We start from the raw sequence: 72,089 nt of genomic DNA on the forward strand, positions 1-72,089 counted from the left end.
TTAATCTAACTCAACTGCTCCAGAAGGTCGCTCAACCGGTGTTCGTTAACCTAAACCATTGTTTCACGGGGTTTTGGGTAATTGGTTCCAGCTCACCAAAATTTCCTAAATTCAACAAAAATGAACAGAAAAGTTCACTTACTTTGAGAGGTGTAAGTAGAAGGCTCCTGATGATGATGATGATGATGATGGGATTGTGAATGGGGTGAGGAGGAAGGAAGGAGAAGGCATTGGGGGTGGGAGGAGAAGTCACCCATGGCGCCTATTTCACTCCGTGAAAATTTTAGCTCTCTTTTGGTGTAATTCAAGATTATTTTCTTTTAAATCAACACTGCACTGCATTATATATTGTCAATATGTAAAAATTTATATTTCAAAAATGACCAATAATTTGCTTTGGAAACACAGAAAAAAGCGCGAGTTGAAGAGTCTCAAGCAAGATGTTACCTCCAGTGAAAAACAGAGAGACTATATCATGCGAAATGAACAATACAGTTCATTAATAATACGTAGAATATTAAAACACACAAAAGGGTACGAGATGGCTTTGTAGTCAGAGTTTACACCCATAATGCCAGTTATCCACATGATACTGAAGAAAATAAGACCCTGATTGTTGTTGTTGCAGTAAAATTAATGTAAAAAATATGTATGTTTTAATTAATGTTATTTAATGTACAGTAGAAGTAACCACTGTTATTAAAGAAAAAGTGACACTGATAGTGGAACGCCAATGTACACAATACGTGCGCACTCAAGGAAAGTCATTTATCTTAAGAATACAGTCATGCGCCGGTTAACGTCCTAGATACGTTCTTGGAAACGTGACATTAACCGAAATGGACGTTGTCCGATCATCACATAAACTTGTATTTATACTTACGTGTATATGGAATACTATATAAGTACATATACACTTTTACTCTGACATCACGACTGTTATGTGATACAGGTGATTAATTTTTATCTCTTGTGCAAAATACATGACGTTTATATTAAAATTATTCACTGTTTTACAAGGATTCCAGCAACGCTGGGCAGATGGGGGAGAGGGAGGGAAGGAGGGAGGGAGGGGAGGGGAGCGGTTTGACAGTTGGCACAGGCCCAGGTCTAACATGTGTATATTTACCACTTCTTAAGTGACTAAGCTTCTCTCCTATAAAAAGCCAGTGAAATGACCTGGGTGAATATAATTTACATTGCTGGGATTCTTGTAAGATGTTGATTTATTTAAATATAAACAACCTATAATTCGCACAAGACATAACAATTTTAGTACCGTAATCAAATTAGTACATGTGCACCAGCTTTGCACTAAAGTCATTTACAGTATTTCTTTTACGTTTCTTTTAGTATGGTGTGTGCAGGTAAATGGATGAAAATAAATGAAGAAATTTATGTAAATCTACCCAAAAATACAGTTGAAAAACTTTATATTATAAAATGTACTAGAGTATTGTACACTAATGTAATACAATTTTTATCTCGAGCAAAATATATGACGTTTATATTCAAATTAATCTGTCTTGCAAAGATTTCAGCAATGCAAGTTATATTATCCTCTAGTCTGAGATATTATATGAAAAACTTAAGGCCTAAAACCTCCCACGCTCGCTTGCGTGGGAGAGGGGGGGAGGAACGGGAGTTGAGGTGGTACGTTGGACAGTTGGCACCGGCCCAAGGTCTAACGCGTGTTTATTTATCAATTCTTAAGTGACTAAGCTTCTCTCTTATAAAAAGCCAGTGAATTGACATGGGTGAATACAATTTACATTGCTGGGATTCTTGTATGATGTTGATTTATTTAAATATAAACAACCTATAATTCGCAATAGACATAAAAATTTTAGTTCCGTAATCAAATTACAGTAGTACATGTGCACTCCAGCTTTGCACTAAAGTCATTTACAGTACAGTAAAAGTCCAAAAATCCGGATGCCAGAATTCCGGACCACCCGAGAATCCGGACTTTTCGAAAACTCGCCTTTTTTTTTTTTTTTTTAGCGGGCCTTTGTGTGTATGTGCGCATGCGTGAGCGCCACAGCTGCACAGCGACAACAAGCGACCACGTGGTAGCCATTTTAAAACGAGCAATCAATCTGTGACAACATATGTAATTTTGAGTCCTACTCTCTCCATTTACAGACTACTGTACAAGCCCATAATAATGGCTCCTAAAGTAGATAAACTTCGTTGTGTGAAGAGAAAGAAGAACACGTTAAAATTGAGTGACAAACTTGAAATAATTAAGAAACTAGAACGTGATGTGAGCAACACTGTTCTAATGGAAACATAAGACATTGGAAAGTCTACAATTTATGATATAAAAAAGGCAATGAATAAAATTCTAGAATTCACAGCTTTTCTTTAAAACTGCTCGTTTTGATAAATGAAGCATGCTATATTTGCTAATGAATAAACTATCAAAATGTACCTGTTCATCTCTTCTTTATTCCTCCTTAAATTTGAATTTTAAAAGTACTGCCTGAGAATCCGGAAAATCCGAAAATCCGGACCGACCCAATCCCCAAGCACTGTATAGTGTGTGCATGTAAATGGATGAAAATAAATGAAGAAATTTATGTAAATCTACCCAAAAATACAGTTGAAAAACTTTATATTATAAAATGTACTGCAGTATTGTACACTAATGTACTACAATTTTTATCTCGAGCAAAATATATGACGTTTATATTCAAATTAATCTGTGTCTTGCAAGGATTTCAGCAATACAAATTATATTGTCCTAACTTTAGTCTGAGATATTATAAAAAATAAACACCTTAAAGCATAAAGTTATTGTATGTATATTATGTATGCTGGATGTATTATGTATGTATATTATGTATGTGCTCCATTTATATTTATTCAGCCTAGCTAGCAGCGTGTGGCAATGTTATTACCATATCCCACACGCTTAATTAATGTGCCTGGCGACGTATGGAAGCTGCTAATGTATCACTTGCCATACGTCGTCTATGGTAGTTGACCAGGACCTTAGCTAGGGAGCAGTGCTACCCACCTCTGTGTACATACTCTTATCCAGTAAACCGAACCTACAAAACTATACAGGTGTTTGTGTTCTCTCCTGTATATAGAACTTATTACCCAGAACATCTAACATGGCGCAGTGCGTAGTTTTACTGGATTATTACGAGTGATTAGTGCAAGTTTGTGGAAAGCCGGCTGATGGATCCCCGCCTTGGGTCAACCCCGCGTCATCCCTCGAAGAATTTCGCAACTTTGAGCAGTGTCAGTGACAGTGATTTTCTGTGAAGTGTTTAGTGCATTGTGTGTTTCGTGCCATTCATGTGTGACCTTGTTCGAACGGATTTCCAAGGTATACGGCATGTTCTGGGCATTTGTGGGGTGTAGAGCTCAGCGCACCCTCCTCTGACCGTTTACAGAGAGCGACTGAGCTACTCCTATCTCCACCCCCCTCCCTCACAGCGCCGCCTCCACCCCCCCTCACAGCTGGGGCGAGACGCTCTGCCTGCCTGGGACACACACACATACATGTACTAACACTTGCTGACCGCGCGGCTTCATTATATATATTTTATATATATAACCTACTTATCTGTGTATTTAATTAAATTTTTTGTCTGAAATCTTGTTGATACGACGGGCTGACCGGTCAACACTGATTTAAGACACAGTACACAGATAAAGTAGTTATGTCTCATGCCTTACGTAGCCGTGGACCCAGCGCCTGGATGAGTCAAGCGGATGATAGTCCCCCAGAGATGGATGACCAGGCCGGCCCAGCTCCCACAACATCGCGCAGCCCTTCACCTCAACATTCAGCGTTATCTCCAGAGATAATTGCCTTAATGAAGTTTATGAGAGATGAGAGACGCGAGGATGAAGCTCACAGACGTTTGGCGGATGAGCACAGAAGGCAAGCAGAGGCAGAACGAGACCACCAACGGAGAATGGAAGACAGTGCACGGTTTGAAGCCTTGATATCTCGCCTCACTGTTAACCAAGCCCCTGGCTCTAACACTGCCTCGGTACTGAATGGTTCAGATACCTCATCCATGCTTCCTTCACGCCCCCCAGCCCCACCTAAAGCAGCAGCTCAAACACCGCCCATCTTGGAGCCTGATGTAAATTTCCAGACTTTTCGCGAATGGCGGCGGCGGTGGGCTGATTATGCTACAATGGTGGATCTCCAGAGTTTGTCACAGCCTAAACAACTCATCCAGCTGCGTATGTGCCTGTCCTTGGAAGTTCAGCGTGTCTTAGAACATACGTTGCAGGTACCCCCAACCTCTTCGCTGTCTGTAGAGGAGGTACTGGACGTTCTACAACGGCACATCAAAGGACAGCAGAATGAAGCTCTGCGCAGGAGGGAATTGTTTAGCTGCAGACAGATGGAGGGTGAGTCTTTTGACGCTTTTTATGTACGTCTTAAGAGAGCCTCGGAAGAGGTAGATATATGTTTAGGCCACCACCAGCAGTGCGAGGAGACCCAGTTGAAGCAGGTGATCCTGATGGGTGTTAAGGACGAGGAACTTGTCCAACGCCTCACCTCCCTCGACTCTTCCTCTTCTCTTCAGGATGTGTTGACGATATGTCGCTCCTATGAGGCTGCCAGGTGTGCCACCTCTGCCATCCGAGCTCCCCCTACAGCTGTACGCGCTGTTTCCCGGTACAAGAAGGACAAGAAGTCTGCTCCTACGCCTTCGCCCACCACGTCCACGCCCGGTTCATTTTGCAACAACTGTGGTAAGCAGCACGGAACACAGGTATGTCCAGCTGCTCAGTCTACCTGCAACAGTTGTGACCGTAAGGGCCACTGGTCACTCACAGTACGGTGCCCAGCCAAACGCGTCCAGTGCAATGTGTGCGGCCGTCTGGGCCACTATGACAAGTGTTGCCCTTCCAACAAACCCAAGGAACAGCGTCAACGGAAGCTTCAGCGCCCTTCTACCAGAGAGGGCCGCCCACAGTCTTCCAATCAGAGGCACGACGACCCTGGACAACGCTGGAGCCATATTAGGAATGTGTGCTCCCCCCCGCGTCCCAGGACCAAAGTTCCCCAGTACATCAGTGTCATTGTGACCTACCGCAGTGTGTCATCCCGTCTCCAGATGTTGCCCGACACCGGCGCTGATGCTACAGTCATCGGTCCCCAGCATTTGCAATGCTTGGGGCTCTCTCCAAGTGATCTAGGACCGCCCCCCAAGGATCTCCGCTTTATGGCAGATGGTTCACAGATGACCCCGGCCCTGGGTTCACTCCAAGCACAAGTCACCTTTGGCAACAGGTCGTGTCAAGCCTGGATTGATGTGCATAACGGTGTCCCGACTCCTTTGCTGTCCTACAGACATTGTCAAGAGTTGGCCATCATCTCCCAGGACTTCCCCAAACCCATTCTTGAGGTAAGACACGCCAACAGGGTGCACGAAGGGAGCAGTAACTACCCTGCTGCCGCCCTACCCCTACCTCTTGCCAGTGACACCTCTCCTTCGGATGCTCGGAAGTACTTCCTGAAGGAATTCAGCGACGTTCTGGTGACCAAGTCCGCTCTGGAATCCAAGCCTCTCAAGAAGATGGTAGGTCCCCCCATGAGGATCCACCTGAGGGACGACGCGAAGCCCTTCGCTATTTACACCCCTCGACTGGTTCCCCTGGCCTTCCGCGAGGCGGTCAAAAACGAGCTGGACTCCATGGTCGCCCAAGAAATTATTGCACCAACCGGCGATGAACCGTCTCCATGGTGTCACCCGATGGTTGTCGTCGCAAAACCTAAAGGTGGTGTTCGGATCACCACTGACCTCTCCAAGCTCAACAGCCAGGTGTCTCGTCCTGCGCACCCTTCTCCCACGCCCTTTGCAGCTATACGCAGTGTGAACCCGAAGGCGCGCTTCTTCACGACGATGGACGCCCTGTGTGGATACTGGCAGATAGAGCTTGCCGAAGAAGACCGACCACTCACAACTTTCATCACCCCGCATGGACGTTACAGTTATTGCCGTGGCCCCATGGGATTCGCCGCTACAGGAGACGCTTTCTGTCTTCGAGGTGACATGGCTCTACAAGGTCTGGCAAACTGCGTGAAAGTGGTCGACGACATACTCGTGTACGACGAGGATTATATGGATCACCTCTGCCGTATCTACGAGGTACTCAACAGGTGCCGGAAGCACGGCATTACCCTAAATGCCGACAAGTTTGTTCTGGCCAGCTCTTCAGCTGACTTTTGTGGGTACACCCTCTCAGGGAATGGTATCGCAGCTGACCCGGAAAAGGTCCGCGCCATCACGGATTTTCCCACCCCTGCTAACCTGACCGACTTGAGGTCCTTCATCGGTCTCGTCAACCAGTTAGCAGAGTTTTCGTCGGACATCTCCGCAGCTGCTCAACCACTTCGCCCCCTGATGAGCCCCAAGAGGACATTCCTGTGGACCCCCGACCACGACAAGGCCTTCCAGCAAGTGAAACAGGCCCTGTCTCGTCCACCTGTCCTCGCCACGTTTGACCCAGCCTTGCCGACAGTTCTGCAGACAGATGCCTCACGCTTGTATGGCGTGGGATACGCCCTACTGCAGGATCATGGTGGAGGGCAGTTCCGGCTCGTCCAGTGTGGCTCGCGTTTCCTCTCTGACACTGAGACGCGCTACGCCACCATTGAGTTGGAGCTGTTGGCTGTGGTCTGGGCGACGTCCAAGTGCAGGTTTTACCTCATAGGCCTGCAACACTTTCACCTAGTGACCGACCATCGCCCGCTTGTCCCGATCCTCAACCACTACACGCTAGACGCCGTTGAGAACCCTCGCCTCCAGCGTCTGAAAGAGAAGCTCTCGGCGTACATCTTCACAGCAGTGTGGCGTGCTGGTAAGGAGCTCTGCATCCCTGATGCCTTATCCCGCTCTCCTGTCAGCCGCCCTACTCCAGAAGACCATGTGCTCGACGCCGACCTCGCTCTTTCCGTCAGGACTGTGGTCACTCTCCATGCCGTCCAATCCCTTCGTTCGGACCTGTCACCAGATGACGACAAGGCAATGGAGGACCTTCGAACAGCGGCCCGAGATGACCCTTCCTACGTCCGACTTGTCGAGTGTGTGAGGAATGGATTTCCTAGCAACCGCTACGATCTTCACAACACCCTGCTCCCGTATTGGAAACTCCGCGATGAACTTTACTGCGACGGAGACCTTGTTCTGTACGGAGCACGTGTAGTTGTCCCTGCTGCATTACGTCCCCACGCCTTGGCTCGCCTTCACGACAGCCACCGTGGAGCTGAGGCCACCAAACGACGTGCACGACAGACTGTGTTCTGGCCCGGCATCAACTCCGACATCTCCAATGTTGTCCGTGCGTGTGAGCCCTGCCAAGTATTACAACCCAGCCAGCAGCAGGAACCCTTCATGAGTGACGACAACCCCACCCGCCCCTTTGAGTCTGTGTCGGCCGACTTTTTCTGTGTCAGGAAAGTCCTTCCTTGTTATCGTCGACCGTCTCTCTGGTTGGCCGGTTGTCATCAAGTGCGGTAATGACACGACGTCTGCCGCCACCATCAGCAAGTTCCGCCACTACTTCCGTGACGTGGGCGTTCCTGTACGCCTGCGAACCGACGGAGGGCCTCAGTTCACAAGCCGGGACTTTGCTGTGTTCCTTGACCGATGGGGAGTCCGGCATGTGTTGTCATCGCCCCATTACCCGCAGTCCAACGGCCACGCTGAGGCTGCTGTCAAATCCTTGAAGCACCTCATCCTTAAGGTGGCCCCTTCTGGGAATATTGACTGCGAGGCCTTCGACCGGGGTCTTCTTGAACTCCGCAACACACCCAACTACACCGGACGCTCCCCTGCCCAGGTTTTGTATGGACGCCCCCTTCGTTCTTGTGTCCCTGCTCACCCTCAATCCTTCTCCAAGGAGTGGCAGGCCAAGACAGAGGATTGTGATCGCCGAGCCGCCGAACGTGTTCAGGACGTCGTCGCCCGCTACAACGACCACGCCCGTTCTCTCCCCAGGTTGAGTGTCGGCACCCAAGTCCGTGTTCAGGACCCGACCTCCCTACGTTGGGACAAAGTAGGCGTAGTCATGGGTCTCGGCAGGTCACGGGACTACCAGGTGCGGTTACCCAGTGGTCGTGTGTGGTGGAGGAACCGCCGTTTTCTCCGCCCCGTAACACTGCCTTCTGCTGGCCCCGCCACCAGTGTTGAGTCCCATACCCTTCCCAGTGATGAAGTCCCTCGACGCTCAGAACGGATCCAGAAAGAAAAGGTCCGCTCAAGACTTTGCTATGAGCGTATAGGGGGAGGGAGGTGTATGTATATTATGTATGCTGGATTATGTATTATGTATGTATATTATGTATGTGCTCCATTTATATTTATTCAGCCTAGCTAGCAGCGTGTGGCAATGTTATTACCATATCCCACACGCTTAATTAATGTGCCTGGCGACGTATGGAAGCTGCTAATGTATCACTTGCCATACGTCGTCTATGGTAGTTGACCCGGACCTTAGCTAGGGAGCAGTGCTACCCACCTCTGTGTACATACTCTTATCCAGTAAACCGAACCTACAAAACTATACAGGTGTTTGTGTTCTCTCCTGTATATAGAACTTATTACCCAGAACATCTAACAGTTATCACCAATCTTTGTTTGGGAACACAAGGAGGGAGGTAGCCAGGGGGGAAGCGGGAGGTGAGGTGACAGAGTGTCTGGTGTTTGTTTATTTGTTTGAGATATGATTTGACAGTTGGCGCTGAAGGCCTGTGTATTTATTTATCATTCCTTAAGAGTGACTAAGCTCTTCTCATAATTTGCCACCCAAACGACCTGGGTGAATATAACTTACATTGCTGGGATTCTTGTAAGATAGTGATTTATTTGAATACCTGTATAAACAATCTATATTTGCAATAGACATAAAAATTTTAGTATATGTACAGCACAGGTTTGCACTTAGGTCCATTGTTAACCGATGGACCACTGTATTGCAGTGTACTTGTGCTGTACAATATTGACTAAATTCACTAGATAACGTACACAACTAATGGTTGGTAAAACTTGTCAAGTAAGTGAGTGTCAAGTCTGTCAGTATGAGTGGCACGTGTGAGTGCTTGTGTCCCCCATCATAGAAGTCCATTTTCTCTCGCTCAGGACGCCTGAGTCCTCCGTTTTCTCTTAATCTTAGAGTGCACCAGAGACTTCGTTATTCCTTAGTAATGACACAGAATTTGAAATTGCAACCCCAATTGCAACCCCAGTTGCAATTGTTGAGGCAACTAGATATGTCTGATTACAGTAAATATGTTATTGTCAATTTGTGGGTGAAAGATTTTATCCTCAATAGATGTAGGTTAACATTACACCTGGAGGCAAATGCTTAAAAAAAGCCTAAGGAAGGAAGTATATTCCTTTAACACATAATATCTGGCCAGTATGGGGAGGATCATTGTGTCTCCGTCAGGGGGTCGTGGAGTGGTGGTCCAGCAGGCGTCACAGGTTTTTTTTTATGGTGGGGGGGGGGCACGGACGTATATGCGATCGGACATTGTTCGGTTGGACGTTAACTGGGGCATGACTGTATATTAGGTTCCTCACTGACATAGATTTTAGTGTACAGTATACTCTGGATTTACGCGGTCAATTGAACTCATGGAGGCCCGCATAAAATGAGAAACGCATAAACGAAATAACACAATATGTATGTTGGAGTAAAAATAACATCTTAATTTTATGATGGTATGCACACACAGTTAATATTTAAGAGAAATATCAATAATATTAGGTTTTTTAACATTTACGTTAGTAGAAGAGATGGCTGGGCACACGGGGATGGGGGGTAGGTTCCGAGGCAGAGGGCAGATTATTGGCCCTCACCTGTACCACTTTTATCAATTGTATCATTATCCACCACCGAGGCTTGCAGGTCCTCTTTGTCAAACCCCTCAAAGTCCATATCCTCACTATCACTATCACTGACTTGGACTGGCTGTGGTGGGTGAAGAACTCGGTAATGTTTTGTTGACTGGGCGACCTAGTGCGCACCCTGCTCGGGCCGCTTCCCGCGTAAATGATGGAATGTACCGCGTAACTAATAATTGCCAGTCTGGCCAGGTGCCGCATAAATGACCAAATGCATAAGGGAAATCTGCGTAAATCCAGACTACTGTATGAGAATTATTTTGGATTCTTTAATAAAAATACAAAAATCTCCCTATATATAAAGGATGGCAAAGCCATGGCTCGCAAGACACTTAATGTGCCACTCGTGAAAATATATTGGATGAATTCTTTTTTGCATCAAAATTAAAATAAAGGGTACTGATAAATAATAAAAATGGTCGAGCTTTATTTTTATAAACTGAGAGTTCACTGGATGAAAATGTAAGTTTAATATTCAAGGTGAGTAAAAAATATTGATGATTTTAAATCTTATTTTTAACCCTTACGCCCAAGGTGACATACCGGAATGCCCGACTGGCACGCCCCGGATGACACTCCAGAATGCGAGCCTTTTCCTGCCACTGTTTAAATGTACAGTATCACCCCGCTTTACACGGTTTCACTTTCCGCGATTTCTCATTTACGCGGTACCTTGCCAGAACCGGACTTTCACTTTCCGCGGTGCATCTACTCATATATGCGGTGAAGTACGTATAATTTTTTTTCTTTATTTAGCTCATAAAATTCATACAAATTACCCGGCCAGAATGTAATTTACATTGCAGGAATTCTTACAATATGATGATCATTTGGAATAAAAACATCATGGATTTTGCATTAGACATACAAATTTTAGATCTAGTGTAATAATTTGGTTTACACAAAGCAAATATTTTATCGTTTGTGCAAAATATATGAAGTTTACATTCAAAATATTCCCTGACCTACAAGGAATCCAGAAATGTCAATTATATTATCCTAACTTTAGTCTGGGTTATTGTTTATTACAAAAATGTAAATATACTATTTTCTCCCAATCCTTCTCTGGTAGGGAGGGAAGGTGGGGGGGTGGGAGGGTGTGGGGGTAGGGACGGAGGGAGGGCGGAGGTGGGGTATTTTGATTGATAGATAGTGTCCTTGAAGAATATTTCTTTGTTTATTTACTGAAGATATTTGTTTTAGTTCATAAAATTCATACAAATTACCCGGCCAGAATATAATTTACATTGCTGGAATTCTTACAATATGATGATCATTTTGAATATAAACATCATGGATTTTGCATTAGACATACAAATTTTAGATCTAATGTAATAATTTGGTTTACACAAAGGAAATATTTTATCTTTTGTGCAAAATATATGAAGTTTACATTCAAAATATTCCCTGACCTGCAAGGAATTCAGAAATGTCAATTATATTATCCTAACTTTAGTCTGAGGTATCATTTATTACTAAACGTTAAAATCTAGTGGTTTCACCCAAACATTTCTGAGAGAGGTAGGAGCTAGTGAGCTGGGAAATGGGGGGGGGGGGGAATTGATTCCATTATTTGCATGGACATTAACCTGGCAACTGTATTTCTCTTAAATATTAATTGTGTGAGCATACCATCATAAAATTTAGATGTTATTTTTACTACAACATAGGTATTGTGTCGGAAAAAGTGGAGTTTGGGTGTCGAGCCAGCCTCTATTGGAATTAATCCCATATGTTCTGTTGTTCACTTTACGTGGTTTTCACTTTCCGCAGTACCCTGTGGGTTCAATTGACCGCGTAAATCGGGTACTACTGTATCAAAGTGGGTTATCAGGTTCCAGTGTGAATATTTGCCTCTCACACCACACGCTCGGCCACAGGGAGGCTTCCTGAATACAAATTACCTACTTTGTTTGTTTCATTTTCACTGTTTGTCTATTTTATCATGTTGTATCAAAGTAATATTACTAAAACTAGTGTAGTTGTAATGTAGTGTAGTATTACTGGAAAATAATGCCATGATTATGTTATAAATGTATTTATTTACAGATTTATTATTTTATTCAATACTTGCTCTACCAAACACAAAGACAGCTAGACAGCCTGGCGACCGACTGTGTGTGTTGCCAAGCACTGACTGTGTGTGTTGCCAAGCACTTTTTATGAAAAGTAATGTAATACACATAAAAATATTTTAAATTAATTTATTTATAGCAAATAAGTATTATGATAAAAAAATATATACATTACTACACATAGGCAAGCAGAAAATGGCCGCTAAGTGCAAAGTGACAATGAGCGTCACCTGTCAAAACAGCACTGTCCCCTTATCTCCCTTGCCACTGCTGCTACAGGGAAGTTTCTAAAGGGTCAATATATAGTTTTTCTTACTTCTTTCTTATTGTTTTATATCTAAAAAGGTTAAAAATTATTTTTGTAAGTTTTTATTTTTCTCCATTTACCCCCGCGTGGGGGGTAACTGCCAGCGGCACCTTAGCCAGGGGCTAGGGGCCTAATGCTAGATTTGAATCAAGTGTTGTTCATTAGTCGGTAGGGCAAAGGGAGGCGCCTCACATCATGACATGAACATAACACAGTGTAACACAAGATCTTCAACTGTGCAGATCTAGTGGGTAAACTGCGGATACAAGTTGTGTTTACATTTCGTAAAAATAAGTTAGTTTTAAATACAGTCTCTCCTCGACTTACGACGGGGTTCTGTCCCGTCGACCAGGTCATAAGTCGAATTGGTCGTAAGTCAAAAAGGCAAAAATAATACATAAAAATTCTAAAATGGGTGTCTCTTGTTCTTCTCAGCACCACGAGAACTCTCACTTTTATGCTTGCCAACCATTTTAAAGGAAATTACAAACAAAAATTTTGTCAGTACACAGCACGATCACTAACGCCGGGACTCGAAAATATGTAATGTGAAAAATATTTTATACGACCATGGCCGTCGTATGTCCGGGTAGTCGTAAGTCGAATATGTCATAAGTCGAGGAGAGACTGTGCAGGTACACCACTGATTTTCCGGCAGCTTGGTTCCAAAGCCTTGCCGGATTATCCATTTTGCCGGACCAACCGAGGTCAGGTAACAATAATTCAACAATACAATACACCTCTGACCCACTAATTATACACCTCCCATGTCTCTAAAGCACCACAGACTGCTAGAAACTTAAATTAAACAAATATTAAATGTAAACGAAATGGAAAAAAAACAAACATGATTTTGAGTAACATATTACTGTACACACTTTGTACTCAAATGTATGACACTAAAGAACTAAAATTTTTATCCCTTGTTCAAACTATGTAATGTTTATACTGTACTCAAATTAATCTTTTTCTTACAAGGAGTCAAGCAATGCAGGTTATATTCTGCTAAGTCTAGTCAGCGATATTCTATAAGACAAAAACATTATGCCTAAAACCACCTTAACCCTGGCTGGGAGGATGGGAGAGGGGGAGATAAGGTGTTGACACAGCCGGCGGCGAAGGTTACCTAGTGTGTATTTATCAGTCGTATAGAGGAGCTTAAGTTTTTCGCTTATAAAATGTCACTGAATTGACTTGGCAGAATATAACTTACATTGCTGGAATTCTTGTAAGAAGGTGAATAATTTGAGTGCAAACATCCCATACCTGTAGTTTGCACTATACATAAGATTTTCAGTAATTAACTTCGTACATTTAGGTGCAGGTTTGCCATTAGGACAATTATTTTATTTTTTTCACAATACAGTCAGTTCTGCTATAACGCGATAGTTGTGTTCTTGTAAAACATCGTGTTATAGAAATTCGCATAATAGAAATAACGGGGCTTATGGAGAAAATAGGGTTAGGTGCAGATTACTACTGTACTCGAAATCGAAAAAAATTTAGTAATTAGCCTAACACAAAGGGTAGCACAGTCTAAATAAATGTTACATTCATATCTAATAATGAAATCATACAGTAAATGTAACACTTTACCTTGAAAAAATATGAATATAACTTGGTGGGGGAGAAGGGTGATTTTGAGGTAGATAACATCGAGCTTCTCTTCAAGGGTTATAGCCTTTCTTTTATGATCATCACTGGGAATGCTATCACCAGAACGCTTCTTGGAGATATTCTTCTTTACCATATTCACAGTTAATACCACAAAATTGGAGAAATAGTAAGCAAAAATCGCGTTACAGCAAACGAGCGTTCGCGTTATACAAATATCGTTCCTCTATTCATAAATCGCGTTAGAGCCAATTCGCGTTGTCAAAACACGAGTTATAGCAAAACTCACTGTATGTATTTTGGATGGTGTTTGCATGTAAACCAGTAAAAATAAATGAAGAAAGTTACATATATCTAACCAAAAAAACGAGTTGAAAAATTGTACTCAAATGTACTACACCAAAAGACTAAAAAAAATTTCTTTTGTGCAAACTAAGTGATGTTTATACTCAAATTGGTCACTTTCTTACAAATATTCAAACAATGCAAGTTATATTCTGCTAAGTTTAGTCTGTGACGTTTTATAAGATAAAACTTTAAGCCTAAAACTACCTTCACCCTGGCTGGGAGGGAGGGAGGGAGGGAGGGAGGGAAGTTAAGTGCCCTCTCATAATTTTGTCCATACTAAAGGAGCTGCTGAACCATCAGTTCCTGGAAAATCGCTGGTGTACCTGTACTGTTAAATTTATTTGATAGCACTGTCTGTGAAAATTTTGTGAAGTTAGATGACATCATCAAATTGTAAGAAACACAAATATTTAAATGAAAACAGGAATTTTAAGTCAGAATGTGAGTAAGATTTTGCATTCACCATTAAAGGAGGTAAACCTTTGTGCCGTATCTGCGGTGTGTCACTCACTCACTATAAAGCCAGTAACTTGAACTGCCACTACAATACAAATCACCCAAACTTATCCACCTAAATCAGAATTATGAAAAAAAAGAGTTAACTGTGTTAAAATTATCAATAGTAGCCAAAGTTCAGTAAGGAAACTGATACAATGACTGAAGCTAGTTTTGTTATTGCATGGAATATTGCTGGTGCTAAATGCCCATATTCTGATGAAGAATTTGTTAATAAGAATATAGCTGAAGTTATTGCAGTGTTAGATCCAAATAACACAAAACTTGAGTAACTAACAGCACAAACACCAGTTTCATGCCACACTACAGAAAGGAATATCTCCCAAATCAGTACTGATGTTGCAAAATGATTTGAAGAATTCTCTAGCATTCAGCTTAGTTCTTGGCGAATCTACAGACATACAGTACAAGACAACCCACAACTGGCGGTATTTGTAAAGTCATGTTTCCTCTCCTGTACTGTAACTGTAAAAGAAGAGATGTTAGACTTAGTGGCACTAAAAGAAACAACTCATGGTGTTGACATTAAAAATGTTCTTGACAGAGCTTTAACAAATGCTTATGTTCCACTTGTCAGTGTTGCACCTTCAATGGTGAGGAAATACGCAGGACTAATTACACTAATGAAAAGTGATCCCATCTATCCGGAGTTTCTCGAGTTCACTGCATTATCCATCATGAACATCTAGCAGCTAGATACTTCAGGTACGAAAATGTTATGAAAACTGTCCTAGATATTGTCAATTTCATCTGGTCAAATGGGAAAACCCACCGATAGTTAAAAAATTTATTGAAGAACTGGAGCTTGACAATAACCCCAACGATGTCTCTTTTATAGTGCATTGTGAGGCGGCTGTCAATCAGCAACGTCTTGAATAGGTGTGTAGATCTTTTGGAGCCCCTCACTACTTTTCTTGAAGAAAAGAAAGATGTTTCCTCAACTAGAAAATGATGAATGGATGCAAGTTCTGATGTTCCTTACTGATATAATGAAACATCTACAAACTCTCAACTTTGCACTCCAAAGGAAGGATAAAATTGTTTCTGATCTTACTCAGACAATTTTTAGCTTTCAGAATAAAATTAAGTTTTTTAAAGAGACATACTGTCAAGAAACTTCAACCACTTTCCCAATCTCAAAAGAAGAGTAAATACATTCCCTAATATGGAAATCAACAACCACAAACTGGAAGAATACAAAGATAAATTACAAGGACTGCTTGATAGTTTCCTAGCCAGGTTTGATGACTTGTAGAAGTTGAAGCCTTGCTTCACCTTTCTTGGAAATCAATTCATGGTTGATGTGATCAATGATGGTTGTCCGATTCTCAATCCTCTGGTTACGGATTCATCTGCTGTGGAAATGGAACTACCCCCTGTAATGGAATTTCAGGTGGACCCGAGTCTAAAGCTGATCCATAAATCTGTCTACAATTGAGTTCTGGAAGCACGTTCCAGAAACAAAATATCCTGAAGCAAAGAAAGCTAGTGTGTGACTCATCTAAATTTTCGGCACAACATACTGTTGTGAATCCCTGTACTCCGGAATGAAGTTTGTGAAGTCAAAACAACGTAAAAGGGGGTGAGTGGGATTGTGTCCGTTGCCATGCTCACCATTATATTTAAATTATTCATTACAGTATTGATACGTTATGAAAATAATATCCAATAGCTTATATGACTAAAATCGCTAAATTTGGGACTAAATAAGCAAAATATCACTAAATTAACTCTATACCGCTACCAGCACTGCCCACGGCTTTCCGCATAATCTATAACTATGGTCACATTTCAACCAACTGTATTTAGGGATAACCACATGAGACCCCACAGTATTAACAAGATGCATTCTTAATGAACCACAAAGAATCAAACCATTTTATGGTCAGTTGGGGTGAGAAAATAACTGTACACCAACATAAGAAACCAAAGGAAATTAATTCAAGAGTAAATAAAACAGTATTTTTTGTCATGTAAATACATGAATACACAAATGCTAATTATAAGCATAACGGATGTATGATACACCAAAACACTTACTTCTGGAATGTAAAAGCCTTTTGGATTTCCCTCACTTCATGATTGCCTCGCAGAAGGAAGAACGTGGTTGGGTTCAGAAGCTTTTGTGAAAACAGGTAAGACACGACCTGCAAATAATGACATTATTTTATAAAGTTATACAGTATATATTGTACAGTTACCTCAATGAGTTCCTTTACCTCCCTGTGATGATGTTTATATACAGTCACGGACCAAAACCTGTGATACAATCAAGGTGGAGGGTGTAAATTCTGCCCCCACCTTTAGTGGATGGCAGGTTGCAATTAGTGATGCCACTCATGAAAAAATCAAGTTTACCTGATTTGTGTCTTAATCTTTCCAGATCGCTAATTAAAATTTAAGGGATGACAAAAACATATCCATTTAAAACTACAGTATTTTTATTCTGATCACTACAATTCTACAATATGTACAGTCACAAGCCACAATAGCAAGGACATCTTGCTCGAACGGGGTGTGAGGTTAGGTGGCCTTTCTGGACGACAGCCCACTGCGATGGTTACACACACCAACACAAACGGTTGAACAGGCTAACTTATAGTTTGACAAATATTTCCACCAGTTCCATCTCGGCACCACACAAAGAGCTAGGGAAGCGAGTAACACTCGATAGGAATATTAGACTGATAATACCATTACCGCAAAAAATATTGATTCCCTCTGCATAATTAGCTGTGTTTTTATACATGCTTTCACCGCGCTAAAAGCAGCCCGCCAAATTTGTCAAGGCGAGAATATATAACATCTGGCAACTCTACGGTGTTTCCCGTGCGACTAGAAATAGGAGAAATTTGGCCAGTGCTCCACTTGCAAGTTAATTTTTGCTCACCAAACAAATGAGTGCAAATTAAGACATCCACAATTAGCCCAACATTTTCTTTCAAAACTATATTTATAGTTCCCAAAATCATTTCTAAAGCAGAGAATGGTTGGATCCTTGCCCTGCTTGAGGAAAACTCACTGTAAAAGAAATTTCAAGGAGAACAGGACGAGGAATGGCCACAATTAAGAGACTCAAGCGATCGACACGCAACCTTCCCGCCAACGTTATTCCACCAAGGAAATCATCACCAGGAAGACCTTCAAATATACTGATTCACTACTGAGGCTAGAGATAATGAGAGATCCTAATATGAGTGCATCACAATTGAAGAAAGCACACCCCCATCCTCCTGTTAACGTATCAGAACAAACAATTCAACGTCGCCTTCAGAAGGAACTTCATCTATTTCCCGTCAAGCTGCACGAAAACTACTTCTCATGGACCGAATGTGCCGTCAGCGACTTGCTTTTGCAAGAAAATACCAGCACAGGAGCAAAGAACAATGGAATTCTGTGATGTGATATGATGAAAGCACTTTCTGCATCCTGACTGCAGGGAAACGTACAGACAAAGGGCCCACCAACACCAGCCGGTTTGATCCTTGTTACACCATTAAAACCGTGAAACATCCTGCAAGTGTGATGGTGTGGGGAGTGTTCAGTTGAAAACGTGGTCGCGCTGCCCTCCATTTCCTCCCCCAAAACACGGCAATGGCCTCTGATCGCGACAAGAATGTCTTGGAAAAACATTTATTGGATTATTGTCAACTTCACCAGTCCACATTCTTCATGCACGACGGTGCCCCCTGTCACACGTCAAAAAGTGTGACAACTTGGCTACAGGAAAGGACTATTCCATTGCTGGAGTGGCCTGGGAACTCGCCAGATTTAAACCCCATCGACAATGTATGGCACGAGATGAAGCGGAAGCTGTCAACACATGACACATCAACTGTATATCGACTACAGGAGGAAACCAAGCGCATGTGGCAGTTTGAGATGGATGGAGAGTATTTTCAAATATTAGCAGAATCCATCCCAAAAAGACTTCAACTGGTAATAAAATGTAAGGCAAATATGACTAAGTACTAAATAATAGTAGCAAAACATTTTAAGCCTGTAAATGTGTTTTATTCATCCTTGAAATAAGTTTTTCTATGAATATCATGTGAAAAATTAAAGGGTATCAATACTTTTTGTGGTAATTGTATTGATATTGAATAGGATATTGATAATTAATTATACAGGTGCAATATATGCTCTTATTAGTTCAGCAGTGCGTTACCAATTCGGATTACCATTAATGACCCAAAGAAAATTTTAAAACGAAGGTGAACTAAGTAAAATATCAATAATAATATATCAAAGTATAGTAATGTTAAGAACGAATAAAGTAAAACCTCATTAAGGCGGACCCCGCTAAGGCAGATATTGCTTAAGCCGGACAAAATTATTTTCCTAAAAAAAAAAATGAAAAAAAAATAAAAAAAAAATAAAAAGAGTACCGTATATCACGGCCTATAAGACGAAATTTGAACATTAAAAAAATCTGCCCAAAGTTAGGGGGTCGTCTAAACCACCAAGTTTAAAATTCTTACCTCTTAAATATTGTGGTTTAGTGTGTCAAGAGTGGTGATGAAAACATCGTAAGCCACTCACAAGGTCTTACCACTAATTATTTTATACTGAAACTTACGTCTGGCAAGCTGGATTCAAATTAAGATTACCGGTATATTAAAATAATAAAAATGTATTATAAACCTGTCTAACATACCGTAAAAGAGATTTATACCCCTGTAATAAACACAGCTATCATCACACACCCCTCCCCACGCCCCCCCCATTTGCCAGTGAGGAGACAAGAAAGGGAAAGTGACCCGAGATTGGGCTATTTTTAGCCGTGGAGGTGGTCAGTAATGCATACCGGTATCGGTATATTTACTCATAATAATATTTATCTCCTATAAATAATTGATTTAAATTTTATTTTTTTACAAAGAATATTCAGTAAATGAGTGCATTAATTCTTGAAACTATCGACGGTTAATTACAGACGCTCAAGTGACGTCACTAGTGTTTACACTACACCAGCTGGTAATATTTGATGCCATTACTTGAAGTGAATTGGCCTTATTTTAAGTAACTAACTATAAATAAATAAATACAAAAATTAAAAAAAAAGATCAAAACTGAGAAATAATATACTGTACAGTATGTATGTTGTGTTGTCAAAGTAAGAGGAACAATTGAAACTGCAATTGTGTAAATGAGGCAGTATATTATAAATAAATAAATAAACAAATAATTCGGTAAATCTATTTCAAGTAAATGGAAAATAAGCAAACATGTTATTTACCAAGACGCGTCCCTCTGGCTCAGGGTGAGATGGAGGGGAGATAACAAGGCTATTTATAGCCCATCTGAAGTGGCCAGTACCCCTAATGCACCATAAATAATTCATTGAACATTCATTTTTTGTACATAGTATATATATATATATATATATATATATATATATATATATATATATATATATATATATATATATATATATATATACACACAGTTTTATTCTCTACTAACGCAAGTTTCACTTTTAACGCTGTGATATACGCGTGCTCTGCCAAAGCTGAACTTTCACTTAATGCGGATTTTTTCTACATATACGCGGTGAGTGTCTGGCTCGGATGCTATTTTTAGATTTTGCCCACGCGCCACCCGCCCGCCCGCCTGCCTGCCTCTCCCTCCTCCTCCCTCCGCTTGGGCAAGCGGCGCGGTAAGGTTGCGCAGTGTGTGTCTTTGTTGCGTTATCACTGACGTCATATGACGTCTCGGACTGTGATTGGCCATGCAGCCCTACCCCCCTCTGCTGCTAGCTGTAATTGGCTTAAAGTATTATGACGTGACTACCCCGGGGAGGGAGGGAGGGAGGAGAGACGACGCTTGACCTAGCCGCGGCAGTTTCATCCCTCAAGGCCACCCCGGGTTAACGCGCATCCATTGTTCCGTAAAATGGCTTCCGCCGGACCACCACCGCCCCCAGAGAGAGACCTTTCCTCACCTGGACCCAGCGGCACTAAACCAAAGAAGACACGACGTTCATTAAGCTACGAGGTGAAGTACCAAATTGTTCAAGATTTGGTGAAAGGAAGACGCCAAGTTGATCTCGCGCGCCAGCATGGCGTCAACGAATCTACGATTCGTACAATCAAGAAGGATGCAGCCAAGATCAAAGACCACATGAAAATCACAAAGTCTGCAGGTGCTTCATCTATCAGGTATTGCCAGAACAGGGTGCTGGCAAAAGTGGAAACTTTGCTGGTGAGTTATTTGGTGCGTCAGGCGCGACGCAACATGGCGGTGGACACGCGCTCAGTGCAGGAGTACGCACGTAAGCTATACGCAGCAGTGACACGTAAACTGGGAATTGCAGAGCCCAAACCCTTCAATGCTTCCTCTGGTTGACTGCATAGGTTTAAGAAGAGGAACAAGGTCAGCAACATCAACATTGGTGGTGAGGCAGCGAGTGCTGACCGTGCGGCGGCTAGAGATTTTCCTCCGTTTTTACGTGAGATTATGGAGGAAGGACAGTACAGTGACGACCAGGTGTTTAACATGGACGAATCTGGTCTTTTCTGGAAAAAGTTACCTTCCAAGACCTTTCGCGGTCCAGTCTGGCGAAGAAGGTAAGGGGCCGAAGATGCAGAAGGAACGCGATCACCGCCCTGTTTACCACCAATGCCTTCCGTACCTGTAAACCAAAGTTATCAGATCTCAAAGCCTCGCGAAGTCGCGACGCCATAAAGAATAATGGCGGACATGAACAGCTTTAATGTCCACTGGCTAACCGCACGAAGGCGTGGATGTCCTCTTTCTGTCCCTCTTCTGGTTTGACAACTGTTTTGTTCCTGACGCAGAAATTCTGCGAAAGCAACAGAATGTTTCATTCAATATTTTGTTGCTCCTGACAACGACCAGACACTCGCCTACTTCTGGCGGATCGCCACCCCAACGTAAAAGTGTATTTCTCCTCCTCCCAACACTACGCTAATCCAGCCTATGGACCAGGAGTTGATCTGCAATGAAAGCTGCGACTCTGCAAAGAAGTTCAAGCTCCTGAACGACTCTACCAACACCAAGGATGAGCTATGGCTGGGTGACACCGACAGCGAGAGTAAAAAGCCGACGAGGACATGAACAAGAGGCGGCGACTTCCAAGAACTTCACAAACAATTTTGGAAGAAGCTTAACGTTAAACAAGCTGTAGACTTTTGGTGGGAGGCATGGGATCTGCTGACTATTGCTACCATTCGTCACGCATGGAGACGTGTTGTATGGCATACCAGGTGAGAGGAGGAGGAACCCAGACTGGTCAGGTTCAGACTGTTGCAGTAGCAGTGACTGCATGAGTAGCTGCGCCAGTATTACAGCTGAAGGCTTCTCCCAGACTCACCAACTAAGACACATCATGGAGGTGATCAGATTCCTGAAGTGATCAAGGACGAGATGTTGGAAGAAGAACCCGCCAGTGAAGAGGAGGAAGCACAGCGCTATTCCCAAGAACCTAGCTTAAGTCATAGTGATATTAAGTAGTCTCATAGAGCTTATAGAAAAAATTAAGTCCATCGCTGTTCACACAATGACGAGGAACGCCATGACGCCTTCCATACCCCGACTGGTGCAGGCTATGGAGTCAGACATCAAGGTGTATCACGACAACATCAACACCAGCCGTCAGAAAAGCATAAATCGAAGTTCTTCGCTCACAACCCACCAGCCAGTCCGCCAGTGATAATAGTGAGAGTGAAGTTGATTTGAGGGATTTGTCAGGGAAGCTAAGATAACTGTAAGTGACAGTGATATTGATTCATCTAGTAATGGTGATTCACCTAGTAATGGTGATTCACCTGAGGGCAGTAATCTGCCCTTTTGCCTCGAACCAGCTTCCATCCCCTTGCATGCCCACTCCATCTCTTCTACTATCGTAAGTGTTCCGCAAAAATTTTCGTTTTTTAACCTATTCTTATTTTTCCCTATGTTAACCTTTATCTTTCCTAACCCAACCTTTCTATATTACTTGTTTTTCATGCCACCATAAAGTTAAGATAGAATTTTTACTACAAACATAGTTATTTGGTCGTCAAAAGTGAGCTTTTGGGGTCGGGCTGGGTTCTATTGGAATTAATCTCATATGTTCTTGTTGTTCACTTGATCACGATTCTTCACTTGAAGGCTGACCCTCTGGGTTCCCATTGACCGCTATGGGGTGACAACTGTATATATATATATATATATATATATATATATATATATATATATATATATATATATATATATATATATATATATATATATATATATATATATATATATATATATATATATATATATATATATATATATATATATATATATATATATATATATATATATATATATATATATATATATATATATATATATATATATATATATATATATATATATATATATATATATATATATATATTTGTGTAATAAATGTATGTAGTAAGTACATACCGGTAACCTTTTTCACTCAAATCCTAATGAAACACCACAATTAGAATACGGTGGTTGCTGTTGAACCACCTGTTGTATAAATAGTCGGAACACAGCCACACCACCGAGACGAGGGAACACTCCCACCACCGATCGTCTCGTGTGAAGCAAGCGTATAAATGAAAGAAAATACTTGCAGTGTGTTTAATATGTTACAGTATATTATAAATAAATAAATAAATAAACAAATAAATCGGTAAATCCATTTCAAGTAAATGGAAAAATTTTACTCGATACCGACATTAGTTCCAGTTATCGGTAAATAGCAGACGCTTCAGTGACGTCACTAGTGTTTACACTACACCAGCGGGTAACATTTGATGACATTACTTGAAGTGAATTGGCCTTATTTTAAAAAATCAAGGATGGTTGGTAAAGGACTACTGAGTCAGTGGGTAAGTGTCACATTTGGGGTACTGGTCTTATACAGCAAATAGAGCTCAAAAGCTACTTTTTAAATGGAAATTTGGGGGGGGCGTCTTATGCACCCCGCCGCCTTATAGGCCGTGATATACGGTACAATGGTGATAAATTTTGGTGGGCAGCCAAAATGGCAGAGGGTCCGCCAGAGAGCTTCCCTGTTAACCAAGTCGAATGCCTTGGTTAGCAAACTTGCCACCCCCCTCTGTTCTATAATTAATGCATCCCTCAGACAAAGCAAATGCCCTAATGAATGGAAAACCGCATTTGTCACCCCTGTCCCCAAGGTCCCCACCCTACAGTCCCCTAATGACCTCAGGCCAGTTGCCATTACCCCCATACCCAGTCTACTCTGTGAAGACTTTGTTTTAGAGTGGGCATTTGCTCGTATTTATCAGTCAATTGATCCACAGCAATTTGGCAATATGAGGACCTCCTCTACATCACACTCCTTTGTTAGTTTCCTGGATTTCCTGCACAAAAACCTGCAGAAACGTAAGACATCACTGGCCGTTGCCCTTGTTGACTTCAGGAAGGCTTTTGACCTTGTTGATCACTGTACTGTTATCAACAAGGCCATTGCACAAGGACTGCCCACCAACCTGGTCTCATGGCTCACCTATTTCCTGAGTGAGCGTAGTCAGGCAGTCAGGTACCAGGGTTCTGTCTCCACATTCCAACACCTCACCTGCGGTGTTCCCTAGGGGACCAAGATGGGACCACTGTGCTTCCTAATCCTGATCAACGACGCTCTGTCGGACACTCCTCACAGGTGGAAGTACTTGGATGACTGCACTGTGGGGGTTACAGTGGACAACACCTCACCGGACTACTCATTGATACAAGGCACCTTGGACAGGCTACAGGCATGGGCTACGGAGAACAAGGTCACCAACAACCACACCAAAACCGTAGTCATGCACATCAATATGGCCACCACTCCAGCAGTCACAGTGGGTGCCCATCCTCTCCAGTTAGTGCAGTCTGCCAAACTCCTGGGGTTACCATAGACCACAAACTGGACTGGATGGCCCATGTAAATAACACAATCAAGGCAGCCTCCTACCGACTCTATATGCTACAACGACTCAGGTCACTTGGGGCACCCACGCCAGAGCTGAGGACTATCTACAACGCCTTTATTCTCCCCAAATTAACGTATGCGTCACCAGCCTGGTCGTCTTCTCTCAACTCTACCCAACAACGTCAGCTAGAGAAGGTACAGAAAAGAGCCTGCAGAATCATGCTCGGCGCAGACTACTCCGTCTACAACAACTCTCTCCACCCTGGAAATTCCATCCCTCAGTGACCTCCACCACCAAACACTAGCAAGGTTTGGCAGTGGACTAATGCACCATCCTCGTCATCGCCACCTCCTGCCACCGGCAGTCCCCCGCCCAACTCGCGCAGTCCGCCACTACAACAAAATTCAGCTCACAAGAGCCCGCACTGACAGATATAAGAATAGCATCATCCCATCTATTGTTAAAATAATAAACAACTCCTGACTTATGTACTGTACAGCCCGGTAAATGTATTGAACGCCTATCATTACGTCTAAATCATATGTAAGTTTGTATACTTTCAGCCACCGGCTGCAACTCTATTAATAAACCGTTTATTACCACACACACACACACACACACACACACACACACACACAAGGGAATTAAAACAACAAGCATGCAGTGAGGGTCTTGTTGTGTGACTGCATGGAGGTAAATTAAAATATGAGCAGTTGAGAAGCTTAGCGTTTGGCAACACTGGTGCATGTTACCACTCCTTTCCACTCCATCTCTTAAATCACCCACACTTTTCTGCTTTCTCAGTCCATATTTTAAAATGTTATGTAATGTAATGTTGAAGGGATACAACTTTGCTCATTTATACTTATACTTAACACAATCTCCCTAAAAATACTATAGCTTTGTGTTTATTCAAGACATCTTCAGGTCATTAGACCCAATAATCCACCAGAAGGTCAGTAATATGAGACCACTAATCCCACCCTACCTCCTCCTGACATTGAGTCAGGACTGGTCAAGTCCTGTAACCCTAAAAATACTTTAACTTTCGTCTTTATTCAAGACATTTTCAGAAAATGCTATAAATTTTTTACTTCAGAAATTTTGTTCCTAAAGCTGGAAATTTTTGGAAAATTTTGGCTTTGGGAAAGGTTTTCCCAGCAAATTTCACTTCTGGCTATTGGAGATTTCCGGATTTGAGTGATTCAGGCTAACGGAGATACTAGTTTATTAATCCCTATGCCCCGGGTGACGCTCTGGAACGGTTGACTGGCGCGTCCTGGGTGACGTTCCAGAACGTGCGTCTTTTCCCGCCGTTGTTTGAATGCCCAACCAGGATTAACATGTACCATCATGACTATATTTCTCTCCCGAAACACGGAGGAGAGTGTGAGTAGGTCCAGTGCAGTCAGTAACCATTCGCCCGTGGTCATGGAGAGTAACCCCTTAACTTCTCGTCTCCCCGCATCTTCCACCCCAATCAAGAGTCGTCGCTGCGGGTTGGATGATAGCAAAATAAGGACAGAACTTTTTTATTTGAGTGCTGTAGTGACCGATTCTGGTGAAAGTGGTGATGAAGACAGTGATTATCAGCCTAGTGACCAGGAGGATAGCATCGAGTTAGACGATGTTGTGTCAACCAGTGAGGAAGAGGAGGATGCGGGCAGTGAGGCCCAGCCAAAGTGGCGTATCCCCTCCAGGCGCTCACGACCCAGACAAGAGACAATGGATGCCTTTGTTTGGTCTGATGGCAGTAATTTCCAGCCTGATATCCCTGAATTCATAAGATCATCAGGTGGAACTACTCCTGAATTTCCTTGTACAGAGGAATCACGTGAGATAGATTATTTTTCTGCATTCTTTGATGGTGAAATTATGGACTTACTGTGCAACGAGACAAACAAATTTCATCAGTACACGTGTGTGGCTGACCTCGGGTCTGGCTCCTCACCACACATGCGTCTATGGAATGATGTCGGTGTTGCCGAACTGTATGTGTTTTTTGGATTACTGATGCTGATGGCACATGTTAGAAAACATGTATTTCAAGAGTATTGGATATCTCCTGATGACATCACAGCAACTCCATTACATGCTGTCAACCGTGCACAAGGGTGAAATGGTTGACAGTGGAAAAAGAGACTGGACCTCAGGAGAGGTAATGAAAAAACCTGATTCTGTTGTGGACTACAGTAAAGTCTGCATTTACGCGGTCAATTGAACCCATGGAGGCCCGCATAAAACGAGAAACGAGTAAATGAAATAACAGAACATATAGGATTAATTGAAATAGAGACTGGGCCGAACCCCAAACTCCACTTTTTCCGACACAATACGTACGTTGTAGTAAAAATAGTACTGTATCTTAATTTTATGATGGTATGCACACACATAATATAGAAGAGAAATATCAATAAGAGAATAATATACTGTACCAGGTAAAAGAAAAATCAAGGTTTAACACTTACGTTAGTAGAAGAGATGGGTTGGCATACGAGGATGGGGGCTGGTTCCGAGGCAGAGGGCAGATTACTGGCCCTCAGGTGAATCACCATCCACCATAGTTGTCAGGGCCTCCCTGACAAACCCCTCAAAGTCACCATCACTGTCATTATCACTGGCTTGGGCTGACTGTGGTGGGTTGCAGACGAAAAAGTCAGTGATGCTATGCTGACGGCTAGTGTTGATGTGGTCGTGATACATCGGGATGTACTGCTCCATACTTTGGTCTAGAAGGTTATTGAAGACTTCATACCGGTGATTGACATGGTCTTTTGAAAGGGTGAGCTTTAGTTTCTCGACAAACTCGATGGCATCCTTTACATCACGATGAGTTAACTTCTGTTCTCTTGCTGCCGCACCACCTGCCTCCTCACTGATGTCATCGTCTTCCAACATCTCGTTGGCAGTCACCTCAGGATCCCTGATTACCTCCATGATGTCGTCGTTGGTGGTCTCGGAGTAGCCTGCAGCTGTAACACTCTGTGCAGCTTCTCTTGTAAGGTCCACTGCCACTGCAACAGACTGAACCTCACCAGCCACAGGTTGACTCTGCCTCCCACCTGGGATACCCTGCAACACATACCGCCACGCGTGACGAATCGTTGCCACAGACAGCTGCCCCCATAACTCCACCAAGAAATTAACAGCTTTCTTTACATTAAACATTTTCCAAAACTGTTTAACTTGCATTTCATGCTCTGCCAACTCTTGTTCTGCATCCTCGTTGTCGTTCTCTCTCGCTATCTGTGCCACTCAGAAGGTTACGCAACTCATCCTTGGTGTTGGCACAGTCGTTCAGGAGCTTAAACTTCTTTGCAGAGAATGCAGCCTTAACATTGCATATCAACTCCTGGTCCATGGGCTGGATCAACGACATAGTGTTGGGAGAAAGGAAGACCACTTTTACATTGGGGTGACGCTCCAACAGTAGGGGAGAGTGTCCTGGTGCGTTGTCAAGCAGCAATAAAATGTTGAATGGCACATTATTTTGCGCAAAATTTCTTCACGTCAGGAACGAAACAGTCGTCAAACCAGGAGAGGGACAGACCATGAACATCCACGCCTTATCTGAGGTTAGCCAGTGGACATTTAGCTTGGTCATGTCCATGTTCTTGTAGGCATGCGGCTTGCGGGCTGTGTGGATCACCGACAACTTAAGCTTACAGGTACCGGAGGCATTGGTGGTAAACAGGACGGTGATGCACTCCTTCTGCAACTTCCGGCCCCGACACTTGCTGGCAGACTTGACAACGAAGGTCCTGGAAGGTAATTTTTTCCAAAACAGACCGGATACATCCATGTTGAACACCTGGTCGTCGGTGTACTGTCCTTCCTCCATAACTTCTCGTAAGAATGGAGGAAAATCCATGGCGGCAGCACGGTCAGCACTGGCTCCTTCACCAACAATGTTAATGTTGGTAATCTTGTTCCTTTTCTTAAACCCTTGCAGCCACCCAGAGGAAGCAGTGAAGGGTTTGGGCTCTACAATTCCCATCTTGCGTGCCACCGATGAGTACAGTTCACGAGCGTAGTCCGGCACTGCCCGCGTGTCAACAGCCATGTCCCGTCTTGCCTGACAAATTAAGTAGCTCACCAGTAAGTTCTCAGTCTTGAGCAGCACCTTATTCTGACAGTACTTCACCATTGAAGCACCTGCAGACTTTGTGATGCTCATTTGTTGTTTAATCTTGACGGCATCCTTCTTGATCGTCGGGATCGTAGATTCGTTCACGCCATGCTGGCGCGCCAAATCAACTTGTCTCGTTCCTTTCTCTAAATCTTGCACGATCTAGTAATTAACTTCGTAACTTAGGGCACGTCTTATCTTCTTGGGTTTGGGGCGGCTGGGTCCAGGTAAATCAAGGTTTTTCTGGGGTGGTGGGGGTTCAGCGGATACCACTGTTGAACAGATTAGCGAGCACAAGAGAGAACAGTATACAGTGGTCCCTCGGTTAACGAACACAATCCGTTCCAGCAGGTTGTTCGTTAACCGAAAAATTCGTTAACGGAAACCATTGTTTCAATGGGTTTTTGGGTAATTGGTTCCAGCTCACCGAAAATTGCCTAAATTCAACAAAAATGGTAGAAAAGTTCACTTACTTTGAGGTGTGTATGTAGAAGGCTCCTGGATGATGATGATGATGATGGGAATTAGAATGGGGGTGGAGGAGAAGGAAGAAGATAAGGCATTGGGGTGGAAGAGAAGTCACCCCATGGCACCATTTCACCCATAAAATTTTAGTTCTCTTGGTGTATTTCAAGATTATTTTCTTTAAATCAACACTGCACTGCATTATATATTGTCAATATGTAAAATATATTTCAAAATGACCAATAATTTGCTTGGAAACACAGAAAAAAGCGTTTAGTTGAAGAGAGTCTCAAGCAAGATGTTACCTCCAGTGAAAACAGAGAGAGACTAATGCCTGTTTGCTGTGTTAAGAGGCTGGATGCCGTGCATTAAACTAGTCACTTTACCTTCAATTATGTTCTATAATTGTTAAAATGACTAAAAAATTGAATATTACACTTTTAAAATTATTGAATAGTATAAACTTCTTGATATTTACTAAAATAGAAAGAAATTTAAGCCCTAGAACCGATTAATGTATTGGCGGACGAATACTAAAGCTGGTTGACCGGCCAGTGCAAGCGAAAACATGTTGAGGTCGGATCGTAAGAAATTCGTTAACCGAATTTAAGAATCTTATGGGAGGCAGTTCGTTAACCGAAATTTCGTTAACCAGGCGTTCGTTAACCGAGGGACCACTGTACGCGGTGACTGAGAACAATGAGATTGACGGGTCTGGGTCAGTAACTTCCCTCCCGTGCCAGGCCACGTCATATAACATTAGACCAATCACAGCTGGCGGCAGAGGGAGGTAAGGATGCGTGACCCAATCACAGTCCGATACGTTATATGACGTCAGCGATAACGCAACAGCGACATATTGCGCATCCATATCCGCGCCGCTTCCCGCGTATGGTCGAGAATGGACCGCTTGAATAAAAAATGGCGTGGCGCGTCTGGACCTCCAGCCATTCTCCACGAAGAAAACCAAATTTACCGCATAATTAAAGCATTTACATTCTGGCAAGGCACCGTTTAAATGACCAAACTCGTAAACAAAAACCGCGTAAATGCAGACTATACTGTACAATGTCAACATGAGTCTCGTGGACAAGAGTGACATGCAGGTTGGCTCAATTGAGTGTGTAAGGAAATGTCTGAAGTGGTACAAGAAGATGTTCCTCCACCTCATGGACATCACCATCCTGAATGCATACAACTTGTACCTAGTAAAAACCGAGAAAAACCCTCTCTCAGGGTTTCTCAGAAGCAAGTGATATTGCAAATCCTGAAGAAATATGGCACCATCGTGGCAACTGTACCACAACGTCACAGCCAAGCAGGCCTACCTGACAGATTGCTTGCACATGACTGGGTTGTTCGTCACAACACAGACTTCTTACCAACTGGTCCAGGTGGTTGTAAGGGGTAAAGACGGTATTATGTCTGTGCTAACACCACAAAGCGCGCAGCTAAGTGTAAGGATGTGATGACGTGGTGCAAGGAATGTGACGATGGTCTCTGTCCACCTTGCTCCGTGGAGTACCACTCCAAGAAAACATTCTAAAACAATGTGGCACGTGCTTGTAAATAAATAGTAATATAAGTGTATTTGTAAGGAACAAACTAACATATTTGTGGAAAAGGTACATAGTTGTATGCATTCACTCGTCTCTACCCACGGGTGCTAGCATATACCCGGGGTCAGGGTGGCAACACACCACCCATCCACCTCACTTATCTACGTGGGGTTGGAGGGAAGCTTCTTGGTGAGTACAGGTTGACAACCCTTTATCCAAAATTCCGAAAATCAAAAAGCTCTGAAAACCGAAAGTTTTTTAGGGGGGCTTTTTTTTTCGTATAAAACAGGGATTAGCACGCCCAGGCATAGATCACTGATCGACATCGGGGCCTGGGGGACGAAAATGTAATACAGTACAGTCAACCCTCACTTTACGCGGTCCCACATTCCGCATTTCCACGTTTACGCGGTGCCCTGCCGGAACCCAGGATGCTCACATTCCGCGGTGTGTGTACCCCTTTACGCGGAGAGCGGCTGGCGAGCCGCGCCATTTTTGGATCCAAACCTCCCGCCATCCGCCATGTTGTGTAAGAAGTTCGAACATGGTGCGCACAAGGTCGCCCAGTCATCAAAACATTACCAGTTCTTCACCCGCCACCCACCACAGCCGGCCTTAAGTGATAGTGATAATTATGGTGAGGATATGGACTTATATGGACTTTGGGGGGTTTGACAAAGAGGCCCTGCAAGCCTCTGTGGTGGATAGTGATACAATTGATACAAGTGATACAGGTGAGGGCCAATAATCTGCCCTCTGCCTCGTAACCAACCGCCCATCCCCGTGTGCCCAGCCATCTTTTCTACTAATGTAAGTGTTAAAAAACCTAAAAGTATTGATATTTCTCTTAATTATTAATTGTGTGTGCATACCATCATAAAGTTAAGATAATATTTTTACTACAACATAGTTGTGTGTCATCAAAAAGTGGAGTTTGGGGGTCGGCCCGGTCTCTATTTCAATTAATCCCATATGTTATGTTATTCACTTTACGCGTTTCTCACTTTCTGCGGTACCCTGTGGGTTACATTAACCGCGTAAAGTGAGGGTTGACTGTAGTAACAATAATTATAATAATAATAATTATTCATAGTAAATAAAATTTTTAAGAAAAATACACCAAAATAAAATACTGTAATAATGATAACAATAATAATAATAATAATGTAATAATAAAATAATAATAATAAAGAAATACAAGAATGAAAAAAAGATCAAAAGTGAGAAACACGACCTAGACCTATGAATTATTATTATTATTATTATTATTTTAACTTTTATTATATTCCCCCCCTCCCTCAGGCCCCAATGTGGGTGAGTGATCTATGCCCGGGTGGGCTAATACACATAAAAAAAAAAAAACCCCTAACCATTCTGAAAACCGAAAAATTCCGAAATCCGAAATGCCTCTGGCCCCAAGGATTTCGGATAAAGGATTGCCAACCTGTACCTTCTTTTGTTTGTTTATTTACCAGTGATTGTCCTTTTTATCATGTTGTATCAAAGTAATATTACTAAAAGTAGTGTAGTTGTGTAGTATTACGAGATGATAATTGTATGATAATGTTATGAATGTATTTATTTGTGGAATTATTATTCCGATAATTATTTATATGACTTACTTGCTCTACCAAACACAAAGACAACCAGACAGTCTGGCGACAAACTGGGTGTGTGCCGCTGAACAGTTTTTATGAAAAGTAATGCAAATAAAATAGTTTCTAAATTAATTATTTATAGGAAATAAGTACAGTGGTCCCTCAGTTAACGAAAGGTTCGATTATCGAAATTTCGGTTAATGAATTAGCTCCCATAAGGATTTTCAGTTCGATTTACGACCAAACTTCAATTAACGAAATCCTTACGACAAACACGTTTTGTTGTGCGCATCAGCTGATCGGCTAGTCCACCAATACAGTAATTGGTTCTATGTTTACATTCGTTTCCAGTGAAGTAAATATCAAGAAAGTTGGTCTCTTGAATATTTCTGCATTTTTTATATTAAAATTATTGGTCATTCTAAAATTAGCTAACATATTGATAATGTAGACGGTACAGGGAACAGTTTCTGTGCACCCATCAGCTGATTGAATCACCAATAACACTTCTCAGTTTAACTTTGTTTACAGTGGAGTGAACATCAATTTTGTTGATCTCTTGAATATTTTTTTTCATTTTTACATTAAAATTATTGGTCATTCTGAAATTTAGTAAACATATTGATAATATACAGTGCAGAAATTATTATGAAACATGAAGAAGGCATGAGAACCAATGTACTCTGTAAAGAATATGGCATGTCATCATCGACTGCCTCTACAATCAGCTGTTTGATATATAAACAAAGCTGCCGGTAATACGACATACACACCTCAAAGTAAGTTAAAATACAGTATTCTATTGTTTTTTATTTATTATTGTACAGTATAATGTACAGTACAGTACTGTATTAAGTTTAAATTTAATGTTTTGTTACGTTGGAACCAATTACCCAATGTCCCATTGAAATAATAGATTCATTTAACGAAACTTTCAGTTAACAAAAGACTCTGTGGAACGAATTGTATTCGTTAACTGAGGGACCACTGTATTATGATCAGTAAAAATATGCATTTTTGGCCACCGGGACACAAAAGAGACAGGTAAAGGACCTCTACTGCATAGTGACCGCGAGCTGCTCCCTGTAAGAAAACCCACAATTCTCTTTATTTCACTTGCCACTGAGGGACAATATTTAGTATTACTTATGTCTTTTTCACGTTTTATCATTTATAAAGATTAAAATTTATATTTTGAAAAATTTATTTCCCGTTTTACCCCGCGTGGGTGGTACAGCCAGCACCACCCTAGCCCGGGGCGTAGGGGTTAACAATCATAAATATTTTATGGCTAATATAGAAAAGTCAACGACTACAACTGCAAATACACATGAAAAATTATGATAAATAATTATATACAAATATGTATTTTTTTAAATATTGTTTTTTTTCAGTAAATGTAAATGAAAACATGAACCAAGTGTATAAAATGAGGATATATAGTTAAAACAAATGTAATAAATCCTTGAGTACCCAGTTACCACCCCCTGCCTCCCATGTGACTTGGCATGTTAAGCTCCACCCCAAACCTACCTGCTCCATTCATGTGTGTGTCTCAGGTATTATTACACATACAGAATTATTTGAAAAATAAAAATAAAATCAACACACCTGTGGTGTTCAAAATGCTTGAATGTTACTAATTTTCATTACTGCATATGACCGAGTGTTGATAATAAATTTCTCATCGGCTATCAATTCAGTTCACTAAAATTGGATACAAACAGCAACAATGCCTTACTAAGATTTCAGTCTTCAATGAAATGAAAAAGTAATACAGTACTGTACTGTGCAATTGAGGTACAATATTGTCCTTAATGAGCCATGACTCAACACTACTAGCCAGGTGTCTGCACACAAATCAAAATTGCTTATGAAAATGAAGTTAATTTGTTTTCTACATTAGAACACTACCAAGAGTGAACTGAATCTTGCCCAGGAATTCTGAACCATATTCTCACCATTATATGCGCATAATACTGTATGCATATATTGCTCTAATTTTATTCAAAATATATTACAACATGCATATTATCTAGATATTACTGCATATTAATTCACAGAAATAAACAAACATGTTGTCAGTAAAGAAGAACACTCACCTCAATCCCATAGTCACCCCTATCAACATAATCACCAAGAAACAGGAAGTTTGCAGGTGTAAGTCCTGGACCCACTCTCCAAAGGACTTTTTCAAAACACATTAAGTCTCGGTAATTTCCATGAAGGTCACCTGCAACAAGAAAGTCTCTTTCAGAAACAGGTAATTAAACACAATTGAAATCTTAACTATAAAGTAGAAAGAGTGAAGACAAAATGATTTCAGTTGCTCTCCACCCATAGCAGGAAAAGGCTGATATCATCATAATCATCTCCACCATTTCATGGTCATTTCCCACAGTCGTGTGCATTAGTCATGATTACCTGATGGCAGCTCTCTAAGCTGCACAATGTCTTTTAATAACATCATAAAGATTAACTTGTAAATGTGTCCACCAAACTTTGAGGGCTCGGAACCCTTGGAAGCTCTAAACTAGAGTGACTAGGGCTAAACTGACCATCAGCCAACTTCCCCCTAACCATGTCCCATGATCAGGTGTCTGACAAAGCAAGGTTGTCCATGGTGGCTTGGAAGGTATGGAAATCACTCTCATGGTATCACAGCACATGAGCTACCAGATATTTACTTGTCAGATTTTATCACTGAGCGGGATGAAGAATCAACCCCACATAATCCACTGACCTCTTATGATGACATCAAAGGAGGAGGATGGGATCTCATTAACTCTTTTTAGGCTCTATTATCAAACAGGATTTCAGGATCTATCCTTTATAACTAGTTATCTGTCAAAAATAACCAATGAATGCTTAAGCTGTGTTGTACAAAGAGCACTCTCATGAAGAAAGCCTGACCACAGTTGGTACAATACTGTACCACGTATGAAAATCTGGAAGTTAAAGACACATGTTATGATAACTTCTAGTAACAGTGTAACACAGCGATGGACAGAACAAATTATCTCTACCATTACCAACTGTGTAACTGTTAGGTGACTGAGACTGTTGTATAACAACTACTTGTGAAGCTGTTACCTTATATTCTAGACGAACTACAATATAGATAAAAGTTTATTGGGTTTTAGTAATCAAACCCAATATGTTCCTTTGCTTAGTTTATTATCAAAAGAGTCTACGTAACTGTGGGGCTATAGGAAGGACGGAGCTATCAAGGATAGGCTCAAGGGCATCCGACTGTAATGAGAATTGAGTAGATACTGCTCGAGGAAGGAAGGAGTATATCAGACGTCCTCCTCTTGTAATAAATGAGTAACTACTCCTCGAGGAAGACGGAGCTCATCAGGGATGGCTCTAATGACGTCCTCCTCTCCGGAGTGGTGTGTAACTACTCCTCGAGGAAGATGGAGCTCATCAGGGATAGCTCTAAGGGTGGCCAGGAAGACTGTTGCTTATACCTTGACTTAGCACTAAGTGACGCGTCTTCCTGTGGAAACACCTTATCACATGTTCCGAACACGAACCTCACAGCTATGGAAGATTACAGGGAGTGATAGTTATACAAGACTGTCAATGAGACCAGGGCTAATACAAACAGATTAGAAACCTAAAACTAAAGGTGCATTCATGACTGACTAAGATCTGTTTCAGTTACTATGCTGACACATACAAAAATATATTCATTGCACATTTCTCCGATTCAGGATTTTTTGTTAAATTCAGAACGCGACATCTAGTTTTGCACCAGCATATGTATATGCCTTGTCCTAACTCACCAGGCTAACATACAGGCAATTAAAACATCTAATAATTAATAAAATACGTAATATTTGGACACATTACTACCTGGCACCCACAAGCCCACGCATCACTGATATCATCTCTTGCCTGGCGACACAGCAGTAAACGCGCACATAGAAGGCTCCATTATTTTGTGTTGTGATTGCTGGAGTCTTAAGTGCCACGAAGCATTTACCTTCGGTAATTATACATCATAGCATGGTGAGCAAATTGAGTGGCTTTATTTTTGGTGATGTCACTCAGATTTTGTGTTTTGGGTAGTTTTTTATACGGTTTGGTCAATCATGGTGACGGCGGATCATCTTCTACCTGGGAAGACAATTGAATTCTAGTGACTAATGATTCCTAGTTTTCAAGTCACTTTGTGAATGATGTTTGTTTTTAGCCCTTCCGGGCTCATCTTCACTGTGTATATTTTTTTATTTTAGCCCCAACTATTACCATGCAAGAGCTGTGATAAGTTACCATGGTGAATGTGGCCATCCTCCTCCCTCTTCTCAGGTTCGTTCACGAAACTTTTTGGGCTTCCGCCCTAGGGTTTTATGATTACTCTTAGCATTCACGCCAGAGTTAAGTTTTTCTCTTCATAACTCTAGTTTATTCATGTCCTCAGTAGAGGGTTCAGCCCTTCCCCGGCAGTCTTTAGCGAGGTTGCTAGTCTTAGTGATCCTTCCGGATGCTGACCTTCCAGTCTTACTAGCAATCTAGAGTTATGTTGGGATGAACTTTGTATCATCAGCCTGGGTTACATGAGAACCACTCAGATGGTGGGATTTCTCAGCCCAATACATCTCACTAGAGTAATGGCGAACGATGTTAGTCAATGGAGTGCTAAGGTAGCAGCTCAGCACTGCCAACCTTTCTGGGTGACTCGATGCTCACTCAGGCATCATCGCTCAAAAATGATTAGTTGAAGCGGTGATGTCTGTGTGACCTGGTTGGCAATAGAGAAATGGGTGAACACTGAAAATATTCTAAGGCTATGAACACACTGAACTCTGTCAGGGCCACCAATAGGGTATGATCACACTGATTTCTATCATGGCCGAACGAATGCCCTGACCTTGATGATGATTATGATCGGTCTGAAATGAATCTTAGCTTGATCAAGGAGCAGAGTTCAGTGAGTTGAAGGACAATTGTGATAAGAGAAGGGAGAGGTGTATGATATAGTGAGTTAGTTGTATAAGATTGTCTCACTGGTGACTCATAGGAACAATAGGAAGTATTTATATGAATGGATATTAAATTGAGATACAGTTCTGAAATATCATAGTAGTGAGTCATATTGATTATCCTTGGGAGAAAATGTAAAATCCCTTGTACAGCTCCTTCCCGACTTACGAGCTGGATTTGGGTCCCTAACCCAGTCGTAAGTCAGGGAGGAGTTGTATTATTATGATAATGATGATACATTGTGACTACAGTATATGTTAGTATGTTGAGTGACTCATAGTGTTCCTCCTAGCTTAGATGAGTGATGTGCAATGGGATGATGAAGGACAGTTGTCTGGACTGCTAGATGGTAGAGGGATCCCCGGGACAGTGACTGGGGAGTTAGTGTTGAGTGAGGAGCTACTAGGATTGGATGGCCCAGCTCATACACTGCATACAAGGAAGTCTCCGTCACTAGAGGATGTGAATTTGGTAGTACAGGTAGTAGGTTCACCTATGACCCATGGGGACCAGACTACAGCTGCTCCCCGACTTACAACGGGGTTAAAGACCCAAATCCAGGTCCTAAGTCGAATTGGTAGCAAGTCGAAAATGCGAATATAATACTGTACGTATATATATATATATATATATATATATATATATATATATATATATATATATATATATATATATATATATATATATATATATATATATATATATATATATATATATATATATATATATATATATATATATATATATATATATATATATATATATATATATATATATATATATATATATATATATATATATATATATATATATATATATATATATATATATATATATATATATATATATATATATATATATATATATATATATATATATATATATACAGTATATATATATATATATATATATATATATATATATATATATATATATATATATATATATATATATATATATATCTTGATAAAATCACACGAGAAAAGGGAAACAACGGAGCACCTTAGCTTTCATCTTTATTCAAGACATCTTCAGAGGCAACTGGATTACATGGACAGAGAGAGGCTTAAATATACAGGGTGACATTATTAAACATGAAGTCAGGTCATAATGATGTCATCCACTAATCCTCACACCAACACACACGTAGAGGAGCTTAAGAGAAGGGGGCGATGTGAATAGTCAGGTCAGGTAAAAAATAAGGGACCCACTAAATAACTATCCTACATCTAGATCAAATTATGTAGGACAGACAGGAAAAACACTGCAGCTCAGAATCAGACAACATAAGTACAATATCAGAACAGCATCTGAAAGCAGTGCCCTGTTCGTTCATGTTAAGAAGAATAATCATCCCATTGCTTGGGAAAAAAGCTTAGAAGAATTCAAATGATCTTGTGTCACAGAAAGACTTCTGGTTGAAGCTAGTTTGATTAAGGAATTAAAATCAATAAACCTTAGTGATGGTCAGTTCAAAATTGATAGTATGTTACATAAATTTATTTGTCAGTGGCCCAAGGTTAAAAATGCTTTGAAAACCTTTGATCTAGATGTAGAAAAGTGGAAAGTGGGATAAAATCGTGACGAAAGCAATGACTCACTTTCTTTCGTTCAAAAGATGTTACCGAAATCGCTTTTCGAATGGTTTTCAGTTAAAAAACTGTTGTATTACAATAATATTCCCTCCTAATTGACTTGAATAAATACTTAAATGGAAATACACAATATTTTTGTTGAAACTACCCGCGTTTCAGTGTAAAGTGTCGTAATAATAAATGGTAAACAATTTGCCTTCGGCACTTGGTGTTTCAGGCACAGTGAGCCTCAGTTTATAGGACGTAGAGCGTTTTTACTAAAGGTTTTGTTGTTCCAATACCCTCAAAAACTTGGGTCGACCTATAAACAAGGAATATCATAAATTAACGAATTTTTGGTCAAAAAATCAGGGTCGACCTACAATGCTGATGCCAATACAATCGTGGTTACAGCGAGACTGACTGAGTGAGGGAGCGTGTGTGTGTGTGTGTGTGTGTGTGCGGGGGGTGGCTGGCGGTGTGCGGTGCCGCGCGCGATTTGAATGTACTTCAATTACTTCAATGTACAGAATATTCCTCCGGCAGGCAATCCGCGTATTTGCGAATCCGTGTATGCTAAACCCGCATATGTGAAGGGCCGACTGTACATTCAAATCGCGCGCGGCACCGAACATGGGACAACAGCCGACCGCTGCCACAACCTCACACACACGCATAGTTCTCCCTCACTCAGTCAGTCTCGCTGTAACCACGCTTATGTTGACATCAGCATTGTAGTTGCAAAAATATTACATTTCCGAGAACGTATTATATCAAGCACAGTATGAATAGAATATCACTAATATAACAGTATTCTAACCGAAAACTATTAAAAAAACGAGTAACATATCTTGAACATCGGAAAGTTAGGTAAAGTCTTTTGTTTTCATATAGTTTATCCCAATTTACATTGAAATACATTACGTTTCAGCAAAACTACTATTTATTTCTGATAATTTGGAAATGTAATATTTTTGCTGAAATGACGTACGTATTACAGTGGGATAAAATTGTGACGAAAGCAATGACTTTCACTTTCTTTCGTTCAAAAGATGTCACCGTAATCGCTTTTCGAATAGTTTTCAGTTAAAAAACTGTTGTATTACAATAATATTCTATCCTAATTCACTTGTGATGCAACAGTTTTTTTAACTGAAAACCATTCAAAAAGCAATTACCGTAACATCTTTTGAACGAAAAAAAGCGAAAGTCATTGTTTTCGTCACGATTTTATCCCACTTTCCACTGTAATACGTAAGTCATTTCAGCAAAAATATTACATTTCCGTGACTGTAGTATATGAAGCACAGTATGAATAGAATATCATTGTAATATAACGGTATTTTAACCGAAAACTATTAAAAAAACGAGTAACATCTCTTGAACATCGGAAGGTTAGGTAAAGTCTTTTGTTTTTGTCATGTATTTTATCCTATTTTACATTGAAATACATCACGTTTCAGCAAAACAACTATTTATTTCTGAGAATATATTCATTCAGGCGCAGTTTAGGTAAAATATACATGTGATGTAAAATTTTTTTAACTGAAAATGATTCGAAAAACACATACCCTCTAGCCCTGTTCAAGGAGAAGACTGGGAGAAGCTGTTTGGTGCTGATGACAAGGAAAATGATTTTGATGGATTTTAATTAAAATATTCAGAAATATGGTATCGAAGTATTTATTCAAGTGAATTAGGATAGAATATTATTGTAATACAACAGTAGTGACGATGTGGAGGAGGCGGAGGGATAGAGCTGCGAGAGCAGGGACGAGTGGAGATGCCAGCCAGTACATTACAGGTGTACAGTATTAAATGTTTTTATAGCTCTTTTTGCATTTTAACATTAAATACTGTACATTACGTTTCAACAAAACTACTATTTATTTCTGAGAATATGGAAATGTAATATTTTTGCTGAAATGACGTGTGTATTACAGTGGAAAGTGGGATAAAATTGTGACGAAAGCAATGACTTACGCTTTCTTTCGTTCACACGATGTTACCGTAATCGCTTTTCGAATGGTTTTCAGTTGTGGGATTATGAGGCTAATGATAGGATAGAATATTATTGTAATACAGTACAGTTCAACAGTTTTTTAACTGAAAACCATTCGAAAAGCGATTATGGTAAAATCTTTTAAACAACGAAAGAAAGCGAAATTCATTGTTCTCGTCATGATTTTATCCCACTTTCCACCGTATTATGTACGTCATTTCAGCCAAAATATTACATTTCCATATTTATTTCTGAGAATATATTCATTCAGTCACAGTTAAGGTAAAATATACTTGTGATGCAATATTTTAATGAAAATACAGTATGGTATCATAGTTTTCTTTTGTTTCAAATTTAATTAACAAAGATTGATGTTTCAAATGTAATGTACAAAAATTTATGTACAGTATCTATAAATAAACTATAAAAAATGAATACTTTGTTTTACATCGTCCTGTGCATACGATACCATGCATTTGGCTACTTTGGGCTTGCTATGATGACGCAAGAGATCTGCCCTGGCAACTGTACCGACACTCACAGCTGGTGGTACGTTGGTGCGTCGTTTCCATTGTTTACTGGTAGTTACTGGTAAATATTTTTCAACCTAACGAAACTATTACCTGTTTGGAGGTCGACCCCCAATTTTTTGCCACATAATTTGGTCATAAAAACTCGAACTACACACAAGTATATACGGTAAATAAGGATATGGGGGGCCAGGGGTTTTTTTAGGGGGGGGGAAGCAAAAGCACACGAATTTTTAACATTCACGGGTATCTCTGTTACCTAACCCCCACTTATGTTAAGGGCCGATTGTATACTGTTTTCTCCCAAACATTTCTCTGGTAGGGAGGGAGGGACAGACCCAGCTAGGGCGGAGGTGGGGTATTTTGATTGACAGTGTCCGTGAAGAATAATTTTTTTTTATATACTAAAGATAATTGTTTTAGCTCATAAAATTCATACAAATTACCTGGCAAGAATATAATTTACATTGCTGGAATTCTTACAATATGATGATCATTTTGAATATAAACATCATGGATTTTGCATTAGACATAAAAATTTTAGATCTAATGTAATACAGGTTGTACCTCTCTAGTCCGGCAACCTCGGGACCTGACCGGTGCCGGACCATGGAAATTCACCCTTTTCCTCTGCATCATGGTCTCTTTGAAGACATATTGAAGGGTTAAATGTCGTATAGTAGCTTCTCAAATTTCGGGAGTTTTTAATTCAACGTATTTATTGGAACACAAAAAAAATAAATAAAAATTTTGACGGCGGAAACTTGAATTTCGAAGGGTCTGAAAGGCTCGCTAACGTGCAGACGGCGTGCATAATCGTGTAAACAGCATCATTTCTCGTATGTACAAAATATTCATAATTGTTTATTACTGAATGTCTTTTTTATTGAATTAATGTTTATGTTTGCAAAATGAGCAAACCAATTCATTAATAATACGTAGAATATTAAAACACACGAGGAAACGACACAGCATTGTTTTTGTTGACTACAAAACCAGTGACTGACTGGTTCTACATATAAAACTGAAGAAAATAAGACCTTGGTTGTAGCTGTAGTAAAATTAATATGGTTGTTTTAAGTAATGTTATTTAATGTTAATAAATTGAACAATAGAAGTAGCTAATAATAATGGTAAAGAAAAAAGAGATCGCGTATGTAAGTGCGCATGCGCACACGTGAAAACATATCGTCATTACTTAACATAAGAATATGAAAGCAACACTTATTTACTGTTCATATATATTTTAATTAATGTTTCTGAATTTGTTTTTATTGAATTAATGTTTCTGTGTGCAAAATTAACAATACAATTTATTAATAATGAGGAGACGAGACAGCTGCCGGCAATGTTTATGTTAAAGCTTACGAAACAGTGACTGATTGGTTCTACATATAAAACTGAAGAAAAAAAGATCCTGATTGCAGCTGTAGTAAAATTAATGTAAACAAAATTAATATGGTTGTTTGAAGTACCTGTAATGTTATTTACTGTTAATAAATGGAACAATATAAGTAGCTAACCATTAATGGTAAAAAAAAAAGTGAGACTGCGCATATGTAAGTGCGCACATGTGAAAACATATCGTCATTACTCTACATAAGAATATGAAAGCAACACTTATTTACTGCTCATATATATTGAAGGGTTAAATGTTGTACTCTGTATAGACAAGCAGAGAGAGAGAGAGAGCAGCCGAACTGCCGGATGTAAACAAACCTTAATTTCCCGCGGCTTTTTTTTTTTTAAGGGGATTAGCCCACCCGGGCATAGGTCACTGACCCACATTGGGGCCTGAGGGGCAAAAATTTAATACTCCTGTAATAATAATAATAATTCAGATAAGTAAAAAAAAAAAGCTGCCTATCTACCTATTGGACAAACTAAAATCGTTCCGGACCACGGGAGTTTCCGGACCACAGAATGCCGGACTAGAGAGGTACAACCTGTACTTACAAAGAAACAGGAAGGCAAGGCATTTGTGGGTGCTCATTCCTTGTTTTTGAAGGTGATACTACACTCTCTTGGCCTGAAATATGCCCAAAAATGATCTCTGAAATAGATGAAGTCTGGGCTAACATACTGAAGGACTTAATATTCACTCCTTCAGATAGGAATGCTCATAAGTTCAGTTTTTTGAAGTTCCAATGCAATGACAAAAATAGTCCCTATATGAACTTTCCCAGTATTTGTCAGCTCCAAAATATATTGACATTAGTTATGAAATAAATTTGAAACCAATTGTTTCGGCACTGTTGCAGGAAGAGTTCAAAATTAGGAAGTTGGCAACAGACATTTGGTCTGCAATCATGATGTGTCAGTCATTGACTAAGTTTGTGCTCAACTATGAGAACGGTTCAGAAGTTGACAGACGTTTTGCTGCTGCTATCCAAGGGATTCCATATTTTCTATTTCCAATTCATTTGTGGAGATGTTGCTGAAAGCCATGAAACTGAAACCCCAACTGAGGAAGCAAGCCACTAATAATGCTTCGAGTGGTGGTGCTTATTGTATTTATTGCTACTTTCTTCCCCTCTTTCCCCTGCATTGTTTGAGGAACAAGCATTGGTTAAGTATAGATCAGCTGTTCAGCAAACTATTCATATTACGGTTCCCAGTTGTCAGACCTTTCGGAAATTTCAGGGAGGTCAGAGAAGGTCTAACAGGGGATCAAGAGCAGAGGCACAGTTCAGTCACAAACCTAGAGTAAATTTTAGAGGAAGAACCAATTTGAAACGTAGTAGGGGTGGCTGTTTGTTCAGAGGTGGAAGGAGATCCTATTCCACCACATCAGCGACCACTCCTTCCCAATGAAGCCAGACAGTTGGGTCATCTGGGGGGCTGGGAAAACAGGTGGACTTCTTCCATATGGGTGTAGAAGACAATCAAAGGGGGCCTTACATGGACTTGGTTGAGGTGCCCTCTGTTTGTGTTACCGTCAGAAACCAACCCCCTTACTCACAGAATATGTATCTCAACTGTTAAAGAGAGGTGTGATAGAAGTGTTGCAGTCAAGGAAGTGTTTCATGTCTTGCCTGTTCCCAGTCCCCAAGAAAAGCAGCAACAAGTTGAGGTGGATTTTAGATCTGTTCGTCCTGAACAAGTTCATTACCAAAACAAGTTTCAAGATGCTCACTTTTGACCATCTGAGGCATCTACTTCTGCCCAATGCTTGGATCTCAAAGGTGAATCTTAAGGTTTCCAATTATCATGTGCCTATTGCTCCCAGATACAGAAAGTTTCTAGTGTTCTAAGTGGGGGGATGTAAGTTATCAATTCATAGTGATGCCATTCAGTCTGACAATTGCACCAAAAGTGTTTACAAAACTGGCGAACATTCCCAGGGAGATCCTCGCGGTGGAGGGCATAAGAACTTTTGCTTATCTAAACGATTGGCTGATAGTGGGAAACATTAGAGACTGTCAAAGGGCAACCCAACATACACTGTTAGTGTAACGGAACATAGGATTAAAGATAAACTGGGACAAATCAAATCTCCTACCGTGTCAGAAACTGGATTGGTTAGGTGTCCATTGGGACACCTGTCAGCAGTCAGTCAGTCAACCAGAAGCAAAGACAACAGAAGTGATAACCCAAGTAGAGGCCTTCTGCGTGAAGCAAGAGGTTTCTTGGCACGATTTGGAAAAGGTATTGGGTTTGCTGAATTTTGTCACCATAGTAGTTTCCTTAGGCACGTTAAGGAAAAAGCAACTAATTCATCTGGGGTCGAAGTTACTTCCCAAAAAGAGAAATATTGCTTCTTCTCTCCCAATTCAGATCAAGAATCATCTGTCATTGACATTCTAATCAGACCATCACCCTGGGTTCCCCTTCAAACAGACTTGGTTGTTTATACAGACGCTTCCAAGATAGGATGGGGATACCATTCGTCAAAAGGAGAGTTCCGCCAAGGGAAGTGGAGCCATTCCCTTCTTGACCAACACATAAACATCAAAGAATTATCAGTAGTTCTATTCTTTTTGTTGGCGAACCTAAACTTCGAAAGCATGACGATCCTGTTTGACCAGGGCTGCGTGCGCCTTGTCATCCCCGATTCCCTCCGCCACCGGGTCGTTGTTAACCTGCACGTGGGGCACCAGGGTCTCGACTCCATGCTCAGGCGGGCCCGGCAGTCTGTCTATTGGCCTAGCACCGAGGGGGACCTGCAGTATCATCGGTCCCAGTGTGCTGCTCGCGAGACCCACTCACCTTTCCAGCCTCATGAGTCGTTGGTCTTGACCACCGCGCCAGACTATCCCTTTCAACAGGTGGTGGCTGACTTGTTCCACCTGCAGGGCCAGTGTTAAACAGAGGTGAAAAGTGCTTAAGTCAGTGAGAACAACTCAACAGTAACAGTCGTACCCTAGTTAACCTTCACACAGTGAGGTCCCAGCGATGTGTTAATCCGTCTACGATAGGAAGGCCTAAGACCAAACCTCACTCATATAACACCATCTGTGAGGGAAATACTACACCACATGTCCCTCATAACACCATATGTGAGGGAATTACTACACCACGTCAAGTCCCTCATCACACCATCTGTGAGGGAATTACTACACCACGTGAGGTCCCTCATAACACCATCTGTGAGGGAATTACTACACCACGTCAGGCCCCTCATAACACCATCTGTGAGGGAATTACTACACCACGTGATGCCCCTCATAACACCATCTGTGAGGGAGTTACTACACCACGTGAGGCCCCTCATAACACCATCTGTGAGGTAATTACTACACCACGTGAGGTCCCTCATAACACCATCTGTGAGGTAATTACTACACCACGTGAGGTCCCTCACAACACCATCTGTGAGGGAATTACTACACCACGTGAGGCCCCTCATAACACCATCTGCGAGGGAATTACTACACCACGCCAGGTCCCTCATAACACCATCTGAGGGAACTACTACACCACGTGAGTTCCTCCTAACACCATCTGGGAGGGAGTTACTACACTACGAGTTTGCTGTTCAACACCTACATTAATCTGTATGTTCACTGTATGTTCCTTTACCTTTCTCTAATGAAGGCTTTTGTTAAACCACCAATGTATGTAATAAGTCATTGATGTCCAATGTATATTTTCAGCCTTCGGGCTGCAGAATTTTTTCAATAAACCGTTAATTATTATTATTATTACGTACCTAGCATATGCTGACCAACTCATAGGTTGGCTGGAGATTGCCCACTTCCCCAACGAAGCCACCTCTGGCAAGATCATCACCCGTTTGCGTGGTTACTTCACGAGGTGGGGGGCACCTGAGCAGATCTCCACGGATGGAGGTACCAACCTTGCCAGCGGTGAGATGACGGATCTCCTCAAGTCATGGTGGGTCGAGGTACGGCTCTTGTTAGCCCACTTCCCCCAGTACAATGGCAGGGCAGAGGCTGGGGTCAAGGCTCTCCTCCAGTACCAGAACACGCCTCTGATGGGGGTGAACAAGTCGCCCACCCAACTTACCACCGGCAGCCAGCTCCGTGACGGCGTTCCCATGGCCAGACAGCACTCGCGGCGGGCGCTTCGTATGAGGGAGGTGCGCTTGGCTGAAGCCCAGGATGTGATCCTTCTGTCGCAGGGGAAAGGTGTCCCGCCAGCTAGCTCCCCTAGTTGTGGGCGCTCAAGTGCGTGTGCAGGACGCCGCTACCAAGCTCTGGGACAGGACAGGCATAGTGGTGGAAGCCCACCCTCACAGGCAGTATGCCGTAAGGATGACTGGCAGTGTCAGGGTGTCCATCTGCAACAGACGCCACCTGCGATCCAGCGCCACCCCTGTGCCTACCACTCCTGTGGTGCACCATGCTATGCCTCCTGGCCTCCCTTCTGCGGTGCTCTATGTACCCGCGCTCTCGCTCGCACACCCGGCCCCTTCCCAGTCAGGCGTGGCTAGGCCCGGGAGAGGCCACAGGCACCCGGGTTGGTTGGCTATGTGGTGTAAAATTTGTTTTGAGTTGTGTTTTTTTTTCTGATTGATTTTTTGTTTTTTTCATTATTGTTTTTTATCACTGCATTGTTTTCCTTTCGTTAGTTCAAATGTGCATTGTCATTTCCTTTTAACTTGGGGGAAAGATGTGAGATTGTGAGATGGAGTATCAACGTATGATATGTTTTCCCATGTGTGCGGGCAGGAGTTTGTCTGTGGCAGAGCCGGGTTGCCAGTCACTGTCTGACACTGCAAGAGTAAAGTCTCCAAAGAACCTGGTCAATTATTCAAACCTCTCACAGTTTCTGATTATTTGTGATTGGATTTTCCCATTATTATTTCTTTGTACAGTATATGTATTGTGTATGTATGTCTACCTACACAGGCGCACACACACAAATACAGTACAGTAATACCCCGCTTTACGCGGTTCTCGTTTACGCGTTTCTACATTTACGGGGTACCCTGCCAGAACTGGAATTCCCACTTTACGCGGTGGATCTACCCATATACGCGAGTGAAGCATAATTTTTTTACTTAGCTCATAAAATTCCTATAAATTACCTGGCCAGAATATAGTTTACATTGCTGGAATTATTACAATATGATGATCATTTTGAATATAAACATCATAGATTTTACATTAGACATACAAATTTTAGATCTAATGTAAGAATTTTGTTTACTCAGAGCAAATATGTTATCTTTTGTGCAAAATATATGACGTGCATATTCTAAATATTCCTGGTCTTGCAAGGAATCCAGCAATGTCAATTATATTATCCTAACTTTAGTCTGAGGCATTATTTATTACTAAAAATGTAAATACAGTATTACCCCGCTTAACGCGGTTTCGCTTCGCGCGTTTTACCGTATACGCGGTGCCTCGCCAGAGCTGAACTTTCACTTAACGCGGGTTTTTTCCACGTATACGCGGTGAGTGTCCGGCTCGAGAGCTATTTTTAGATTCGCCCCACCCCCCACCCGCCACCCTGCCTGACTGCCTGTTTTAGCTCATAAAATTCATACAAATTACCCAGCCAGAATATAATTTACATTGCTGGAATTCTTACAATATGATGATCATTTTGAATATAAACATCATAGATTTTGCATTAGACATACAAATTTTAGATATAAAGTTTACTATGAGTAAATATGTTATTTTTTGTGCAAAATATATGACATTTGTATTCAAAATATTCCTGGGCTTACAAGGAATCCAGCAATGTCAATTATATTATCCTAACTTTAGTTTGAGGTATTATTTATTACTAAAAAGGTAAATATTCTGGTTTTCCCACACATCTGGTGGGACGGTTGGTGGGGGGGTGGGGGGAAGGGAGGGACCGACCGACCATCTGTTACAGTGTGAGGAATATTTTTTTTTTTTTATTAACTGAAGATATTTGTTTTAGCTCATAAAATTCATTCAAATTACCCGGTCAGAATATAATTTACATTGCTGAAATTCTTATAATTTGATGATCATTTTGAATATAAACATCATAGATTTTGCATTAGACATACAAATTTTAGACGTAATGTTTACTCTTGAGTAAATATGTTATCTTTTGTGCAAAATATATGACATTTATATTCAAAATATTCCTGGTCTTACAAGGAATCCAGCAATGTCAATTATATTATCCTAACTTTAATCTGAGTTATTATTTAATACTAAATGTTAAAATTTAGTTTTTTCACCCAACATCTCTTGAAGGGTGGATTGGTGGGGGGTGGGGTGGGAGGGTTGGGACTGACCTCGCGGTTGGAAGACGGGGGAAGGCAAGTTGGGGTACTTTGATTGACAGATAGTGTCATGAAGAATATTTTTTTTTTTTATTAACTGAAGATATTTGTTTTAGCTCATAAAATTCATACAAATTACCCAGCCAGAATATAATTTACATTGCTGGAATTCTTACAATTTGGTGATCATTTTGAATATAAACATCATAGATTTTGCATTAGACATACAAATTTTAGATATAAAGTTTACTCTGAGTAAATAAGTTATTTTTTGTGCAAAATATATGACATTTGTATTCAAAATATTCCTGGTCTTACAAGGAATCCAGCAATGTCTATTGTATTATCCTAACTTTAGTTCGAGGTATTATTTATTAAAATTTAGTGGTTTTCCCCCAAAAATTTCTCAGAGAGGGAAGAGCCAGCAGTGTTGTGTGAGAAGAGGGGGAGGGAGTTGAGTCCATTATTTGAATGAACATTAACTTGGCGACTGTATTTCTCGATTTCTCTTAAGTATTAATTGTGTGCATGTACCATCATAAAATTAAGATGTTATTTTTACTAGAACATAGGTATTGTGTCGGAAAAAGTGGAGTTTGGGGATGGGCCAGTTTCTATTGGAATTAATCCCATATGTTCTGTTGTTCACTTAGCGCGGTTTTCACTTAACACGGTACCCTGTGGGTTTTATTGACCGCGTTAAGCGGGTACTACTGTACAGTCATATGCCAGTTAACGTCCTAGATACGTTCTTGGAAACATGACGTTAACCAAAATGAACGTTGTCCGATCATCACAGAAACTTTGTATTTATACTTACGTGTATGTGGAATACTGTATATGTACATATACACTTTTACTCTTAAATCACTACTGTAATGTGATACAGGTAATTAATTTTTATCTCTTGTGCAAAATACATAACGTTTATATTAAAATTATTCACTGTGTTACAAGGATTCCAGCAATGACGGGCAGATGGAGAGAGAGGGAGGGAGCGAGCGAAGAGGTGTGGGGGGAGGGGAGGTAGTACGTTTGACAGTTGGCACAGGCCCAGGTCTAACGCGTGTATATTTATAAGTTCTTAAGTGACTAAGCTTCTCTCTCATAAAAAGCCAGTGAAATGACCTGGGTGAATATAATTAACATTGCTGGGATTCGTGTAACATACTGATTAATTTGAATATAAACATGCTATAATTTGCACTAGACAAAACAATTTTAGTACCGTAATCAAATTAGTACATGTGCACTCCAGCTTTGCACTAAGGTCATTTATTTTTATTACGTTTCTTTTAGTATGGTGTGTGCATGTAAATGGATGAAAATAAATGAAGAAATCTATGTAAATCTACCCAAAAATACAGTTGAAGAACTTTTTTATAAAATGTACTACAGTACTGTACACTAATGTACAAAAATTTTTATATCTTGAGCAAAATATATGACGTTTATATTCAAATTATTGACTGTCTTGCAAGGATTCCAACAATGCAAATTATAATCTCCTAACTTTAGTCTGACATATTATATAAGATAAAAACTATAAGCCTAAAAGCCTGGCTGGGGAGGGAGGGAGGGAGGGACTGACGGCTCGGCCACCCAGCGAGGGGGTGGGGGGGTTGAGGTGATAAGTTTGAGGTGAAGGTTTCTGTGTGTTTATTTAACAGTCCTACTCTATGTTTGTCTTTGATACCCCCAAAATGTTCTACACTACTGAGGGTATACACAATAGGGGGCAGTGAAATTTTGCTCAAAGCTGCACTCTTCAGGCATTGTTCCTTATACATATCTAAGACTCCATGCCAAATTTGAAGCTGGTATGTCGAGGTTTAGTCTGCCGCATTTTCTACTGAAATTTTTAAATTTACCTACAGTACTAGCCAAACAGCCGCTGTGGCGGTGCAATGTTCTGTTCAGTGTTTATCAACTTTTTTTTCATATCTCTTATTTCATTTAAGTTGTCTTGTTGCAGATGAGTATGGTGCTATGTCTATATTGATTATCAGCCTTTTCTCATTCCATTTCTCAATGTTGTGTAACTGTACTGTAATGTAGGGGAGCCTGGCAATGAATATCTCACACATGTGACTCCCAAGACTGGACACTGAAAGCAGATTGCCAAAACTATTCACGAGTTTCTGGTGGAGAAAAATCTAACCCAGCAGCCCATTGTGTGTGTTGGTTGTGATGGAACCAATGTAAATGTAGGATCAGAAAATGGAGTCATTCATCATCTTGAAATGTTACTTGGTCACCCGCTCCATTATTTCATATGTCAGCTTCACGGAAATGAGCTGCCTTTCCGCGCAGTTTTTTATCACTATGATGGTAAACCAAGTGGTCCTGAGCATTGGCGTGGTCCCATTGGAAAGCAGATCAAGGAGTCTTTGTCTGAGCTTCCAGTTGTCGCCTTCCAGCCAGTCAGTTTCCCTGATTTCCCTGTGTTTAATGATGAAGTGGAGAAAGATCTGTCCTGGGATCAGAAATACCTGTATAGGATTTGTAAAGGAGTTATCACAGGTGTTGTTGAAGATGACTTGGCTGCTATTGAGCCAGGTCCTCCCTGTGTGTCAAGGTGGAACACCTTATGAAGTAGAATCCTCAGGCTGTATGTAGCAACATCAAGACCCAGCCATGAGTTGAAAAGAATTGTCATTACAATAATAAAGTTCAGTGCTCCAATGTGGTTTTACATCAAGATACACCCTTACGTAACACACGGCTCAAGGAACGTATTCCAGTCCCTGCTATATATGAAACACCTGAATAGTGAGGAGGAGACGATAGTGAAGAAGGCTGTTCAGAGAAATGCATACTTCGCCCACACAGATCAACTTCTTCTTGGTATGTGTGCAGATGAGGACATGACTGTTAGAGAAAAAGCTGTCTCAATGATAAGAAAAATTAGAGAGGAGAATCAGCAAAAGGAAGAATGCACTGGCAGATCTGAAGAGGAGGAGGAAGATTCTGATGCTGCTGTTGACGAGAATTTGTTAAACTATACTGATGAGGAGGGTAAAGATGGAGATGGGAATGAGGATGTGCCTCCTGTAGTCAACATGAGAAAGGTGGTGACTCCGAAACTAAAGTGGCAAGCAAAAAACTATCATTCCATGATTAACTGGAGGAATGAACTCAAGACTGAGCCTCCTTACATTGCTTCTCTGTCAAATCTACAGGTTAATGACATTCTTGAGACACCATTAGTGGTGCCCAAGTGGCCAAACAGCACTCAGGCGGTCGAGAGAGGCATAAAAGTGATGACTGAAGCTTGCACTGAAGTGACGGGATACGAATCGAGAGATGGATATATTAGGCAAAGATTATTGTCTAGGAAAATGATGCCAAGGTTCCGCACAAAAAAGAATTTCAAAATGAACTTGTAATGATTTTCTATACGGTGTACCTGTAAAATAACATGTGAATTAAATCGATGTCACCCATGTAAAATTTATCATTATCCTGGAAAACATTAAATGACACCTAATTTTTGGTATACACTAAAAGTTGACAAAAAGTCGTTCGCGATGCGGCAGGGTAAGTATGCATGAAATGGCACGAAATTTTGCACAGGTGTTTGTTACAGCCATACAAACGATGCCTGAAAAGTGCAGCCTGCAACTCAAATAAAAGTGTTTTTTCCCTGCCCCCTAATACACAAACACTTGTTATCTTGAAAATAGGTTCTTATTCTCGTACGGGAGATATACAGAGGAACAAAGAAACTGGCTTCCACACCATAAGGACTAGTGATCTCAACTCGCTGTATAACTCCGCGCTGGCATGTACAGATGCCAGCATTCACAAGCTGAATACATAATATGTAAATATGATAATTCACATACATAACATGGTGCATAATAAATGGAAATATTACATAGCATTAATACATGTTCTGTAATACTTTACTATACATAATTAATAGAGTAATATAAGAATACCCAGCTTAAGGTACTACTTCGTGTCCATATTATACACCTCCCTCCCCCCTATACGCTCATAGTTTCATCTTTAGCGGACCTTTTGTTTCTGAGTCGCTCGGACCTGCGGAGTACCGGGGCAGAAACACAAGGTGGGGATGGATTTACTGTAAAGACATCAGCATTAGGGGACTCTAATGGGTAAGGGTCAACACTTGGCAGCTCCACAGGTCGGAGGAAACAACGGTTCCTCCACCATACTCTACCACTGGGAAGACGCACTTGGTAGTCCCTGGACCGGCCAATACCCATGACAACCCCAACCTTGTCCCAGTGGTGAGATACCGGATCTTGAATCCTGACCTGCTGGCCGATACTCAACCTGGGAAGGGGACGGGCATGACAGTCGTACCGAGCAGCGACATCTGCGGCTCGTTGTGCTGCACGGCGGTCACATTCATTAGTCTTGGCTTGCCATTCTTGAGAAAAAGACTTCGGGTGGGCAGGAACACAAGACCTGAGATGATGTCCATATAGAACCTGGGCTGGGGAGCGTCCGGTGAAGTTCGGGGTGTTGCGTAACTCTAACAAACCTCGATCGAAATCCTCGCAGTCGATATTTCCTGAGGGTGACACCTTAAGGATCAGGTGTTTAACAGTCTTGACTGCGGCTTCAGCGTGTCCATTCGCCTGGGGGTAGTGGGGCGAGGTCACGACAAGATGGACTCCCCAAAGGTCCATGAAGTCCCGAACTTGTGGCTGGTGAACTGGGGTCCTCCATCAGTCCTGAGGTGGAGGGGAACACCAACTTCTCTGAAGTAATGTCTGAAATTACGGATAGTAGCAGGAGCCGTTGTATCACTACCACAGGGGACGACAATAGGCCATCCAGACATCGGTCGGCAATGATGAGGAAGGACTTCCCTGCCACTGCAAAGAAGTCGGCCGACACAGACTCGAAGGGTCTTGAAGGGTTATCGTCGCACATTAAAGGTTCCTGTTGCTGGCTGGGTTGCAGAATCTGGCATGGCTCACAGGCACGGACGGTACTTGCAATGTCTGCGTCGATTCCGGGCCAAAATACAGTCTGCTTCGCCCGTTGCTTGGTGGCCTCCACTCCTCGATGGCTGTCGTGAAGGCGGGTCAAGGTACGGCGGCATAGGGCAGCAGGAATGACTACTCGTGGACCATACAAGACGAGGTCTCCATCACAATAGAGGTCCTCGCGTATCTTCCAGTACGGGAGTAGCGATTCATGAAGGTCGTATCGATTAGATGGAAATCCCTAGGACACACAGTCGACGAACCGGATGTAGGAAGGGTCGGCCCGGGCTGCGGTGCGGAGATCTTCAAGGGTCTTGTCTGCATCCGGTGCTGTAGACTCTTCTGATGTGAAGACGGCCTTCAATGAGACTACTGACTTGAGGGATACAGCAGCTGTAGAACACAACATCTCGTCCTCTGGGGTGGGGCGACTGACAGGGGCACAGGACAGGGCCTCCGGGATGCACAGCAGCTTACCCGCACGCCACACAGCCGCGAAGAGATAAGGCGAGAGCTTCTCTTTCAAACGTTGAAGGCGAGGATTCTCTACTGCATCCAAAGAGTAGTGATTGAAAATAGGTACAAGAGGGCGATGATCCGTGAAGAGGGTGAAGTGCTGAAGTCCTATCAGATAGAAGCGGCACTTCGCCATCGCCCAGACAACTGCCAACATCTCCAGCTCAATCATGGCATATCGGGTCTCGGCGTCCATCAGGAACTGGGATCCACACTGAATTAAGCGGAGTTTATCCATCGCCATGGTCCTGCAGAAGGGTGTAACCAACGCCGTAGAGTCTGGAGGGGTCAGTCTGGAGGACAGTGGGTAGGACTGGGTCGTAACAGGCGAGGACAGGTGGATTTAAGAGGGGCTGCTTGACTCGCTGGAAGGCCTCTTGATGATCTGGGGTCCACAGGAAAGTCCTCCTGGGGCTCAGGAGGGGGCGTAACGGCTGGGCTGCGGCGGATATGTCAGGTGAAAATTCAGCCAGCTGATTGACCAGACCCAAAAATGAACGGAGGTCTGTCAGGTTGGCAGGGGTTGGAAAATCCCTGATTCCACTTAATTTCTCCGGGTCAGCTGCGATACCTGATGCTGAGAGAATGTACCCACAGAAGTTCACTGATGGTGCGGCGACTACAAACTTGTCAGCGTTGTGGGTATTCCCGTACTTTCGACATCTGGTGAGAACTTCATATATTCGGGAGAGGTGGGCACAGTAGTCTTCGTCATGGAGTAAAATATCATCAACCACCTTGACACAATTCGTGACTCCTTGAAGGGCCGCGTCACCACGTTGACAGAATGCATCGCCCGTAGCGGCAAATCCCATGGGGCCTCTGCAATACTGATATCTTCCATATGGTGTGATGAATGTAGTCAAATGCTGGTCTTCTTTGACCAACTTGATCGTTGTAAAAAACTTCACCTTTGGGTCCACATTTCGAACAGCTCCCCTGTCGCGCTCACTGAACTCACATCTTACCACCCTCCTGCGCTGGCCTGTCCCCATTATTTTCCCCCCTCCCTCTCAACTCTGGCTCGTCCACACTGCTGCTGACATCCTGCGTTATCACCTCTACACCCCCTCGACCTCTCTCCCTCCCGAATACACTCATCCGCCTCTACCGCCGTGGACCTCCCCGTGTGTTGATGTTGTCGTCCACACCTTCCCTGGTCGTAAATCCACCAACTGAGGTATATGCTCAAACTTAACTGCCTTGAGCAGATTAATGATGTCGCTTCCTCTCTAAAGACCTCCTACCCTCCTATCCTCGTCTACTGTGATGGGTCTGTTACCATGCTGGGCAGCGCTGGGGCAGCTATGTGGATTCCTGAGCACCAGGCCTGCAGGAAAATCAGGGTCCACGACTGGGCCTCCTCCACTGATGCTGAAAGCATAGCCATCCTCGCGGGCATTCATGAGGGGGCGACCTATGCTCGCACTGAACCCCGGAACCTCCTTATAATCAGTGACAGCACTTCTGCGCTAGCGAGGCTCAAATTACCCTCCCCCTCCTCCCCTGCCGCCCAACACACCCTAGCCGCCGTTGCCGGGCTAGAACAAACTGATGACATCCATGTCAAGTTTCTTTGGATCCCGTCACATATAGGAATAACTGCCTGTGACACTGTTGATCGGCTTGCCAAAGAAGCTACACAAGAAGAAGATACTGAAGCCACTCTCGCCCTCTCCCTGAATCATCTCAAATCTCGCATACACGCCACACAACGAGAGGCATTCAACGAAAATTGGACACACCTGAAACAACGGGGTAGCGTCACACTATGCCACTATGACGCTGTAACCGGTGACGACAACCGCCACTACAAAGAATATCAATCCCTGACTCGATCTCAACAGCTTATATACATGAGACTGCGCCTAGGGTACAGGTAACAATGGGAGTACATTGGCAACCCTGAGCCTCACCGCACTGTTTGTAAACTTTGTGGCCAACCCGACTCTCACACCCTCTCTCACTACATCCTCACTTGCCCTATGACCTCCTCCTATAGGTCCCCAGCCGTTACCAACACCTCTTCCCTCCCAGACCAGATATCCTTCCTCCTAGTCACAGGCCTGGCATTTGACATTATTAGGGACCTGCCACTCTTTACCATAAACAGATAAAATGTACCGGGAACTTTACCCCCACACACTCATCATTCTCTCACTTTATGTAACTTGACAGAACCTATGACCCTTCAGGCTTTTACGCCCTTAATGTACGAGTCATAAAGGCAAGTATGAACTTTTCATACTTCCCTGTTGGGCGCTGTAAACGCTTCTGCGCTTCACCTTGCACAGGATGTAAGAGGGTGCCCAATAAACTAGCCCCCTCGGGGGCAAATCTGAATCTGATTTCGAACAGCTGCGAAGGGTGTGGGTGAAAGGTGGGATGGACGGGAAACCTGCTGGTTAAGTTTTGACAGATCGGTGGTGATCCGTACTCCTCCACGAGCAACCATGGAGTCAAGCTCTTGTCTAACTAGCTCCTTGTAAGAATGAGGAATCAAACGAGGGGTGTGGATGGCAAAAGGTGTGGCACCATCCTTAAGATGAATCTTCATGGGTGGACCCACCATCGGCTTGAGTGGTGTGGATCCTAAAGATTTCTTCGTAACCAACACGTCAGCAAACTCCTTGAGAAGGTAAGCTCTTACATCAGTAGGGGACGTGTTAGTAGAGATAGGGAGTTCCTTCAACCTGTTGACATGGGTGACCTTTAAAATAGGTTTGGGGAATTCCTTGGAAATAATGGCCAACTCTTGACAAGGGCCATATGATAAAAGCGGAGTCGGGATCCCATCATGAACATCAATCCGGGCTGAGCAAGACTGCTTACCAAAGGTAAGAGTAGCCCAGAAAGATCCCAAAGCTTGAGCCATCTTGGAACCATCAGCTGTCAGTTTCGTTGTCTGAGGAGGGGGCTGTAGGTTGCTCCGTGGTATTCCCAAACTTGCTAGGTGTTGTGGACCAATTACTGAGACGTCAGCACCGGTGTCAGGTAACATCTGAAGACTGGATGACAAGTTACTGTGAGAAATGACGACACTGATGTGCTGGGGCATCGTGTCTGTGGAACAATATACACGACGGCAGGAACGACTGGACACAGCGCCTTGATGCTTGCCAGAAGGAGGGGGTGTACCAGCACTACCTGAGGATGACTTCTTGGATCCTTGGTGGTGTCCTTTCTGTGTCTTCTTACGACAACATTTCTCATAATGGCCCACACGACCACAAAGTCTGCACTGAACTTTGCTAGCAGGGCACTTGACTGTGTAGGCCCAGTGACCCTGGTGGTCGCACCTTCTGCACACGCTTTGAGCAGCTGGGCACTGGAAGGCATCATGCTGTCTCGAGCAGCTGTTACACAAAGCTGCTGCTGAAGGTGTAGCTGGAGGGTGAGGGGTGGGGTTACCTTGCTGCTTCTTACCCTTTCTGTAGGAAGACACTGCCCTCACCTGGTCAGGTTGGGAACTTAAAGCTGAAGTCACATACCTGGCGGCCTAGTACGCTCGACATTTTGTAACTACATCTTGAAGGGAGGAAGTGGGGTCAAGTGAAATGAGACGCTGAACTAGCTCTTCATCTCGAATACAAGTAAAAAAATAATTGTCTTGAGTTGTGTCTCTTCACAGACTTGAGAATTTCCAGGACAAACATCAACTTCCTCTGAACATCTTTTCAGTCTTACAAAAAATGCATCAAAAGATTCTCCATCAAGCTGCTTACATTGGAGGAGTTCTCTTCTTCTAAGTGCTTTGTTGCGCTGTCCCTTAACATGTTCCTGTAACTTGTCAAGCACGGCCTTTACAGTCAGAGTTGTCGTAGGAGGCACTTGAAGTGTGTGCTCGAGAGTACGTTGTGTCTCCAAGGACAACCACATATGAAGCTGTATCATCTGTTTAGGCTGTGGTAAACGTGACAGGTCAACCATTGTTGCATAGTCGTGCCAACGTCGACGCCATTCCCGAAATATCTGATAAGAAGCGTCAGACTTCAGAGAGGGAGGCGTTTGTGCTTCAGCCTTTTGAGGAATTGTTGAACCGACTCTGGGAAATAAGGTACCAGTACCTCTAGTCGTATCAGCATTAGTAGTAGCAGAAGAATCTTGTACAGTAGATCGTTGTGGGGAGGCTTACAGGGAAATCAAGGCTTCAAATCTGGCTTGATCCTCTCTTCTTCTCAGGTCATCCTCACTTCTACGTATATCTTCTAGTTCTCTGCGTCTTTGTTCATCTTCGTGGCGTCGTCTTTCAGACTCTCTGTACCGAATTTCTTCCTCTTCTCTCCTTGCAACATCGTCCTGGCGTCGAGAAGTTTCCATCCACTTAATCAGTTGAAGGAGATCTGTGGACGCAGGCACCGCAGGAGAGCTTGCTCGCGACGAACGAGGAGATTCTGTGGGTGATTGGGCATTGTCACTGTGGGGAGCGTGGGGCCTGAGTGTGGGTGGGGAGAGATCTCCCAAACTTAAACTCATAACCTCATCGTCCAGGGTATCTTTTTGATCCCTGGGAGACATGCCGACAGCTTCTGTACTCTATCTGTGCAAGAGACCGGGTCAACCCCTCGTAATCTATGCACAGAATTACAGAAGACTAAAGTAATACGCAAGAATTTAATATAAAGTGGGCCTGTGAGTGCGTGTGTGTGTATGGCTCGTTGCCGGGAGGCTTGGCGCGCTGCCAGATGTAGAGACAGCTGGGCGCAAGTCAAACCGAAGTTTGCTTGCTGCTCAGTCATCCAATGACCGTAGGCGGGAGGGGTTGTACTGCTGGACATCTCCCTCAGTCATCTGACTGCAGTTTGCACAGACAATTCTGATTAAAATACACATCACAGCACTTCACAGAACACTTCACTTCACAGCACAGCACTGTACACAACATAGCACTTCACAACACTAAGTCCTGAGACTTGTAGTCTGGCTGTAAATCCTTGGTGAAGCTGAAGACGAGACGCCATTAACACAGTCCGGCGGGAAGGCTAAGTTCACTCTGAATCTCACTGAGAAATCTCACTGCGCCATCTATGTTTGTCTTTGATACCCCCAAAATGTTCTACACTACTGAGGGTATAGGCAAACACTTGTTATCTTGAAAATAGGTTCTTATTTCGTACGGGAGATAAATACAGAGGAACAAAGAAACTGGCTTCCACACCATAAGGACTAGTGATCTCAACTCTCTGTATCACTCGGCGCTGGCATGTACAGATGCCAGCATTCACAAGCTGAATACATAATATGTAAATATGATAATTCACATACATAACATGGTGCATAATAAATGGAAATATTACATAGGATTAACACATGTTCTGTAATACTTTACTATACATAATTAATAGAGTAATATAAGAATACACAGCTTAAGGTACTACTTCGTGTCCATATTATACACCTACTAAGCTTCTCTCATTTTAAAATGCCAGTGATATGACTTAGGAGAATATAATTAACATTGCTGGGATTCGCACTAGACATAACATTTTAGTACCGTAATCAAATTAGTACATGTGCACTCCAGCTTTGCACTAAGGTCATTTATTTCTTGTACTTTTCTTTTAGTATGGCGTGTGCATGTAAATGGATGAAAATAAATGAAGATATTTATGTAAATCTACCCAAAAATACAGTTGAAAAAGTTTTTATAAAATGTACTACAGTATTGTACACTAATGTACTACATTTTTATGTCTTGAGCAAAATATATGACGCTTATATTTAAATTAATCTCTGTCTTGCAAGGATTTCAGCAATGCAAATTATATTATCCTAACTTTAGTCTGAGATATTATATAAAACAAACATAAAGAAATCACCAATCTTTTGTCTGGGAACGCAAGGAGCGTGGGAAGAGGAGGGGGAGGAGGTGAGGTGACAGAGTGTCTGGTGTTTGTTTATTTATTTGAGATAAGATTTGACAGTTGGCACTGAAGGGCTAGGTGTTTATTTATCATTACTTAAGAGTGATTAAGCTCTTCTCATAATTTGCCACCCAAACGACCTGGGTGAATGTAACTTACATAGCTTGAATTCTTGTAAGATAGTAATTTATTTGAATACGTGTTTAAACAAGCTATATTTGCAATAGACATAACAATTTTAGTACCGTAATCATTTAGTACATGTACAATATAGGTTTGCACTTAGGTCCATTGTTACTGTACAATATTGACTAAATTCACTAGATAACGTATGCCTGGTAGCACAATCTATAAGAATACGTGATGCATACGTGACTGTGCCCGCTCTAGGGCCATTTAGGTTCGCTACGTCACATTTTTTGAATGTTGTTTTTTTAATTTAAATTTTAATGTTTATTCCTTGATAGAGGAAGCGGGATCCTAGTGCTGTCACTTGGTACCCCTGTTCCATAACACCAGAAGCAACTGGCCAGTGTCACAAGTATATACAGTACAGTACAGTACAGTACAGTCATCCCTTGGTTATCGCGCCTAATTGGGACCCTGCCGATAACGAAAGTACAGAACCTATGGGATTTATTCAAATTGGTTCCAGGCACCCAAGACCCAACCCCAAGTTTCCCATTTTACGACCCTTTAGACCCACTAAATATATATATAACGTTATGGTAAATATCATAAACACACATAGGCATGGCTAGGTTTACTACAAAGTGATGAAAAGGGTACGCTTAATACTGTAGTCCACAAAACATGTAACTATGCTTTTTTTATTTGGTCCCCCATCATACGAGTCCGTTTTCTCTCACATCAGGACGCCTGAGTCCTCCGTTTTCTCTCTTAATCTTAGAGTGCACCAGAGACTTTGTTATTCTTAGTAATGCCACAGAATTTGAAATTGCAACCCCAATTGCAACTGTGGTTGCAATTGTTGAGGCAACTGGATATGTCTGATTACAGCAAATGTGTTATTGTTAATTTGTAGGTGAAAGATTTTATCCTCAATTACACCTGGAGGCAGATGCTTAAAAAAAGCCTAAGGAAGGAAGCATATTCCTTTAACACATAATATCTGACCAGTATGGGGAGGATCATCGTGTCTCCGTCAGGGGGTCGTGGAGAGGTGGTCCAGCAGGCGTCATGGATTATTATTATATTTTTTTGGGGGGGTGGCACAGACGTATATGTGATTGGACGTTGTTCGGTCGGACGTTAACCGGCGCATGACTGTATACTGTTTTAACCCAAACATTTCTCTGGTAGGGAGGGACCCAGCGAGCGTGGGAACAGGGGGGGAGCCGGAGGTGGGGTATTTTGATTGACAGATAGTGTCTGGGTGAAGTATATTTTTTTTTATTTACTGAAGATATTTATTTTAGTTCATAAAATTCATACAAATTACCCGACCAGAGTATAATTTACATTGCTGGAATTCTTACAATATGATAATCATTTTGAATATAAACATCATAGATTTTGCATTAGACATAGGCTACAAATTTTAGATCTAATGTAAAATTTTTGTTTACTCAGAGCAAATATGTTATCTTTTGTGCAAAATATATGACATGAAGATTCAAAATATTCCTGGTCTTGCAAGAAATAAGAACATAAGAACATAAGAATGGAGGAAACTGCAGCGGGCCTATTGGCCCATATTGGGCAATCCCGTTTACACCCAACCCCTATTGCTCATAAAAGCATCCAACCTATGTTTGAAGCTATTCAGCGTATTCGAGTTAATGATGATATTTGGTAACTTGTTCCATTCATCCACTACAGTGATCCCTCGGTTAACGAGCGCCTCAGTTAATGAGATTTCGGTTAACGAGTTACCTTCCATAAGATTCTTAACTTCGGTTAACGAGCAATCCCTCGATTAACGAGTTTTTTACAAGCCGACCTCAACATGTTTTCGCTTGCATTTGGCGGTCCACCAGCTGTAGTATTAGTCCGCCAATACAGTAATCGGTTTTAGGGCTTAAATTCCTTACTATTTTAGTAAATATCAAGAAGTTTATACTATTCAATAATTTTAAAAGTTAATATTAATATTTTTTAGTCATTTTAACAATTATCGATCATAATTGAAGGTAAAGAAACTAGTTTCTGGCACGCCATCCAGCCTGTTAAGACACAAACAGGCGTTAGTCTCCCTCTCTTTTCAGTGGAAGTAACATATTGCTTGAGACTCTCTTCAACTAAATGCTTTTTTTCTGTGTTTCCAAGCAAATTATTGGTCATTTTGAAATTTATTTTACATATTGACAATATATAATGCAGTGCAGTGTTGATTTAAAGAAAATAATCTTGAATTACACCAAGAGAACTAAAATTTTATGGGTGAAATGGCGCCATGGGGTGACTTCTCTTCCACCCCAATGCCTTCTCTTCTCCCTTCTCCTCCATCCCCATTCTAATTCCCATCATCATCATCATCATCCAGGAGCCTTCTACATACACACCTCAAAGTAAGTGTGCTTTTCTACATTTTTTTGTTGAATTTAGTCAATTTTCTGTGAGCTGGAACCAATTACCCAAAAACCCATTGAAACAATGGTTTCGGTTAACGAGCAACATGCTGGAACGGATTGTGCTCGTTAACCAAGGGACCACTGTACTCTGTTTCCAAGCCAGTGTTTACCTATTTTGCGCCTAAATTTAAATTTGTCTAACTTAAAACCAATGTTACGAGTTCACTCCTGGTTGGAGAGTTTGAGTACCTTTGTAATGTCCCCTTTGTTTAGCCCTGACTTCCATTTATACACCTCTATCAGGTCACCCCTCGCTCTACGTCTCTCGAGGGAGTGCAAATTAAGATGCTTTAACCTGTCTCTATACTCAAGGTTCTTAATGCCCGGGATTAGTCTTGTCATTCTCCTCTGAATTCTTTCCAAGGATTCTATATCCATTCTGTAATACGGTGACCAGAACTGAACTGATTCTAACTTTAGTTTGAGGTATCATTTATTACTATACCTTAAAATCTAGTGGTTTCACCCAAACATTTCTGAGAGAGCGAGGAGCAAGCGAGCGTGGGAAGAGGGGGGGGGGGTTGAGTCCATTATTTGAATGGACATTAACCTGGCGACTGCATTTCTCTTAAATATTAATTGTGTGTGCATACCATCATAAAATTAAGATGTTATTTTTACTAGAACATAAGTACTGTGTCGGAAAAAGTGGAGTTTGGGAGTCGGCCCAGAGTCTATTTCAATTAATCCCATATGTTTTGTTATTCCATTTACGCGTTTCTCGTTTTACGCGGACCTCTGCAGACTCAATTGACCACGTAAATCGGGGAATTACTGTATACAATACAGGAAAAGGAAATACTGTCTCTATAACGAATGGCATTACTTACCAGCTGCGAAAATGCCAGCAACTCTAAAATTACTCTCAGACATTCTTAGGTACATCCAGGGTGTCATCCACGAATATTCGAGGGTCATGAATTAAAAATCCGCAAATTTGAAGGGCATGCTGTAAATGGATTTTGATAGATTTTCCAGAATTAAGGATATACAAAAGAAATATGAACTCTCTTAAAGCAAGTTCTCAGCTAGCCTAATGTGGTGTTCATTTTATCAGAGTGCTTGCAGGCATTCATCCATTTATCAAAATTTTTCTTATATCTGGGGTATCTATAGTACTTGATGTGCTCTCTGCTTGGAATTTGAGCATTGCTTCACCAGTACACTGGTCCCTCGGTTAACGAACACAATTCGTTCCAGAAGGTTGTTCGTTAACTGAAAATTTTGTTAACTGAATCCATTGTTTCAATGGGATATTGGGTAATTGGTTCCAGCTCACAGAAACGTACATACAAAGTTAAAAAAAATGCAGTAAAGAAACTTTACTTTGAGGTGTATATGTAGAAGGCTCCTGGTTGATGATGCTAAGGTGAATTTGAAGTGGGAGGTGAAGGAGAAGGGAGAAGAGAAGGAAGTGGGGATGGAGGAGAAATCACCTTTCAGGGAACCATGCTTGATGCAGTCATTTCACCAATAAAATTTTTATTTCACTAGGTGTAATTCAAGACTATTTTCTTTAAATCAACACTGCACTGCGCTATATATTTTCAATATGTTAAATAAATTCCAGAATGACCAATAATTGTACTGTAAAAATGTAAAAATACTCTGTGTTCAAGAAACCCACAAGCAAGATGATTTCTCCACTGAACAGAGACACAAACAGATGCCTTGGTGGGTGAGTGAAGTGGCTGATGGGCACACCAAAAACTAGTTCCCTGTACTGCAATTATATTAGATAAGTGTTAAAATGATTAATAATTTTAATATAAAACTTGGAAAAATATTAAATAGCACAACCTTCTTGATATTTACTCCAATGGAAACTAATGTAAGCCCTAGAACCAATTACTGTATTGGCGGACAAACATACCAGCCGATGAGCAAGCGAAAATGTGTTGACATGTTTTCATAAGAATTTTGTTTATCAAATTTTTGTTCGTTAACCGAATTGAAGATTCTTATGGAAAGTAATTCGTTAACCGAAGCGTTTGTTAACCAAGGGACCACTGTATATTGCACAAATAACCATAATTGTTGGTAAAAGGAAAAAGTGCTGTCACCTCTAAGCATTCAGCATCACAACCATTGCCGGTGAAGTAAGTGATGTAACTCTTAGCTTTCTTATATTTTGGGCAATATTATTGATTTATTTTGTCAGATGTGGCAAGAACAATGTCTCACAGTCTTCAGGAAGATCTGATATTGACTGACATATAGCCAGATGAATGTCTCACCTTCCTGTGGATAGTACCTGGTGTTAGGCCGTCTCTTAATTTACTTAAATATCCAGGTTCTAGACGTAACTAAAACAAAAAAAGTGAAGTACAGTAGTACCCCGATTTACGCGGTCAATTGAACCCACAGGGTACCGCGGAAAGTGAAATCCGCATAAATGGAACAACAGAACATATGGGATTAATTCCAATAGAGACTGGCCCGACCCCCAAACTCCACTTTTTGACGACACACAACTATGTAGTACAGGTTGTACCTCTCTAGACCGGCAACCTCTGGACCTGAACGGTGCCGGACCATGGAAATTGCCGGACCATGGAAATTCACCCTTTTCCTGGATAGATAGTGACTTGTGCTTATGCCTGGAAGCACTAGCACCACTTTCTCTGCGTCATGGTCTGTTTGAAGACATATTGAAGGGTTAAATGTCGTATAGTAGCTTCTCAAATTTCGCGAGTTTTTAATTCTTAACGTATTTTATTGGAACACACACAAAAAAAAATTAAAAAAATTTTGACGGCGGAAACTTGAATTTCGACGGGTTTGAACGGCCCGCCAACGTGCAGACTAAGTGCATAATCGTGTAAACAGCGTCATTTCTCTTGTGTACAAAAGATTCATTATTGTTTATTACTGAATGTCTTTTTTATTGAATTAATGTTTATGTGTGCAAAATGAGCAATACAATTCATTAATAATACGTAGAATATTAAAACACACGAGGAAATGACACAGCATTGTTTTCGTTGATTACAAAACCAGTGACTGACTGGTTCTACATATATAAAACTGAAGAAAATAAGACCTTGGTTGTAGCTGTAGTAAATTGTTATTATGGTTGTTTCTTTAAGTAATGTTATTTAATGTTAATAAATGGAACAATAGAAGTAGCTAACGATAATGGTAAAGAAAAGAGAGATCGCATATGTAAGTGCGCATGCGCACACGTGAAAACATATCGTCATTACTTTACATAAGAATATGAAAGCAACACTTATTTTACTGTTCATATATATTTTAATTAATGTTTCTGAATTTGTTTTATTGAATTAATGTACGTGTGTGCAAAATTAACAATACAATTTATTAATAATACGTGGAATATTAGAGGAGACGAGACGGCTGCCGGCATTGTTTATGTTAAAGCTTACGAAACCAGTGATTGATTGGTTCTACATATAAAACTGAAGAAAATAAGACCCTGAGTTTAGCTGTAGTAAAATTAATGTAAAAAATGAATATGGTTGCTTGAAGTACCTGTAATGTTATTTAATGTTAATAAATGGAACAATATAAGTAGCTAACCATTAATGGTTAAAAAAAAAGTGAGACTGCTCGTATGTAAGTGCGCACATGTGAAAATTTATCGTCATTACTCTACATAAGAATATGAAAGCAACACTTATTTACTGCTCATATATATTGAAGGGTTAAATGTTGTACTCTGTATAGACAAGCAGAGAGAGAGAGAGAGAGCAGCCGAACTGCCGGATGTAAACAAACCTTAATTTCCCGCGGCTTTTTTTTTTTTAAGGGGATTAGCCCACCCGGGCATAGGTCACTGACCCACATTGGGGCCTGAGGGGCAAAAATTTAATACTCCTGTAATAATAATAATAATTCAGAGAAATAAAAAAAAAAAAAAAAAAAAAAAAAACTGCCTATCTACCTATTGGACAAACTAAAATCGTTCCGGACCACGGGAGTTTCCGGACCACAGAATGCCAGACTAGAGAGGTACAACCTGTAGTAAAAATTTTATCTTAACTTTATGATGGTATGCACAAACAAGTAATGTAGAAGAGGTTAGGTTAGGAAAAATAGAGGTTAAGTTTGGAAAAATAAAGGTTATGTTAGGAAAACTAAAAGTTAGGTTAACACTTTTATGTTAGTAGAAGAGATGGGTCAGCATACAGGGATGGAGGCTGGTTCGAGGCAGAAGGCGTTACTGGCCTCAGGTGAATCCACCATTACCTGAGTGCATCACCATCACTGTCACTTACAGTTGTCAGGGCTTCCTGACAAATCCCTTAAGTCACCTTCACTGTCACTATCACTGGCTCTGGCTGGCTGTGTGTGGTGGGGATTTCTTGGCTCCAGTAATGTCTTTTTGGCCGGCTAGTGTTGATGTTGTCTTAGCCACACACACACCTTGATGTACGGCTCCATAGCCTGCACCAGCCGGGTATGGCAGACTTCATAGCGGTCATCGTCATTATCGTTGGAAAGGAAGAGCTTCAATTTTTCTGCACACTCGATGGCAACCTTAATATGACTATGCGTTAACTTGTGTTCTTCGGAGATTGACGCACCATCTTCCTCTTCTCTGACGTGATCATCTTCCAACATCTCGTCGGCAGTCATTTCAGGATCTCTATTCACCTCCAGGATGTCTTCGTTGGTGGTCTCGGAGAAGCCTTCAGCTGTAATACTGTGCGCAGCTTCTCTTGCAAGGTCCAATGCCACTGTCACAGACTGAACCTCACCAGTCACAGGTTGACTCCTCCTCTCACCTGGTATGCCATGCAACACATGCCTCCATGCGTGATGAATCGTAGCAATAGACAGCTGATCCCATGCCTCCACCAAGAAATCTACAGCTTGTTTGACGTTAAATTTCTTCCAAAACTGTTTGACGAGAGCTTCTTGAGTCACCACCTCTTGTTCCTTGTCCTCGTCGCTTTTACTCTCGCTGTTGGTGTCACCCAGCTTACGCAACTCATCCTTGGTGTTGGTAGAGTCGTTCAGGAGCTTGAACTTCTTTGCAGAGTACGCAGCTTTAACATTGCAGATCAACTCCTGGTCCATGGGCTGGATTAATGACGTAGTGTTGGGAGGAAGGAAGACCACTTTTACGTTGGGGTGACGATCCATAAGTAGGGGTGAGTGTCCTAGTGCATTGTCAAGGAGCAACAAAATGTTGAATGGAACATTCTGCTACTCGCAGAATTTCTTGACGTCTGGAATGAAACAGTCGTCAAAATAGGAGAGGGACAGAGCAGAGAACATCCACGCCTTACGTGCGGTTAGCCAGTGGACATTAAGCTTGTTCCTGTCCATATTCTTGTAAGCGTGCAGCTTGCGGGCTGTGTGAATCACCGATAACTTTGGTTTACAGGTACAGGAGGCATTGGTGGTAAAGAGGACGGTGATGCGCTCCTTCTGCAACTTCCGACCCCGAACCTTGCTGGCAGACTGGACAACGAAGGTCTTGGTAGGCAGCTTTTTCCAAAAAAGGCCGGATTCGTCCATGTTGAACACCTGGTCGTCAGTGAACTGCCCTTCCTCAATAACCTCACGTAAGAACGGAGGAAAATCTCTAGCCGCCACACGGTCAGCACTCACTTCTTCACCACCAATGTTGATGTTGGTGATTTTGTTCCTCTTCTTAAACCTATGCAGCCAACCAGAGGAAGCATTGAAGGGTTTGGGCTCTGCAATTACCATCTTACGTGACACTGCTGCGTACAGTTCACGTGCGTAGTCTTCAACGGATCGCATGTCCACAGCCATGTTGCGTCGCGCCTGACGAATCAAGTAACTCACCAGCAAATTTTCCACCTTTAGCAGCACCTTGTTCTGGGAATACTTGATCATTGAAGCACCTGCAGACTTTGTGATTGTCATGTGCTCTTTGATCTTGGCTGCATCCTTCTTAATAGTACGAATCGTAGATTCGTTCACTCCATGCTGGCGCGCGAGATCAGCTTGACGTGTTCCTTTCTCCAAATCTTGAACGATCTGGTATTTCACTTCGTAGCTTAGGGAACGGCGTATCTTCTTTGGCTTAGGGCGGCTGGGTCCAGGTAAGGAAAGGTTTCTCTCTGGTGGCGGTGGTCCGGCGGAAGCCATTTCACAGAACAATGGATGCACGTATACACGGTGTGGCCTTGAGGGATGAAACTGCCGCGGCTAGGTCAAGCATCGTCTTTCCTCCCTCCCTCCCTCCCCGGGTGGACACGTCATATTACTTTAAACCAATTACAGCTAGCAGCAGAGGGGGTAGGCCAATCACAGTCCGATACGTCATATGACGTCAGTGATAACGCAACAGAGACATGCACTGCGCAACATTACCGCGCGGCTTGCCCAGGCGGAGGCGAGAGGAGGGAGGAGGCAGGAGCAGGCGGGTGGGACGAATCTAAAAATAGTGTCGAGCCGGACACTGCGCGTATATGGGGAGATGAACCGCGTAAAGTGAAACTTCGGTTCTGGGGAGGCACCACGTATATGATAAATATCGTAAAGCGGGGTAATACTGTAAATTAAAAGAGAAAAAAAAAAAATAAAGTAAAACTTTAAGAATTTAATTAATCAAATATTAACACCATAAAGAACCTCGTAGGCTGTCAACAAATTGATTCACCATCGAAACTTTTAAGACGCAAATGATACTAAACATCGAAACAACTAAAGAATAAAATTAAAGCATTGGATTACGTTAACACTGCATAAACATATAAAAACTAACACTGAAATTCACTAACGTGAAACCAACACTGAATTACTTAAATGTAACTAAGCAAATACTGATGGACATAAATAGAGGCATAAATAGGTACTCACATAGATATACCACATTGGTGGCGACAGGAACAACACAAATAAATTAAGTACAAGAAACAGGTGACGAGTGTCACTCAAAGGATGTGAACTGTATGACAAGAGGACTGAACTAACTCCGTCAGTTGGTGGGTCCTATATATAAGGTCGGCTCCCGCCAAGCGACCCGCCGGTGGGTCGTTTAACGATGCAGATGGTCGTAGAGAAACAAAGAATGCTTGTTACAATACAAAATGGGTTTGAACAAATAATAACAGTTAAAACCTTAACAGCACAGGGTAAGGTGACTAGATTATATAATAGTAAACACAACACGATCATTACAGGAATAATATGGAACAACATGGGAGCAGGTTATATATAAAAAAAAATAGAAAAATACGACACGGTCGTAACAGTTCCCCCCATAAAATAAAATTTTGCTTGCACAAATTTTGATATGACACAAGTGTTCATTCTGTGGGTCTAGATAACAGATCAGCCAGCACATTGTCAGAACCCTTAACATGTATAACATGTAAATTATAGTTCTGAAGGAACAAACTTTAGCGAATTAATCTCTGGTATATTTACGTGAGTGTTTTGAGAAATTGCAATGGTTTGTGATCTGTATAAATTACAATAGGCCTACAGTGAGTTCTGCTATAACGCATGTTTTGACATCGCGAATTTGTTCTAACGCGATTTATGAATTGAGGAACGATATTTGTAAAACGCGAACTCGTTTGCTCTAACGCGATTCCACTCGAACGGTTGTTATGGCGTCAGTTCACGTTCGACATCACATGTTCAATTGAGTTATGTGTTTTGTTTGTGAACAATTGCAGAAATAATGTATGTAATATTTATGTATACAGTATACCTATATATTATAAGTAAATAGTAAAATTTTAAATAAAAGAGAAAATCAAATTACATAGCGTTTTAGACCCGCACTCTCTTTACATCACACACAGTGTGGTTTAGAGTGAGTGAATACTACTACTTAAACACATCAATACTATGTTAATTGATCACTGTATAATAAATTCATTCACTCATAATTTCAAATTCCCTTATCATCCTGTGTTATATACAGAAATACTTGAGTCCCTGAGCGAGTACACAAAAAGAAAACGGAGGACTAAGACATCCTGAAGTGGATAGAGAACGGACATCTCTACTGGGGAACTCAAACGTTTCTTATGTTTTGTGGGCGCTGTAGCATAATATGAATAATATATATATATATATATATATATATATATTTCAAGTAAATCCACAATGAAAACGTGGATAAGATAAATCCCGTGTGATTTTATCAAGATATATATATATATATATATATATATATATATATATATATATATATATATATATATATATATATATATATATATATATATATATATATATATATACATACAGTATTACCCCGCCTAACGCAGTTTCACTTAACGCGTTTTATCATATACGCGGTGCCTCACCAGAGCTGGAATTCTTATAATTTGGTGATCATTTTTAATATAAACATCATATATTTTGCATTAAACATACAATTTTTAGATAAAAATTTTTCTCTAGGTAACTATGTTATCTTTTGTGCAAAATATATGACATTTATATTCAAAATATTCATGGTCTTACAAGGAATCCAGCAATGTCAATTATATTATCCTAACTTTAGTTTGAGGTATTATTTATTAAAATTTAGTGGTTATCCCACACATCTCCTTGGGACGGTTGGTGGGGGGTGGGGGGGAGGGAGGGATCGACCGACCATCTGTTACCCCGTGAAGAATTATTTTTTTTTTTATTAACTGAAGATATTTGTTTTAGCTCATAAAATTCATACAAATTACCCGGTCAGAATATAATTTACATTGCTGGAATTCTTATAATTTGGTGATCATTTTGAATATAAACATCATATATTTTGCATTAAACATGCAATTTTTAGATAAAAATTTTTCTCTAGGTAACTATGTTATCTTTTGTGCAAAATATATGACATTTATATTCAAAATCTTCCTGGTCTTACAAGGAATCCAGCAATGTCAATTATATTATCCTAACTTTAATCTGAGGTATTATTTAATGCAATGTGCCAAAAACTCTGGAAGGGAGGATTGGTGGGGGGTGGGGGGAAGGGGTTGGGACTGACGCGGTTGGAAGAGGGG

The 72,089-nt window shown here is 41.5% G+C and overlaps 1 protein-coding gene across 1 annotated transcript; it reads right to left on the reverse strand.

Moving 5' to 3' along the window:
* Positions 1-14,455: 14,455 nt before the first annotated feature.
* Positions 14,456-34,640, reverse strand: LOC121853289 (serine/threonine-protein phosphatase PP1-2-like). The gene is made up of 3 exons (XM_042347299.1): positions 34,512-34,640; positions 16,791-16,897; positions 14,456-15,215 (listed from the first exon to the last, which is right to left on the reverse strand). Exons 1-3 carry the CDS (start codon positions 34,611-34,613, stop codon positions 15,191-15,193), a joined length of 234 nt encoding a protein of 77 aa, XP_042203233.1. The 5' UTR covers positions 34,614-34,640; the 3' UTR covers positions 14,456-15,190.
* Between the last annotated feature and the right edge of the window lie 37,449 nt (positions 34,641-72,089).

The sequence above is a fragment of the Homarus americanus genome, unplaced genomic scaffold (genome assembly GCF_018991925.1).
Source record: "Homarus americanus isolate GMGI-L3 unplaced genomic scaffold, GMGI_Hamer_2.0 scaffold33897, whole genome shotgun sequence".
NCBI classification, from domain to species: Eukaryota; Metazoa; Arthropoda; class Malacostraca; order Decapoda; family Nephropidae; genus Homarus; species Homarus americanus.

Bases quoted from the DNA above. Each gene is read 5' to 3' on its own strand.
- LOC121853289 (XM_042347299.1), bottom strand. From the start codon at position 34,613: ATGTGTTTTGAAAAAGTCCTTTGGAGAGTGGGTCCAGGACTTACACCT. The intron at 16,898-34,511 runs GTGAGTGTTCTT...CATTATTTGCAG, and splicing joins GGGGTGACTATGGGATTGAG to GTCGTGTCTTACCTGTTTTC. The intron at 15,216-16,790 runs GTAAGTGTTTTG...CTTCTTTTACAG, and splicing joins AAGGCTTTTACATTCCAGAA to TTACAGTACAGGAGAGGAAA.